The sequence below is a fragment of the Cornus florida genome, unplaced genomic scaffold (assembly GCF_030987335.1).
Source record: "Cornus florida cultivar Cherokee Brave unplaced genomic scaffold, ASM3098733v1 CherokeeBrave_3.0.0_Hap2_Chr05, whole genome shotgun sequence".
NCBI lineage: Eukaryota > Viridiplantae > Streptophyta > Magnoliopsida > Cornales > Cornaceae > Cornus > Cornus florida.
The window spans coordinates 39,086,350-39,147,297 of NW_026775575.1; the positions used below are offsets into that span (position 1 = coordinate 39,086,350).

At 34.5% G+C, this 60,948-nt stretch overlaps 3 protein-coding genes across 10 annotated transcripts; 1 reads left to right on the forward strand and 2 right to left on the reverse strand.

The window, feature by feature from the left end:
• Window positions 1–10,402: 10,402 nt before the first annotated feature.
• LOC132306317 (transcription factor E2FB-like) lies at window positions 10,403–28,379 on the reverse strand. Of its 2 annotated transcripts, XR_009481930.1 has the most exons (15): window positions 27,886–28,379; window positions 14,720–14,912; window positions 14,447–14,506; window positions 14,236–14,321; window positions 14,072–14,160; window positions 13,854–13,908; window positions 12,912–12,964; window positions 12,747–12,797; window positions 12,597–12,645; window positions 12,414–12,479; window positions 12,260–12,336; window positions 11,862–12,084; window positions 11,470–11,536; window positions 10,989–11,348; window positions 10,403–10,785 (listed from the first exon to the last, which is right to left on the reverse strand). XR_009481930.1 is itself a non-coding variant. In XM_059803653.1 (14 exons), exons 1-14 carry the CDS (start codon window positions 28,075–28,077, stop codon window positions 11,215–11,217), a joined length of 1,395 nt encoding a protein of 464 aa, XP_059659636.1. In that variant the 5' UTR covers window positions 28,078–28,379; the 3' UTR covers window positions 10,838–11,214. The 2 variants fall into 2 exon arrangements, 1 of the variants encoding a protein (XP_059659636.1); XM_059803653.1 differs by lacking the exon at window positions 10,403–10,785 and having other exon boundaries at window positions 10,838–11,348.
• A 6,464-nt stretch (window positions 28,380–34,843) lies between these two features.
• On the forward strand, window positions 34,844–43,924 carry LOC132306319 (uncharacterized). 3 transcript variants are annotated; one of them, XM_059803660.1, is made up of 6 exons: window positions 34,844–34,979; window positions 35,239–35,315; window positions 39,097–39,281; window positions 39,382–39,504; window positions 40,924–41,142; window positions 43,133–43,924. In XM_059803660.1, exons 3-6 carry the CDS (start codon window positions 39,120–39,122, stop codon window positions 43,598–43,600), a joined length of 972 nt encoding a protein of 323 aa, XP_059659643.1. In that variant the 5' UTR covers window positions 34,844–34,979; window positions 35,239–35,315; window positions 39,097–39,119; the 3' UTR covers window positions 43,601–43,924. The 3 variants fall into 3 exon arrangements, with proteins under 3 accessions (XP_059659643.1, XP_059659645.1, XP_059659644.1); XM_059803661.1 differs by lacking the exon at window positions 34,844–34,979 and adding an exon at window positions 35,015–35,037; XM_059803662.1 differs by lacking the exon at window positions 35,239–35,315 and having other exon boundaries at window positions 34,854–34,979.
• Window positions 43,925–45,810: 1,886 nt separating this feature from the next.
• LOC132306318 (serine/threonine-protein kinase Nek5-like) lies at window positions 45,811–60,746 on the reverse strand. 5 transcript variants are annotated; one of them, XM_059803655.1, is made up of 16 exons: window positions 60,188–60,746; window positions 60,004–60,070; window positions 59,823–59,888; window positions 59,669–59,715; window positions 59,531–59,576; window positions 55,826–55,906; window positions 55,687–55,729; window positions 55,539–55,588; window positions 54,118–54,199; window positions 53,978–54,027; window positions 51,300–51,373; window positions 48,934–48,985; window positions 48,248–48,844; window positions 47,938–48,144; window positions 46,521–47,844; window positions 45,811–46,244 (listed from the first exon to the last, which is right to left on the reverse strand). In XM_059803655.1, the coding sequence occupies exons 1-15, from the start codon at window positions 60,283–60,285 to the stop codon at window positions 46,537–46,539; spliced, it is 2,868 nt and encodes a 955-aa protein (XP_059659638.1). In that variant the 5' UTR covers window positions 60,286–60,746; the 3' UTR covers window positions 45,811–46,244; window positions 46,521–46,536. The 5 variants fall into 5 exon arrangements, with proteins under 5 accessions (XP_059659638.1, XP_059659640.1, XP_059659637.1 ...); XM_059803657.1 differs by having other exon boundaries at window positions 45,812–46,182; XM_059803654.1 differs by lacking the exon at window positions 45,811–46,244 and having other exon boundaries at window positions 46,277–47,844; window positions 60,188–60,745.
• Window positions 60,747–60,948: the final 202 nt, after the last annotated feature.

Consider the following 60,948-nt stretch of genomic DNA (forward strand, 5'->3'; position numbering starts at 1 on the left):
TCTTTCAGGACTTTTTCGTATCTTGCAACACTAGAGGGCAGTTGAAACAAGTCTCGAAATTACTTTCCCTCAAATTTCTTACGTAATTCAAAGTCTAAACCATTCAGGCTAGACTTACATATTCTGTCTCTGGTAGGGCTACTTGGCATTTATGTCTCACCCTTTTAAACTTACCAATAAAGGCTTCAGTCATCTCCCCATGCATTTGAGACAGCCTAAATAAGTCGGCCATCGACAACTCTGGTTCGCTCCTATAAAATTAGGTATGAAACATTTCTTCCAATTATTGTCAAATATATACCAAGAAAATGTGGTGCTTGCAAGGGATTTAGCAAATAGTCTCAATTTTAATAATTCATTTGCTCCAGCCTCACCACATTGAATGGTGAACCAACCAATATGTTCTATGGTAGAAGTGGAATCTTCTCCCAAAAAGGTAATGAAATCAGGAACTTTATAACCTATTGGAAACTCATATCAATCTATATAATCCGGATATAACTTCCTCTACGTAGGGCGACCAACCCTTCTTGGATCTGGTCCTTAAGTTTCTTGAATTAAATTTGCCAATTGATATCTATCAACCGTCAAGGGTTAATGATTTTGTTGTTGCACCTGAGGTTGATGCATATAAGGTGTTTGAGGTTGAAACACATACGACACCTAAGGCTGAGGTGCATAGTGCGCCTAGGGGTGAGGCGCTGGAATATTAAAACCGTTATTAAAATTATCTTGCCCCCTTTGGGACTTACATACCTGCAGTTGGTGTTAATAAATCGGATTAAGTGGTTAGCAATTCACATTCTGATTGTCCCCTCCGATTGGTTGGTACTCCGCCAGTATCTGATGTTACGGCTAATTATCTTGTGGTTGATACTGTCCATGCAACGGCTGCTGAAGGGGTTGAATTGAACTCCAATAGGTGCTGAAACTTGTTGTTGTGCACGCAATAAAGTATTAGTAGTATTTGACAGTGCCATAAGGTGTTGATCAAACCTTATTGATAGGACGGTTGGAAAGTCATTCAAATTAGCCAATGTATTATGAATTGGCTCTAGTGCTCCATGAAAGGTACGGCTGGTAGTCTCCACCCGTTACACTAAGTTGCTTACACTCTTAGCCAAAATCTGCTCACTTGGTTGTTGATTCACTTCGAATTCAACCTTTTGCTCCTGATGTTGAGGTTATTTCTTAAACAAATTTTGCGAGTGAGATCGAGTAAACGCCATAGATAAAGATTGAATTTAGACACTTCTGGTGTCCCACTGTAGGTGCCAAATTGTTTGGCTCTTTTTTTTTTAGGGGGGTGCCAAAGTTTTTCGACTCAGAGGGGTTGAATAACCAAACTATCATTGGTGATGACCGAATTCATAATTGGCCTTTTTGTGAATCAGGCGACTGTTGGAAGGCAAAGATAACCCTTCCTTCAGGTTCTTCAACGGCTCAATAAAGAGGACTTTCAACACTAAAAGTAAATAGATGAAAGGAGTAAAATAGAATACACAAGCATTCATCTATTCTAATAGACTTAAAAAACAAAAGTAGAGGGGATTGAAGCCAAGCGTCTGACTTTTATTTCATAAGTAAAATTCTCATACAAGTGAAACAAATATAAAAATTAGATTCTAATACTACTGCTAATAAAAAAAGAAATGCAGCATAATGAAAATACATAAGTAAATTTGTAGAAGTATAAAAGACAAATATGAAATTCTAATATTTTGGTCATGGACCTTTTGCACAAGGTCGCATGGTGCTATTTATAGACATTTAAAGGAACATTAATTTTCTTTTCAAATTCAAATATTATATTTGAATTCAAAACTCTTTTTGTCTAAAGCTTATCCAAAGGCACGTGCTTCACAATTAACTCTTCATGCGGAATAGGCGTGCTTGATGACGTGGCACTACAACCTCTTTTCATGTGGTCCAATCAGGAATTATTTCAAGACATATGCTAATTTATACTTGTTTTAATAGAAGTCGAGAAGCAGTGTCCTATATCATACACTTTATTGAGCACCGTGTGACTGAATCAAAATCTTTCCAAATCAATTGACACCACATGGCCGAATTAGGACGTTGCATGATAATTTAGACCCCTTTTATGAATAAAAGTCTAGAACTCATCATCTTCTACGTTATTACATTATTCTCTAGAACTCATCATCTTCTACGTTATTACATTATTCTTAGTCAATCAGCACCAGGTGGTTGAATCAAAACCATCTTCAAAACCAATCAGCAGCATGGGACTGAACTAAAACTTTTCCAAATTAATCAACACCAAATGGCCGAATTAGGATGTTGCACGCTAATTTAGACTCCTTTTCTAAATAGAAGTCCTAAAAAACACATTATATTGAAATCCCAACGGATCAGTATCCCGTGGTTGAATAAAAATATTTTTTTAAGCTACTTATCAGCATCACATGGTCAAAAAATATTTTTAGAGTATAAACAATTTCCAATCGTTTTTCAAGTTTCAAAATTTCTAATTGTATTGATTATGTGCTCTATTGGTTTTTTTTTTTTTTTTTTCGAGTTAAACGCGCTGATTAGTACTCGATTTTTGAAATTATATATATATATATATATTTGTATATACTTATATATTTTTACATATATTCACATATTTTACATTAATGAGTCATTCATAACAAGTAAAATATGAAGAATTATATGAAATGTATTTTTTTATTTTTTAAAACTGTGCATATACTTAAATGATTTTCTCTGTATCTTAGTATTTTTCCCAACATAGTTTAGGTTTTTGAATGTTTAGTCTGCCATTATGCCATGGGTATATAGGAAGACAATTCGTTGAAGATTCATTTGTCTACGTTGGAACATATTTTCTCTAATGCAGCTTAATTATATCCTTATTCTATTAATCATAATTAATTACATTCGAAGGTATATAAAGAAATTTATTGACCACATATGTATTAGTCATGCTCACTTAAAAGCTCTGACAATTTTTCACCTAAAGATGGATTTAAAATCTGTCACCTATAAAAACTAATTGGATTAAAGGAGAGTTCATCATAGAAGTCAAGTGTTAGATGTGTCCCATATGAGATCCGAATGGAAAAAAAAAAAACCGTTTCGATCAGTGAACAAGTCTTTAGTTAAAAATATATATATTAACTTTTATCATCAACTTAATTTATTAAATGAAAAAATGAACATCATTCTAGACAGGAGCCAAGCATTATTCCTTGCATAGTGATGAAAGTTTCACCTCAACTACTAAAATAAAAAATAAAAAGAAAGAAAAAGAAAAAATTTAATTAAGCTGATCATTTTTTTCTCCCCTTAAATGGTATGTCATTAAAAACAAAAATAAATAAATAAATAATCAATGAGACAATCTGATGATTTATCTGTCTACGACTCCTCCTACCCTACTCTGTTTTTCTAAATCTACACTTACTAGTCTCAATTGTCTCCCGCAATAAAATAAAGGGATGGATTGTATAGTCTAATAAGTTTGTATTTTATTTGCATTTTATTTATATATTTTTTTTCTAAATAACATGATAAAAAGTCTCTAAACTTATTAATACACTATATTTTATTTTTAAATATCATAACTACCTTTATACTATAAACTTTAACTCTCTTTTTTTTACCTTATTTATTTTCTTTAGTAAATTCTTTTTTCTTTTTTCTTTATCTTATCAAAAGAGATAATTTTAGATAATTTATTCAATGGAGCTTTTTTTTTTTTTTTTTTAAATCCCAATAGATAATTTTTCCAACAAAGATAGCTATTTTTTTGTTTTTTTGTTTGAGTATTAAACTTTTTTTCTTTTTCTTTTTTTTTTAATTCTTATCAAAAGAGATTTTTTTATTCTTATAAAAAGAGATTTTTTTTAGAACTCAGAACTCTCTTAGGCAGAACCCTTTAAATTCACCCCAAATTACAAGCCGAGGGTGCTGCAACCGGCCCCACAACGACAACACTAGTTAAATCTAAAATTATAATGGGGGTGTTAAGGTTCAAAATCGCGACATATTAGAAGCTAGTCTCTTAATTTATTCTTTCAACATAGAGAATTTATTTTTTGGTCATCCAAAAATAGAGAATTAATTCAATAGAGATAACTCCTTTTTTGTTTTTAGCCCTATCAAAATAAATAATTTATTCAAGAGAGGTTTTTTTTTTTAAATTTTGGTTCCAGTCAAATAAGATAATTTTTTTATTACCTTTGTTTTTGGGGAAGGGGGGACGGACCATATATTAAAGGGATAATTATATAATTCGAAAAATAATAACTATTCATTTGTGAGATTAAGGTTAAAAGAGTCATTTCCTTTTAAATGGGACTGTAAACTTAAAAAAGTGAAGTGCAATATGGCATCCCCTATTAGAACGTTCCTATAAGAAGTAACAAAGCTTAATTGCGGCAATGTTGATTAATTGTGATTAAGCTTAATTAGTCAGACTAACCATCCCCCACTAACCCAAAAATTAAGACCTCTCCTCCATTTCAAGAAGCACCATCCCCTCCTTCTCCACAACCTTTGAGTGCATACTACTGTGTTGCATTGACAATGAAAAAGGACTTCCTCACAACCTTTGCGTGCATACTATCGTGATTAAGCTTAATTAGGTAAATAAGTATGCGAAATAAAAAATTATTATTATTATTATTATATATTTACTTGGAAAATACTCCAAGGCCCATACAAAAAGAGGCCAATAGGCCTATTAGGCACCCAAACCCAATTTAATAATCCACATCAATTACCAAGGTAAACTACCAACCAACCATCCCGAATGAAAAAAAGAATATCTGACCATGGTGATTAACATAGCGTTGTTATTACCAAATCAGTGCAGGCTAGCAAGTTAAGAAATTTATTTATCTATATTTTATTTTATCATATATACGAATATCACTCTATATGTTATATTTTTTGCGTATACTATTATTATATACCTTTATTTAAATTAAAATACATTTTTAACTTCTTCTCCTCTTTTCTTTCGTATCGGGAAAGAAATCGTTCACCTCTGGTTCGAGGGGAAAAAAATTATTTTCGTTGTTTTGTTCTTCCCTCTATCTAGTAAATCGTCTCGTCTAATGGAATAAGTCTTATTTTGTTTATTTGAAGAGAGAGCTTGTTAATCACAAAGCATTACCTTATGCAGTGCGTTCTGGATTTAATTTACGTTTGGTCTAGTTTTGCTTCTTTCATACTTAATTTTGATGAGAGAAAGTTTTCATTTCATTTGGATGGAAATTAAGCTGACTTATGGGGGGAAGGTTTCGTTCTTTCTTTTTGGGACTGTAAAGTAAAAGTTAAATTCATTAAATAATGCAATATATATATATATATATATATATATATATATATTATATATGAAAGTTGTATGTATAAATTGAAAGTTTGGTAAATATGACTCAACTGCTAAATTTGTTCCTAAATCAACTGCCAAGTCAACATTTTTATCCCTAACCAGGGAGGATTTTTTTCCTAAACATAATGAGTATTTATGTGTAACTTTTGTTTATCGATAAACAAATACATTATTTGATAACATAAAAGTATTTGTCTTATTTATAAATAAAAAAAAAAATAGAAAAATATGTTTGTTAACCTTAAACTGTTTTTAAAAATTTCAACATCAGTTTCCAAATAATAATAAAAGCTTCTATAAAGTACCCAACTATTTTTTACTTATAATGGCTTTTAGGTAACAAATTGCTACTCCAATTAATTTTTTTTTTAATTTTTTTTCCCTAGAAGATTCTCATTGGTGAAGTAATATTTGAAGATACCCAAGACCCACAAAAAGAATGTAAGAATGAAGCTTTATGAAGACCCACCAAAAGAATGTAAGAATGAAGCTTTGAATGTTTTCCTACTCTTTGGCTTGATATACAAAGATAAGTTTACTATTTGACCCACTTCATTTTCAATTAATACAGACAGTTTATATCTAAATATAAAGTTTAATATTTTGTCTCATTCGTTGACCAATTTCCATTGGTACCATTGCCACTAATGTATAGGGCATGACATATCTATACATATAGCTCATTATGTATATATGTATTTGAAACTTATATATAGAGTTTTGTTGGTGTTGATCAGAATTCTTTGGTACCCCATCTTTACAGACTTGAAGTCAAAGTACCTTAGCATTACCCTAAATTCTCTAACAATGTTGCTAACAACCTTATCAAATGGGAAGTGCTCATCAAAAAACCACTGATCTTTAATGGAATGTATAGCTTTATTGATTATCCAAAAGACATAGAGAATGATTTTTGTTTTGTTCTTAACTCTTTGTTTTCTTCGTGCAAAATAATAATAATAATAAATAAACAATTGTGAACATTAATTATATAAGTAAATTTATATAATCGATAGACAAAAAAATATTAACAAACATGTTTTTGACTTTCAAATTTTATTTATATAAACAATAAATTATAAATATAAATAGTTACCAAACGTGCCGGAATAGACTAATAATACGTACTTACTCTACAGAATGAGTCCCAATTCCATCCAAAAGTAGCCAATAGGGTCTGCAAAAAGCCCGAAGTTAATGGCTTTGAAGTTTCGGCCCGGCCCGCTAAATTTGGTGAGAGAGTTTAGGTCTTAGTTTCAGTCTCAAGGCCCGATCTCTCGGCCCCTCTAAAAAGTAGCTTGTAAGGTTACTTCTTATACATGTGATGTACCCAGACCGTCGGATGTTCATGAGATCAATTGCAGAGGGTGAACCAAATTGTTCCACCAATTAAAAAAAAATCTATTTTAATATTTTTTTAATAATTTTTTTTTCTTAGTTTCTTGAGTTTGTAATATTTTAGAGAATATTTAAAGTTCCAGAGAGTTCTGTAAAGTTTGTAAATAATAAGATATATAGTGAGAGGTTTCTAGTGAATAAATCTCAACCATCAATTATGATCCATCCTAGCCGTTGATTACAAAATATATATATATATATAAAGAGTTAAAAGTTTGGTTCTTAGTCACCAATCAAGAGTGAGGATATGAAGGTGATGAGTGTTAGTAGTTTATAAATAGTTGGTGACTTTTAATCATGAATTATGATTTTATGTTAACCGTTATTTACAAAGATATGGTCTATATAAAGAGTGAATATGCGTAAAGGGTTCATTATAACTAATTAGTAGATATACTTAAAAAGTTTGTAAACAATAAGTAAGATATTTAGTTAGAAGTTTCCAGTGAATAAATCTTAACCATAAATTATGATGTATCTTAGCCGTTGATTACAAAAGATATCCTAAAAAGTTTCGTTCTTAGTCATCAATCAAGAATGAGTATTTTTTATTTTTTTTTTTCTTTCATTCGTAGCGAAGACAACAGCTGATCTGACACAAGCGCATGAACCACCCGATTACACCGGCGACGCACATGAGTCAAAGTAGCAGACGTAATTTCCGACAGACAATTCACTTCACAGAACACACCATCCACAACAACTTTGGCGTTCGATTCAAACCATAAGCAAGAAAATTCCAAATCGAAAGCACAAAGGATAGCATGCTGACACACCAACGCTTCTACTTCCAAAGATCAAGTAGCAGAAAAGGAACGAAAAATAACCGCTTGAAGAACTTCACCCCGAAAATCACGGAAAACAACTCCACCACCCCTTTGCAAAGACTGCCGACCAAAAGAAGTATCAAAATTGCACTTAACAATTCTAGATGAAGAAAGACTCCACAAATCCACCAAATCACTAATCGGCTCTTGCTGTAATGAAGAACAAAGGGATCGAGCATCATGAAATTCCCAAAAACTGACGACAGGCTTCTGCACCATAACTTCAGACCACCATAAAATCTCCTCAAAGATCAATCGATTCTAGGCCTATCAAGAATGAGTATGAAGGTGGTGAGTGTTAGTCAATAAGAGATGTGTATTAGTTTTTAAAATTTTATTTTAGGTTCTCAAACATTATTTCAATAAATTAAGTTATATTAATTAAATCACTAGTCTTACCATAACCAAAATGGCACATCTTTTTTTCCACTAGTAAGAAATAGAACTCTTAGCCGCGTGGTACATGCTTATTGGATAGATCCTCATTGACCACCGGCAATATGGCCATCCAATCATTCAGGCCAAGAAGTGGACGGTCCAGATCAAGAGTAGACAAATCAAAGATAGTATTACGTGGCATATGAGTTGGAGAGGGAGAAAAGAAGAGGCGGGTGAGGAGAAACACTTGGTTGAGCCCGGTGCACGCACTCTAGTCGTGGGATCCCAGCCCACTTTTTGTGAGTGCAGTGCGGGCTCGATCAAGTTTTTTTCATGGGTGAGGGCTCGTGATTATACCCGACGGATACTCTGTTGTAATCGGATCGTGTTAATTTGTTAAAATGTTTTTCACTCTTGTCAGTTATTCTTTCATTGGCCATTCTTCCTTTTCTTCACCATTTGCATATCCATCTTCATTATCGTCTCCTCTACAGTGCAACTGACGACTCCACTAGCTTGAGGTCCGACCAATCGATGCCATGGACAACGAGTTTGAGTTTCTCGGCTAGCGATTTGACTTTGGATTTGTAGTTCTTGTCTTTGGGTTTGTGTAGAGTCCTTATCTTAGGGTTCGTGAAAAGAGGATCAAGGATGTAGTGAGAGAGAATGAATTTTGGGTTTGTGAAGAGAAGATAAAAAAATGTAGTGAGAGAAAAAAAATGTATGAAATGGGGGTTTTAACAGTTGCTTCTTGTTGAAATTGTTGGTTCATATTAAGCTTCTTGGGGCTGATCTACAGTGGTATGGTGTGGATGACCCAAAATTTTAACCAAATTTCTGTCTAAAATCCTACTTCTAATATGATATATCCTGAGAACAGTATTTTTGTTGGTAACTGAACTGTTACATAAAGCAAATATTAGACAATTTAGTATTTTCAAACCTCCGTAGTGAAATTTTATATCAAAGAAAATTTGATAATTGACGGACATTATCGAATTTTCTCTCTTTTTATTTTGCCAATAGTATCGTGTATAGATGTGCTCTTAAAAATCTACATTAAAAATGCACAAAAAGAAAATTATTTAATTTATTTTTAAAATCTTAATTTTATATTACTACTTTTTGACACCCCAAAAGCATATTTTTGAGCTGCCTCTCCAGTCTAACATACAAATTACATGGCATGCTCGATTTACCCAATATCTTCTCCATTCGAAGATTTTTGAACTAACCTTTTTTTTTCCCACATTCTTAGAAAAACTTGAACCTTCAATCTCCTACTCTCTTTTTTCACATTATTCTTCTAGATAGTTGAACCTTCAATCTTCTACGAAAGTATACCTATCGGCTCTCAGTGTGGTTAGACTGAGATGTTGAGTTTGCATGATGACTGGACAAAATGTTTAAAAAAAAATTATAAATGATCTTTCGTGAAATTTAAGGTAGTCTCACACTCCCACGTGTAAGATCAGCTAAAATTACTAAAACTGTTATTATTATTTTTTTTTTTAAAGGCATACAGAAATACTTTAATGCTCCTGTTATATTAATAACATGGTATCACTTACTACTTAGATGCTGACATGTAATAATGAGACCTACTAAATAATATGTGACAATATATAATTGACTAATAACACCGAAGACATGACATACTACTTAAATAATGATACATAATGATATGATCCACTAAATAAATGCACTTTCATATGTGACAAGATATAATTGATTGATAACATCAATTGCTTTAAATATACAACCTCATAATTTTGAAAATACATAATTACTTCAAGAATTTAACACCTATTTAGAGAATGCAATACCATTATTTTAAGAATACATCAATTAGATAAAAAATACAACAATTACTTTCAAAATGTAACACCTACTTCAAAATAATAGGTGTCGCAATGTTAGTAAGGTCACATTCATTATAAAAAAAATTGAGTAATGCTATCGAGAGAGAGATTAATAATGGTATCAAGAAATGGAAAAAAACTTTATTACGCCCATTGCATCGTGCAACGGGTGCATCCAATAGTTCATACACGGTGTATGTAATACACGCATGAGCATATGTATTACATAAACGGTCCAGATACATCCATTACACAATGCAACGTGCAACAAGCACAGTGAAGTTTTTCTCCAAAAAAAAATGGGACTTGAATAACATTTACTCAAAAAAAAAAAAATTAAAGCCATGGTCTAAACTTGGATCATTCTCATTTTTTGTCAAGGGGACTGCCAAACAAATTGAACTAAAACTCTAATCTGATAGATGAGTGTAAATGCTTAAGACTGACTTCTCCTATAAGCTCAAGCTTTTAGGACTAATCTCTATCTGATTTCAATATTTCGAATTTAAGTTTCACTCATACAATCTTCTGAGTTGTACATAATCAAGGGAAATAATTAGATAATCTTCCACAGCAAGATATAATACATGCAAATTAGATATCTAATCGCAGTGCAGTTTTTCATACCAAACCCTAATCCCATTTATTCTTAAACTAAATGGGAGAATCGCATTACAAAATAAACTTGGTTCAACGCATTTCTGACGAACAAAAGTTGGATCTAAGATATCACATCTGATATTCTATTCTTTTCATTCATGTTACACATCTCAAAAATGTCACTCAATTTTATAACCAACTCATGCATTGTTCATATGGAAGGAATAATTTTCGACATCTAAACTAAAAATAGATTGATTCGTGTGTACTGACCGTCATAGCAGATGCACACTTCAGTACTCCCATGGAGAAGAATTGCTGTAATGGAAGATAAAGCCCACTCCAGTGCCTACGTAGTTAAATCAGAACAAAAGAATGCAAAAGATGAATCACAACAGATAAGTAGAACAAAATAAGCGTGCATATAGAGCTCATAACTTGCCGATTCCAACCTACCATGTTCTCGTGCTAACCACTAAATAAAAGCTAAGAAATGCAATAATAATATACATGGGCAACTTTAAACAACAATGTAACCTATTTATTCATTACCACCACAAGGATCATGTACATATCTACTGTACAATGAACCGGCTGCTTCCCTCCCATTCTCGTGCTTCATATTATCGACTTCTTTTAGGAATGAAGGCTAACCCCAGCGACCCTTCAGTCACGTCCAGGGACCAAAATATGGGTATTACCAAAGAGCTGATGTATAGTATAGTTCATTGATGCCGAGTCCACAAAACATTGATCAAGTTGTGTCAACAAATTTCTCTCAGCTTCCCGTGGATTTAGCGGCTGAAGGCACTTGTGTTGCGCTGGTTGGTGGAGTTTGGGGGAGTTGTGTGCTGGCATTACCGACTGCATGGTCATCATGAAGGATGCCCAACTCATCCCATTCAACCGCAGCTGTGCTTAAGAGTTGAGGAATTCACCGTTCATTCTTACAAATATTATCACAGGAAAAGTGGAGAAAGAAAAAGAAAATAAGAGCGATTAAAAATAAGCCAAACAGTAGCAGAAAGGATACACTCTGTACCCCAAATGTTTGCGATGGGAACATCAGGTTCTGATAAAAACCAATAATCTACATCACTCTGCAAACGCCAAAGGAAATGTGTAAATAACCCCAAAAAAAAAAAATGAGGTTGAGACCAGCGTTCATCTCTTCATTTTGATTTGTCCACAAGAAACGAGCAAAGTTGTTCCAATAAAAAGAAAAATCATTGTTTGAAAAGAAATATTATCTCGACAAATCACAAGAAAGGCTATAGCTATTAGTATCAGAAAACACTGGTTGAGCTGGTTTGCAGATTGCATACAGTTAATTTAAGAATATCATGGGTTTGACTTGCTCCTGGACATTTAATTCTCTGAATGATGATGACTGATAATTATATAAATTCGGAAGACAAGACTTACATCAACATCCGGTACAATCTTCATGATTCCACTCACAAAATCCGGTGTGGCATTTGGATCTGAGCAGATCCTATTAGCTTCTTGTCCCTGCATTTCCATCTCACTTCCTTTGTTCTCCTCCGTTACCACTGCCACAGCTGAGTTCTCATTGATCCCTGATGTTGAGGGAACATTCTGGGCCGCCTCAACACCATGGATCTCCTCAAACTTCTCCTCAAATTGACTAAAACAATTCTCATTTAGGATAACAAAAGTGGAAGAAAGAAAGGGGCGAAAAGCAAAATTAGGATATAACAATCTAAATCATCTGGTATACCATCTTTACTTCCATGGAAGAGAAAAACATGTAATAAATGCGCATAAGAGATTGATTTTGCACCAAGAAGAAGAGAAAATACCTGACAAGGTAGACGTCTATAGGGCCCATGGTGCTCCTAAGGACAACTCTGTATCTCCTTTGAGAATAGTCAACAGCCTGGAGACCAAAAGAAAGGTTGTCTTAAAAAATGCACTTGTACATACTATTCCAAAGCTAGTACACTCTTCAATTACCTCATCGGGATCTGGGACTTCTAGGGTGGTGCCATGTGGAGCTTTAATTGCTATCAGGGTTTCATTCTGTTAAAAGCAATGAACATGTTTCAGTAATGTTATGCTGAAGAAAGTGATAGGTGGAACTAGAAAGCAAGTAATCTCAGTGATCATATATCCACCAAATCAACAAGACAAATTGACCTGGAAACAGGGTAAGTTCTTGATGTCTTCTTCGGTGACAAAAAGCCACCTAGAATGGAAAGAACAAAAAAGGAAACAACTGCATTAGTTATAATGAGTTACGACAACGATTCAAAAAACCAAGTATCAAGGTAAAAGCAAACATCATACTTCTGATTGTTTTCATTTTCACTCAGGTCCCTCAACCTTTCCTGCATGTCTCTGCAACAAGCAAACAATATAGAATCAGCGTGATCCAAGGTTGCACGAAAAAAATATATATAAATAAAGGAGAAGAATCATATGATTCTCTCAGCATGGAAATCATGATATAACCTTATTTGTTCATCCAATCTACGCTCTTCAACAGAAAGGTTTTCAACTTCTGCCTGCAGAAGAAAAAATATCCATAAAAACCACCTCTTCAACTACAAAGAGAAGGCACGCACTTTGTTTTTTCCTTCTATCCTTCTAGATGGGATGGGTCACATGGATTGGGGATGAGACATCATTTGCTGAACATTACACGTATAGCACATTAGCACTTTACCATAAAAATATATTAGATATAGCTCCACAGAGCCCTGAACACATTTTCAGTCTGTTATAAAAATCCTTCTTCACCTTCTAATATTCTGGATAACAGTCGTATTCGTCTTAAGGCTTGGGACAAGTACTCCATGCAGCACGGACACACGCATGAAATGACTGACCCAATACAAAAACACGGTAATATATTCTAAAAAGAAGATGGATAGAGCAAAGACACAACAACAATAATTAAGTACTCTATATAAACGTATATTACGTGATTGCTATATTTAAATTACATATTTTTATAAAAACAAATGCAAAACATGGAATATTAGGGTCAACAATGATCACTTACATAATTCTATCATGCATATTATTACTAACCATTACACTCTTAGACAACTAATGTACGCAATACACTTTTTACTATATTAAGAGTGTCTGCTACATGCTTGACTTGAGTCCATAATTAATCCTATTATCAAGTTACTCAGACATGTCAACATGTTTCCATTGATGACAGGACTATCATGTTCTACATGGTGTCAGACATCAGCATGAATTTACTATGGAAGTGTTTGTGCCACATAGCCACTGCTGCCAAAGGACTGGAAGAGTTGGATAGTAACAAACACACAAACAGAAGAAAAATGCATATACACATGCAGATCTTTGAAATGTCGATAATGTACACCTGACCTATCCAAGTGTGTGAATGCCAACAAACACTTAAATTTCACATACCTGTATGCTAGCAACATTCTCATCAACATCCCCTGGCCTTGAGGCATCAAGTCCCCTGATAAATCAATCAACTTTTTAGTAACTTCTTTTGATTATTAGAAAATGTTAGTAACACATAAAGTGCTGCAAGTGAATCTTAGAATTTAATGGCAATTAAAAGAATCATATATAAACCAACTTCCATTGAAGTCATGAATTTTTTTAGAATATTCCCATACTTCCACTGAATTCTATTCTTGAGCTTCTTTTCTATCAGGCCAATTCCCTCTAGGACATTTGTTATGTCATATATCCGCCTCTTTTGCACCTGTAGTAACAGAAATTCTTTATTTGACAGAACTACAAAACACGTTACGCACATAATTGATAGTAATAAAGTCACCTCTAATGTGTCAGCAGCTTTATTTAGATCAAGAATACCATCTTCTGCATGTTTGATCAGATTAATGAACTTCTTTGTCAGGAGACCTAAACAAAGTACACAACATTGTGAACAATCAATCTTATGGTTTATACCTTCTCTATAGAGCCAACGAGAAAAACAAAATGCAAAGATCAAATATAGAGAAACATAGGCATGAGCAATAAGTTACCTAAGGAGCTATCATAACGACAAGGGCCAACTGGAGTGAGATTATTGCCTGAAGGAGAACCTGCAAAATGTATAGCTTTTTCATATTTTAACACTCGTATGTGTGAAAATAAAGTGAAAGAGAACAGGAAAATCAGGCGCAATAGAACAGTTCAAACAAAATACATCGAGGATTTAATAATACCACTAATTTGTTAGTAATGCTTACAATCTTTTGTTGAGATATGTAGCACTGCCAAATAGTGGAGCCCAGAATAAAGACTTTAATACTCACCAACATTTGCTGCTGGAGTTTGAGGGCCAGATTTATTGAGCTTTCCAGTCCTTGGCACTTTCTGTGCCTTTCCCGCTTTTCCAGATACCGGAGTCTGAAGGTGACTGTTAACAGCTTCAGCACAGCCATGACTGGGATTCTGCTCGCTAGACTCAGCTTCACAGTCTGCTACTTCACTCTTCCGTTTTATTGGCTACAAAACGCCATTTACTTCTCACAATTACAATCAACAAAGTGATAAAAGATTTAATTGTTGGAAAAAGACCATTGAAGTTTAATTTCAGAGTAAAAGTATCATCATGTGTTATGAATGTTAATTGGCTATGAAAAGAAAAACAACAGCAAAACAAACCTAATTTAATGAGAAAAAATAATAAAAGGGCTGGTCTATGCAACACCAATTAATTGAAAAGGACATCTGAAGTTCCATTCCAGGATAAAATTAGCATAATGAAACTTTAACATTAGGTGGCTGTGAAAATATTACCATAAAATCAGCAAGGAAGCAGTACATCAAAGAGACAGGAATATGAAAATAATTAATTGAAAAGACAGTTGGAGTTCCCATCCATAATGAATAACAAAAGATCAGCAAAATTTAACAAGGCTTACTATGAACCAAATGAAGGACGGCACTGAGTTAGAATAACGTTCTAGATCATTTGTACAGCGGGCTTTGGCTTTCAGGTCTGGGCAACTTATTGGTTTGGAGTTTGAAAAAGGGGGATAATAGGGTGTAGGCTTTACAAAGGGGAATGATGAACCCACCTACTTAATTCCCTTTGATTAGGAAAATCAACCTTTTCTTATAATCGGGCCGCTGATGAAGTTATTTAATATATAACTACATTTATACTCATATATATATATATATATATATATATATATATATATATATATATATATATATATATATATATATATATCTCATTATCTTTTGTTTGGTGTCTCAACATCTTAGGTGTTGGGTTATCGGGTTTTGTCCAGTCCTTGACTTGTTAAGAATTAGTTGTCTTAATTAGTTTAGAAGTCCATTCACAGGGAAGTTTCCAGAAGTATTATTATGTGAAAACCCAAACTAGGAAAAACCATGAGATCTAGTCCAGAAATATCAAATCCACTATCAAAAGAAAGCTAATACAACCATAAGTATCATATCCTAACACCAAAGGCCTTGTGGCCTAGTGGTATCTCCTCTACCTCCCAAAGTGGATGGTGAGGCTTCAAGTCCCCAAAGGGGTAAAGTGGGTGTGTGAGTGGGGTGTGTGTTTCTTTCCAATGAAAAAAAAAAAAGTATCATATCCTAACCCCATAGAATCACCTAATTACCTCTAACCCAGTAACGCCAGATGTTCCCCTCAAATTCTGCTGCTGCCAGTCAAGGAATCTGCCCTCACGCAATCCACTCTTCAATATGTGCTTTGATCTCCTCAGCTAGTCACTCAAACTTCAAGTTCTTTGTGTGATTTCGTGTTTGATGACAACTTGAGCTCCATAAGTTGACAATCAACACTCCGAATTATAACACATCATCTAATGCAACATGCTAGATGATGACACTCTATAGCCTAGATGCTTTTTATAATTCTCTCTCTCGACAAACAAGATGGATTTGTATCCTTTTATCAGCAGTTATTCACGGAATCACAGAGACTGCTTGCTGGAGACCTTCGCTTGATGGGCTTGAATTTGGGGAAATTACAGGTGAAAATAGAGATTGGCTTGAGAGGCCTTTTGGAGAGGAGGAGTTGTTGGAGGCTTTGAGGAGCTGCGATGTTGACAAAGCTCCTTGACCGGATGGCTTTACTTTGGCCTTTTCCAACAGAATTGGGAGGTGGTGAAGACTAAGGTGATGGGAACATTCAACTATCTCTATTCTAAGGGTCATTTTGAGAAGAGCCTTAATGCATCTTTTATCACCCTTATCCCAAAAAAGGGTGGAGCTGTTGAGGCTAAGGACTTCAGACCAATTAGCCTAGTTGGTGCCGTTTATAAGATTGTAGCAAAAATCTTGGCCATTCAATTGAGGAGAGTCTTGAATGAGGTGATATCGGAGTCCTGGAATGCATTGGCTGCTAGTGAGTGCATTGAGGGAGCTCCGGGGATTGTTTGTAAATTGGATATCGAAAAGGCTTATGACCATGTTTGTTGGGACTTCTTGATGTATTTGATGCACAGGATAGGTTTCAGGTACCAATAGAGGTCATAGATTTATCATTGCAGTTCATCTGCACGTTTTTCGATTTTAGTGAATGGTCCGAGCAAGATTCTTTGCTAGCTCTCGAGGGTAACGCGTAGGTGATCCTCTTTCCCCCTTCCTGTTTATCATTGTTATGGAGGCTTTTAGTAGGTTAAAGGGGAGGGCGGAAGAGTTAGGTTTTATTTGAGGATTCTCAGTTGGATTGACACTATCGTCTTTTGTGATGCTAGAGTGGATCAGCTGAGGCACTTGAGACATGTTTTGGTTTTACTTTCAAGTTGTTTCGGGGTTGAAGATTAAAATTAGGAAAAGTGAGTTGGTGCCTGTTGGGGAGGTTGAGGAGATTCATGCCTTGGTAGACATTCTTGGGTGTGGTGTGGGGGGTTCATTTCCAATCTCCTCTCTGAGGCTTCCCCTTAGAGCCTCATCGAGGAGGATTTCAATTTGGGATCTTGTGGTTGAGCAATTTGAGAGGAGGCTTGTAGGTTAGAAGAAACAATACCCGTCGAAAGGGAGGAGGCTTACTCTTATGAAGAGTATCCTTTCAAAGCTTCCTACTTACTTCATGTCTTTATTTCCGTTGCCTATGACAGTTGTAAAGAGATGAGATGAGATCCAGAGGAAGTTTTTGTGGAAAGGTTTGGGTGGTGAGTTTAAATACCACTTGGTCAACTAGGAGAGAGTGTGCTCCCTTATTGCAAAGGAAGGTTTGGGGATCCAGAGGTTGGAGTTGTTCAACAAGGCCTTGTTAGGCAAATGAATTTGGAGATTTGGGGCTGAGAGACCTAGATTATAGAAGCGAGTCATTTCTTGTCAACACGAGGGGGGAGATAAAGGGCGGATATCTAGGGATTTGAGATCTCCAATGGGGGTGGGTATTTGGAAACTTATCTAGAAGGGTTGGGACAAGTTTTCCAAACCCATCCGGTTCAAAATTCGGAATGGGAGGCAAGTCAGCTTCTTGGAGGATCGCTAGTGTGGGGACGTCATTTTGGCCCATAGGTTTCCTCATCTTTTCAGGATATCTATGAACAAACATGCTTTGGTTACTGACCGTTATCGGCTCAATAATGGGAGAACTTGGGATGTGCAGTTTTGTAAAGAGTTTCATGATTGGGAGCTTACGGAGTTTCTTACTTTACTCTATAGTCAGGCGGTGGAGGGTAAGGGTGTGGATTAGATGATGTGGGTGGGTGTTGGGAAATGGCATTTTAAAAAGTGGAAGCATGTAGAAAATCCCAAGGAGGTGTTCGTAAATGGTGAAAGTGCGTTTGATGAAAATACATGTAGTACCATACATATAAGCATATAAAAAGTGTAGAGAACTCACATATGTGATTTGAGGAAATCACAAATTCAATTCATAAGTATGGTAGTACTTTATCTTTAGCCCCCGAAGCTTTAATCAACCCTTCATTGGTGGAAGTGCCTATCAAGAATCACCCATATGACCTCTCTATTAAATACCTTCAAGCCATTGATGTTGGGATCAACACAAGAAAAACCCCTAGATCTATAATTGGTAGTGGTGATACAAATAGGGGACCATATGTATAGGTTTTATCCCATACTTTCTCTCACTACAATTATCTTGCAAATTGCATGTGAATTGCTAACTGTGAATTTCTCTACAGCCATCCTTTATATAGATGTCTTGGAGTGGAAACATAAACTCCTACAATCTATCAATGGTGCCATATCAATTCATCCCACCCACATGGGTGCCCTTATCACTTACTACAATTCTTTTGTCTTTTTCTATTCTCATGAGCTGGAAATTCATTATTTGGGCTATAGGTGAGGATATTTTGGGCTCACTTTCTCCATGGCTCCAATGGAATAATAATGGACCCGGTCAAATTCTTTTGTTCTCCATTTAGCCCATTAATTAATTCTAACTCCACTAAAAAGAATTAATTGTTCTCCATTTAGAATAGTGATTCACACGAAATCAATTTACATAATGACCCCTCTATGCTTAATTAAGCTATCGGACAATAAAATCCATCAATCCAACCACTTAATTAATCCTTTTATTTCGATTCCTTGATTATTCCACTTGATCACGTAAAAGTTTTATTTGATAATATAATATATTTAATAATAAATATATACTAAAAAAATTTAATCAAAACCACGGAGGCCTCCAAATTTCCTGTGATCAAATTAATCAAGTCAAAATAAATAGCACCGATGCAAATCTTGAGAGTATGTTCCCAAGCTGTTAACAATCATCTCCTCTAAAAGCTTAAGCTGTCAGAGAAGGTGTAACTTTAATATTTAAATCCTTCAACACGCCCAATCACGTGTGACTTTCTTTTGGTCCAATGTGTGTTTTCAATTTTAATTTGTAACGTGACGGTGAGGTTTAAACTCCAGACCTTCGGCTCTGATACCATGTTAACAACTATCTCCTCTAAAAGCTTAAGATGTCAGAGAGAGTGTAACTTTAATATTTAAATCCTTCAACAAATAGCTAACCAAAGTACCGGTCATTAGGTCCTACGCGCCCTGTCGAATAAATCAAAGCAACTACTAATTAATACAAGAGTGGATACCTCTCTCATGAGAGTCATTCGCCATGATGGTGATGTGAAGCGAATTGTTACGACGGCTCTCACAATTCAAGCTTCACATCATAGATCCAGTTCATCTCTTCATTAATAAAGAGTCCATCCTTTATTACTGATTATGAAACATTTATGATGACACAAATCCCGCAATTTAGAGTTGTTGTATCATCAAGAGATTGTTAGTGGAGTCCCCTATTCTATGGTATGGGTCCCCTCTTCTAGGGGTCATTTTGAGGTTCGCTCATACTTTAGATGTCTTAGGATTTCTCAAGGAGATGCATTCCCGTGGAAGACTATTTGGCGATCGAAAGCCCCCCTCAAGGTGGTTTTTTTTTGTTTGGACATTTGTGTTTGGAAAGATACTAACCCAGGATAACCTTAAGAGGATGAGACAAGTTGTGGAAAACTGTTGTTGTATGTGTAAGAGAGACGAGGCAACAGTAAATCATCTTCTCTCGGAATTGCTGGGCTTTGATGTTGATTTGTTTGGAGTTCAGTGGGTAATGCCCAGATCTACTAGAGGCTTGACTGAGGCCTGGAGAGGCTGTTTAGTGGGGGCTCATGTTCAGGATTTCTAGAGGATTACGCCTTTGTGTGTCTGGTGGTGTTTATGGCTTGAACGAAATAGGAGATAATTTGAAGGGAAGGAGACTTCTATTGGTGTGCTGAAATTCTCTATTATTAGCTCTATTTTGTGTTGGGTTCATGGGAGATATTGTATATCCTTTGATGAGATAGTGGACTTTATTCACTATTTGAAAGATTAGAGGTCCTATTTGGTATTATGTTGCTTTTGGGGGATGCGTTCCCCTTTTGAACGCTTCTTTTTATACAATCTTACTTATCAAAAAAATATATATATATACCACATATGACACGCCCTCATATACATATAAATTACTTGTCTAGTCAAGTGGACACCTCGATCCAAATACAGAATCGACCAATACATATTGGTCACCAATTGAATATAAAGCATCTTATTAAACCAAAGATATATGGAGCAGAAAATGCCTAATGCAATCCATTAAATTTGTTATGCTGGGGCATACAAAACCAACAGCAGGTTCCTGGAAAGGGGCCTTTGAGGTTTAAGTCTTTCTACCAGAGCCTGACGGAGACTCCAGGTCCCACCTTTCCTTGAAGAGCGATATGGAGGACGAAAACCCCTTTGAATGTGGCTTTTTTGCTTGGACTGTTGCCCTCGGAATCTCCTCAATCTCGACAACCTTAGGAGGAGGCGACAAATAGTGGTGAATTGGTGCTCCATGTGCAAGAAGTTGGGAGAGTCTGCGAACCACCTTCTTCATTTCCCAATGGCGAGGGATGTGTGGTTTATGTTTTTGGCCGCTTTTGGTACAGTTTTGGTGATTCTAGAGTCCAAGGAGGACATGTTAGAGACTGGTAAATGATGTTCAGTGGAGAGCCAAGTCAGACATGCTTGGAGGGCCACTCCCCTCTATATATGGTGGAGTTTGTGGAGTGAGAAAGGAGATCTTTCAATGCAAAGGAATCTCCTATTTGGTCTCTCAAATATAATATATTGCGTACTTTATTTTTTTTGGGTTAACAGGCAAAATTGTTAATCTATGGGTCATCATTTGGATTTTGTAGATAGCTTGAAATTATAGTGTCGCAGAGGGCGCCTTTTGTATTCTTTTGGGAGAGCTCCCCTCTTGAGGGTCTTTTAATAAATCTTATTTATCAGGAAAGAAAAAAAAAAAGAAAAAAAAAAAAAGTGTGTAAGTATACTCTCTATAATGTAAAAGCATTCCTAAGCTAAGCCCGTGTTTGTAGCCAATATAAGCATCCCATGTTGAGTGATGTTTAGGGCGATGCATCTATCACTCGAAGCTCACTGTTTTCCAACAAAAACCTATTTAAAATGTTTGATCAATGATCACAATTTTGATCAATTGATGACTGCATTTTGATCACTTAGGTTTTTAGGATTAAAAAGTAAAAATAAAAACAATTGTATGCATTAAAAGAATCTTTTAAATTGATCAAAACATGTATGCAATGAACCCTAATATGACTAATGATATGAATGCATAGAATAAAATTCTTAATTCATGAGTTTGTAATTCAAGAGATGAATTTACCGTTTTGCCATTTTGATCTTTGCATACTTTGACTTCTGAGTCCTTGGAACCATGGTAAATTCTAACTCTTTCTAATTAAACCAGTTTTTTAATATGTGTGTGTGTGCGCGCGCGATATAAATAAAAATTACAGATTCCGGCTATTGTTACGAAATTTGCCAACAATAAGTTCTAATATCCTCATAGTCTATGCTTTTTTTTTTTTTTTTTTTGATAAGTAAGAAATAACATAAAAAAGCGTTCAAAAGGGGAACGCATCCCAATTACAAAAGGGAGCCGGGACTAAGGTCCCAGAGAATCTAAGAAAGTAATTAAATCATCAGAAGAAAAACAAAAGCTGCTCGTCACATAATTGAAGAGAAAACGAAGAATGTAAAATTTGATCATTGCCGTGGACGACTCTTTCCCTTCGAACATTCTACTATTTCTCTCCTTCCAGATGCACCATCATACACAATGTGGTACAATTCTCCAGAAATTGCGAATATCTCTTCTCACTCTACAACCTCTCTAGACATGAATTAACTCCTTAGTAGATCGTGGCATAACCCAACATATACCAAACAGCCCAACAATAAGATTCCAACAATCATTCGCCACAGGGCAATGCAAAAGGAGGTGATCAACGGACTCCTCATCATCCTTGCATAGACAACAACAATTAACGATACAATTGCCCCTTTTTCTCAAATTATCAATTGTCAGAATCTTTCCCCACACAGCAGTCCAAACAAAGAAAGCCACCCTAGTTGGATCCATAGACCGCCAAATAGTTTTCCACGGGAAATCTCGATTAACAAAATTTGACAAGCATAAGAACAAGGATCTAACTTCGAAGGGGCATTATGGTCATTTAATGAAATATAGTATAGTCCTTGGGGTATGTTGCAACAAAATGAGATAGTTTATAGGTTTTTATGCACAAAATATAGTTCAAGGGGGTTATTTACAAATTCAAACATAGTTCAGGGGGCTTTTTTGCACTTTACCCTAAATTAAATTACAAATCGAATAGATATTAGTCAATTTAAAAACGAAGTTGACTAAAAATAAAATTAAGCAAAAAGTAATCGAAGTTTGAATGGAACTATTCATCACTCCTAGGTCCTAACACTTCCGCAGAATTTTCCTCATTAGCTCTTGGAATCTTAGTTAACGAACCTACTTTTCCTTCAAACACGCATGTTCCTTTTCTCCATCCAAAGTTCTTTTACGAAGCTCCTAACCATGTGGATGCAAAATATATATACATTTATGTAATTATATATTTATGTTTTTCACATTCATTCTCACCAACTAATAATGGTTTAGGTTTGAGCTTATGTTGTATCGTTCTTCTTGAATTTATAGCCATTTCTACGCTTAAAAACATAAAAGTTAGTTAACAAATATTATTTTGCTAAGGAAGGTAAATTATAAAATTTGAGCATCAATTCAAGCAATCCATATTACCTGACCATTTGCCACAATGAAATAATTGGAAGCAACTAAGCCCTTCACCCTTTCGAATATTATCTTAGATAAACCAACTAAACTGGTTTTGAATTCACATACCTTAAAAGTGAGCTAGTTATCAGTTAACTAATCAGGTATTCCATTCAATATTCCTTGTCTAGGGCACACATGCCCTCTGTGTGAAAAAAAATGTATTCACAGTGTAACTTAAAAAGAAATTCAAAGTATACACACATATATATAAAGTACTGTCAAATAATTTGACAAAATAAATTGTCCTTAAAAGATGATAATAATGTATTGTAATTTTTTCAAAGTCATATCATAATTCAGGCATCTCAACCAATCACAGCATACCAAAAATCATCATTTGAGGGTGCCTTCGTCATAATTACTACATTAAGATGAAACTCAATGGACAAATTTTGGCCCAAAAAAAAATAATAATAACCATTTAATTTTCAGTGATAAATGAGACCAATTACAGCAAGCTAAAAAATCGGTAGTGGAATATCTTTTAAGATGGCAAACACATAAAAAGAGCAAAGTACAATTTCTCTTTAGAACAAATACCATACAAATAATCTTTCATATAATCACCTAATTGCACCTATCAGAAGCTTATCCTCAGCATCTTTCGTGCTTGCTAAAGTAGGTTGATTTGACATAAGAATGAGAATGGAGATAAAAGATAAGAGCTAAAGTTATGATTACCATTGACTAGGTGAAAACAATACACAGATTCATTGCTTATTGGCCATCTAAAGACTATTGCAAAAGAAATGCCAAAAATCAGAGTTGAGAGGCCATGAAAAACTCTAATAATCATTTGCCAAATTATTAATAATAGTTGCAATGATACTTTTTAATTAACCCTCTTATATCATCTTAAACGCCTCTGAACAACAATTTGGTGATGCATATATGCTTTTTAGAATAAATTATTCAAGTGCTTGCAATTATGAAAAAAATTTAAAATTGTTGTAGAAGAAAAGAAAAGAACAGAAATATATGCCTTTACAACCTATTTGACTTGGGTGATTTTTAAGAAATCAAGTATTTTTGTAAATGCATGTGATCTACGGTGTGGAACTGTGGATTCTTTTCTACCACTCAAACAGAAAGGGATATAAGAAAGATAACTTCATATTAACAATCTATTTTCTTCTTCCCATACTCTTAAGAAATGGTCCTAAGTCATATCTTTCTCTAAAATATGTTATGTAAAAGGACCGAACAAAAAACATATTAAAGAAATAGGAGAACACTAAACCTTTTTTGCTTTTTTTTTATTTTTTTATTTTGATGTTCTTGTAAAAATAATGTTAGAACGGGAACATTGTGAGTTACTAGAAGTAAACCCTAACCCATCTCTCTCTCTCTCTCAATATATATATATATATATACCCTAATCTATCTAGCAGATTAATCCATGTCATGTGCCGGATCCACCTCTCATTTTTAAAAATCCATCTGCAACACCCACACCAAATCCCTTTGTAAGATCTCCATGGCCACCACTGATAAAGTTGCCCCTTGTTTAATGATTCTATTGAATCTGAAGTAGCACACCTATAAGTGAATCTGAAATCCATCTCCATTGATCTCCACTTAAACATGAGAACAGGGTAACTCTTCCACCGCAACACCTCATTACTTAGCAAATCCATCTCCATTGATGGGCTTATACCATTCACAAACCCAACAACCAACATCCCTTAACACCTCCAGACAGCCTAACAATTACCACCTATAAATGGTAAATAAGACCCTTGTTCACTGCATCTGCTCCTATCACCTCAAAGCACGTTTGGGCAACATCTAGATCAACTAACCGACTTTAATGTCGAAGACAGAACTATTCCCTCAAAGAGTTAAAACTTGAACTTCTCATATAAATCCTTGTTATCCTAAAAAGAGTTGAATAACCCCCTCTGCCGAGGCACAAAAGAAAGCGACAGTGAGCGCTTCAAGAAGACTCTTCAGGTGGCAGCTGTCGGGGTACTAGTAACTAGCGTGCATCTTTTTGCTTTCATTCCTTCTTGCTTTGTACTGGCCTTTCCACTCTTGCGTCTTCTTTTTTGAAATGAAAGGAAGTCACAGGCCATGGAGACCTTGGATCAGATGCACACAAAACCAATCTCTCCGTCTCCCTAAACCAAAGGTCATTAGATTTTTTACATTGTAACCAATGACATCACAGGTCTACTATGAACCCAGTGTCCTGGATCCAAATTGAGTATATATTTGGTGCTTTTTTTTAGGGGGATGGATTACAATTTAACAAAGGGAATTTGCATCCAATGAAAGTTAAAGACATCTCTCTCTTTTATTATAAAGTATAGATAAACGGCAAGACTCTTACCATGAAAAAAGAAATTAGAATTTAACTACAATAAACTCAAAAAGGTAAAATTGTTAAATTAAAACATATCAAAGCTAAGAGTTCCTGAGTTTATATGCCATTAGAATCCCTTTTGACGAATCTTCAGTTAAGCTTCAAGTAATTTATATAAAGTGTGTCATGTGCCGTATCTACCTCTTTATCTATTTTATTGTTTCTTGATAGGTAAGACAAAAACTTACATTGTGCTGATTGGGACTCAAACCCTCAACATTCTCTTTGTGAGATGGAGGAGATAACGCTCAGTGGTTTTTTTCTTCTCTTTCCTCTCCATCTCAGCTATGCTCATTTTATCAACAAAAAGTTTCTTGGTGGCCAAGTATTTCATAACAAAGAATGGTCTTTTCCTCTATATGTACCTATCAAAGACTTAATTATGTGATTTAAATTTCCTAAATATGATTGGTCTTTTCCTCTATTGCCCCTATTAAAGACTCAATTATGTGATTTGAATTTCTATTTTTTTTTATTACACAAAATCTTATGAAAATCATCATCCTTGCATTCCTCCCTTTTGACATATAATTGAATCTAAAATAAATAAATAAATAAGTTGTCAATCTTAATTTTTAATCAATGACAAAGAGTCTACTTCTACAAGGAACATTGTTCATGGGCCACTTTGATTCTAAAAACAAGAATGGGATGTAATACAGCACTTACACTGGAATGTGGTAAGGGGTGATGAGACTTTCATAGCGTTGAGCAAATGTTAGGCCAGAATCACTAGACGTCAACTTTTATTTGTCAATGATGTACCACAATCAGTCCCCCTATTTGCCTAAAAACTTGGATATAATAGATTCCTATTATACTGTCAACACCGGCTTGCAAAAGAGGAAAATAAGGGTGTAGATACAAATAAATTTTTGGTTTAAAAATTTTAAGTTCTGGAATGAAGAGGAACCAACTTTTGGAACACAATTTGAATCACATAAGGCCACAATACAAGTTGATTGCCGTAAAATTGAATTTTTCCTATTTTAAATTATTATTAATGAACCACATTTAAGAGATTAATACTAGTTTGGTTGATTCTAATTGTTTGTGTTACAAAGCACCTCCCCGTAGTTTGAACTTACCCTTTTCCCTCACGTCTCATCAATCAAACCTATATTGCCGGCGAACTGTTGAAGGATTTAAATATTAAAGTTGCAGCCATCTAACAGCTTAAGATTTTAGAATAGATGGTTATTAAAACACTTGATAAAGCACCTCCCCGTAGTTTGAACTTACCCTTTTCCCTCACGTCTCATCAATCAAACCTATATTGCCGGCGAACTGTTGAAGGATTTAAATATTAAAGTTGCAGCCATCTAACAGCTTAAGATTTTAGAATAGATGGTTATTAAAACACTTGATCAATTCATTTACAACCGGCACAAAAAAATGGGGCTCAGACCCAACCCAATTGCAGGCCGCAAGCTAGCTATAATTTAACTCACTTCTTCCCTATACAAAATAATTTTTGCACTAATTGCAATTTCATCATATATGTCTCAAATCTTGATCATGTACTGGAAATGTTTTACTAACCAACGGGCAATAGAATCGGCTGACAGGCGATATATTATTTGAGACTCATCAGCTCTCCATAAGCAAAGGCTTTCTCTATATTGATAACATTACTTGAGTCTTGGGCAATAAACTGTGTTACGTAGTATTGATGTATAATTGCTACCATCTTGATGAACAAAGAGACATTTTATTAATCTCTCTTAAATCTTTATGCAGTATCCATCATAACTGAAGAAAGTTATTTCCGCATTTTTATCATATTTGATTATTATGTCATATTTCGATGTCAATGGAAGAAACAAGCACACGTTTCGCTTATGCCTGCCAAAATTAAATTTTCCACTAAATACAACTTACATAATATTTAGACACTGAATGTTTAGTTATTACTCTCCAATCTCTATGAAGGGTGGCTTAAACTTAGAAAGAGGTACATAAAGTTTCAAGAGTGGGCTAAAGATAGCTTGCAATAGTTAATGTGTTATTCTAATCAGCATAGAGGGATTACATAGTCCCAATTACCATATTAGTCAATATTACAAGCAGAATTGTGATCCTAATAAAAAACCACTAAACTTCTGTCTGAATAACATTAGGGGACACACAAAAGTTTATTTCTTTAGCAGTCGTAAGTTAGAAAGAAAGAAATAATCACCAATAAGAGTATGCACAAGCACACAATCAAACACAAATACTACCGCAATTGAAGACCTCGGGCACATCAAAATGTAAGTCAGTAACTGATCAACCAAATAATTAAACAACTTAAAACCATGGATCATCTATTTCAACAAATCGAAGCCCACAAAAGCACAAAAATAAGCAGATCCCAATATAAAATTCTCCTAATACAAAAAGAAGACTTAAAATTCAGTACTCGCACACAGTCACAGTCAAATGCAAATACTCACAGGAGATTTAACGACAATAGCTTCGGACTCGTGAGGCCGACGGTCTGCCTCCGACGAGGAGAAGCGGTGGTAGTCCCCCGGCGACGCCACAAACGGCGGTTTCATGGCCGTGAACGGAAGCTGCCGCTTGAGAGGCTGCTGATGTTGCATGATCTGCTCGGCCGACTGATTCGAAGCTCGCGAACTCGACATGTGAATCGATACCGCGAAAAAATCACAACTTTTCCACTAAAACGACGAAGAAAACAATCGAGCCCCTTTTTGGAGTTCTAGGGGTTTGAGAAAAAGAGAGAGATTGGATTTGATGAATCTCTGAAATTGTGGAGTGGAATGGATTCGATGGAATTGGGGAAGATTCAAAGAGTGAGATCTGATTCGGGAAGTGTATAGAGAGAGAGAGAGAGAAGAGAGGAGGATTGAAAAAGCGGGAAGAGAGAGAAAGAGAGCAGAAAACGAGGGAAGAGACGAAGGAAGGAGGGAATTTGGTTCGGATATAGATGTGGAGGGAAGCACTTATATGTGTACTAATTAATATTAATATATATAAAATACAAATCTATTTATATTTATATATATATATATATATATTTATAACATATTGATATATTTATGTTTGTACAACTAATTAATTTTATTATAGATAAAATAAAAATGTTTCTTGCATGTACGATACACTAGTTGATCTTTGTATATCTGTTCTAAACAATGCCACGACAGCATAAAATTGAAATTCAATGCTTTCTCATTGTATTAAATTTTGTTTTTATTTTAGATATCGAAAAAAATAATTGTTTTATTCTGAGAAGGCCTTTAATCTTTATAAAAGTTACAAATTACAACAAATTTTATTAAAATCATTCGAATTTCAGAACAATCCCGGTAAATAGTATCAAATAGTAAAAGTCCATTCTGCAGAGACTTTTACTAAAATGAAAATTTTTCACCTTTTGTTTTTTTTTTAAATTGTTTGCTCTTGAACATATTTTAGTTCTGAGTGTTTTACACAAAACTTAAATCAATCAATCTTCACTTGTTTTAATAAAATTGATTTGCCTGTTAACATAATTATATTATATTATAGCCGTTGTTTAGATTGTTACCATGCTTACATTATACTATAACCGTTGTCTAAATTGTTACCGTAATTGTTTTTTTTCAAAAATTAATACAAAAATCTTTTGCAAAATTTAGCAGCACAGGATCACATCTAACTAAATGCATTTCAGCAAAATGTATGAATAGTGATGCTTTACGCGAATAGCTGTTCGTATTGTTGTATAGCTATTGGTGATCTGTAACCTATATTTCTCTCTCCTTATACATGTTTTACATATACTTTAATATACAGAATCTCTATATTTCATATATATCTGTCTCTCTATCTTTGATAATCAACATGGTATTAAAGCCACTAATGTAAATGAGCATGAAAATTGAATTTTTGTTCAATATTCATAAAATTTTATTTTTTTATAATCGTACGTATAGTTGTAAGTTTCTAACTCAACTTCTAACCGTACTACAGATGTCTCGGTAAACTAGTGGGTTAGTGCCTCTAGTGAATTTTTGAGTGGCAGGTTTCAACTTTCTGTATCTACTAATCTAACTGATAACCCTTCTTACCTTGTAAAATAATAATAATAATAATAATAGATAAAAATAAAAAATAAATAAATAAATAAACCTTCTAACCATACTAAATTAAACCATGTAGAGATTTAACCTTAAAATGATATATTTTTCAGTGATCTAGTTGGTAGAACGTCCAATTCTTTAATTCGAGTTCTTCTTCCCCTACTCTGCAAAATTAAAAAAAAAAATTACAAGTACAAAAAATAGCCTATCCATAGTCTCCTTCCAAGATAAAATCATATATTATAATTAAAGTAAAAATAATTGACACTTTTTATCCCTTTGTAATGATGATGGTCACTAAAATCTAAAATTATAATTTAGTTATCAAACTTGAAAATAAGAACAATAATATGGGCCTCAATTCTCAATACAGATAATGTGCTGTGGAGCTTATATCTTCTCATCTCTCCTATTCGGTGTTAAAAGAGTCGAAAATATTTAGTATAACTCGTTATTACTTGTAAACTTCATAAGAAGTTTTTTTGTATTTTTTATTTTATTTTTAGTAACGAGTCTTGCGACAATTGCCTGTCATAATAAATATATAATTTATTTTCTAAAAATAATGTGATAGGGTCATAATGATTTAAATGAAATCATGGGTCACTTTTTTATTGCTTTGTAGTGACCAAACAACATTTTCGTTTTTATATATTTTGTCACTGAATTATAAATCTTACTTTCCGTGTATCTAAAACCCAACCACATAGGTTCTATGCTAATCTCATTTCCCATACTCCCTAGTAGGTCCCACTATCTTGAATGGAGGACATGGAAGATATATGTAAGTTTTAAACCACAATAATCACGATTAATGGATTATTAGGTTAATGGTATAGTCTCTCATTTTTTAAAGAGAAGATAAAAAAATTAAAGTTCGCAGTGGTAATTTGTGAAATGTTTTTTAATTTTTTTACCCAACAAAAATAAATAAATAAGTAGATAATTGAGTATGTGGGATGACAATGTCTTTAAGAGAAGAAAACACAAAATATTAGATTATGATTATATACTTATTGTCAACTTAAAGTTGAAAACAAGGACCATTCAAATAGAGTATTTACGCATTTTTGTTTATAAAAGTGTGTGTATAACTTTTTTTATTTATGAAAAATACTAAATATTACAAATTATTGTATTAAAAAAATAACTCCATTTGACGACTTGTATATTATAAAATCAAAATTTTGAATAAAAAAATAAATAATTAGGATAAAGTGCATTTAACTTGTCTTCCCCTTTACCATTTAAAAAATAAACTAACCAGGGGACCAGGGGTTGCTTTTTGTATTTTTGACAAAAATACCTCCACCAACTAAGTCGAGCTTTTATGTAATTTGCCCAATTTTGAAAATTTTAAGTAAAAGAATTTTTTTTCTTGCTTGAGTAATAATATTTGAATTTATACTTTTCTATCACCAAACTTTTAATTAAAAAATATATATTAGACCTGGCAGTGCTTTCAAAAATTTATTTATTATTATTATTATTGACAAAAATTGTATTTGCATCATTTTATCCTTTCCAATTAATTTAATCAAAATAACCCTGGACACTTCCTTCCCTTCATCTATTTCTTTAGTTATAAAAGCACTAAGCCAATTTTTACACTTTTAAAAGGAAATGACACTTCCATCATTAATTTTATAAATTAATAATTATTTTTTTTAAATACCACAATTACCCTTTCAATTATGAAAATATATCTCAATCTTCCTCTCTCTCCCCAGTCAACGTTTTAGGTCACTTCCAGTCTCTCTCAATTCTTTATGTACTTTGTATTAGTTATCTTCTCTCTCCTTGAGGTTTAATATTGATTTTTGTATGCAACAATGGAAAGGCTAGAGTTGAACAAAGTAATTGATATTGTTTGCATACAAAGTATGGAAGAACTATCAAAGCCTCGTGAGCAATTTAACTACATCGATGCTAATGGTAATGATAATTTTTTCATTTATTTTTCTTTTTGTATTGTGTGCTTTGAGTTTAATTTGATTTTTTTATTTTTTTTCCTTAGTGTGATTTTTAAGAATTAATTTGGAATGTCTTTGAATTTTGAAGTTTAACTTGTTGATGAGAAAAAAATCCTAAAGTTTTAACAATAAAATTTCAAGAACATTGATTTAGTGAAAAAAAAAAAAGAAAAAAAAAAAAGAAAAGAAAAAAAGAAAGATGGGTATTATACATATACAACTATGTTTGCTTTTTGACAGTGTTATGATGTTTGATTATGGCTCTAGTTGAGTTTTTATATCCTTATTTCTTGCATGGCTTTACTTCTCTTAAATTCAATTGAAACATGAGACGACGGACATTGGTATCATGGCTTATTATCTTGGTATTGAGGTTAAGGAAATAAATGATGGAATTTTCATTCACCAAGAAGGTTACGCTAAGGCAATTCTTAAGAAATTCAAGATGAAATATTGTAAATTGATAAACACGCCATAGAAGTTGGAATTAATTTGTCAAGAAATGAAGATGAAAAAATGGCGGATCCAACATTTTTCAAAAGTCTTGTTGAAAGTTTGAGATACTTAACATGCAAAAGGCCAGACATATTATTTGCAGTTGGGTTTGTTAGTCGGTTTACGGAAAGATCCACCATAACTCATTTCAAGGCGGCTAAGAGGATTATTTGTTACATCAAAGGTACGCATGATTTTGGGTTATTGTATTCATTTTGTAATGATTTAAATCTTGTGAGTTATTGTGATAGCGATTTGGTCGAAGATTGGGAAGATAGAAAAAGTACTTATGACTATTGTTTTTTCATGGAAAATACTGCTTTACAAGCAACCCATTGTTACCCTCTCAACTTTTGAAGCGAAATTTGTTGCAGCCACTTCATGTGTTCGTTAAGCAAATTGGTTGAGGAATTTGTTGAAGGAATTATAAATGCTACAAAAAGAGTCAACGGAGATTTTTGTGGACAACAAATCATTAATTGCTTTGGTCAAGAATCCGGTGTTTCATGAATGAAACAAGTATATTGATACAAGATTTCATTTAATTAGAGAATGCATAACCAAGAAGGAGTTGGAACTCAAGTTCATCAAGTCACAAGATCAAGTTGTAGATATTTTCACCAAGCCCCTCAAGTTTGTAGAATTTCACAAGTTACGGAGTTTACTTGGAGTTGAAAAAAATCGAGTTTAAGAGGTGGGGTGTTAAAAATTAAACTTGATTATAATTTTTAATGTCTTCGAAAATCATGATGTTTTTTATTTGGTATTTAATTTTAAGTTTATGTGAGTTTTTATTATAGTTATGGAGACATGAAAGTTATAATTAGTAATGGTCATGTTAATGAAGGTTATATCTACTAAATGTTATGTTAGTAGGGTGTTAATTTTTATTTACATATAATTGTTACTTGTATATTTCGAAGGCTATATAGTATTTTATCCATTTTTAATAAAATAAAATTAAAATATTTTTTTCTATTTTATTCTCTTTCAAATATTATATTAAGTACTACGTGTTTAGGTCACTATTTCTAACAATATGTTGACTTTTGGATAGTTGACAGATTGAATGAGATTCTAAAAAAAAAAAAAAACACACTTATTCAATTAGAAACACACTACTTGTTCGGGCTCTTCCAAATGTGGGCACACTTGGCTATTTTTTTCAACAGAGATAGTTATTTTCTTTGATTTTTTTTATTATTATTATTTTTCTATACCATACTTTTTTTGGGTCGTGTCACAAGAGATAACTTATTTTGCATAGAAATTTTTTTTTTTCTCCAATCAAAAGAAATAATTTAGTCAAAATAGATAGCTTTTTTGCGTTACTTTTTGTTTATATTTTTGAATCATGTTAAAAGAATTTTTTTTTGGATCTGATCAAAAGAGACCGGCAATAATTTGAAAAAAAATAATATTTAACTATGAGATAAAAGAAAAGAAAAAAAAAAATAAAGATTAGAGAGAAAAAAAATAAAATTACAACAATCAAATTATTATCATACCCTATTATAAAACGAGATCATAATAAGTTTATTAATCAAATATATTACTTAAACAAAATCCTTTATAACTAAATTTTTCTATTTTTGGGATTATAACATGGGAGAGATTTAAAGGGATAGCTATTTTTCCAAATCTCTCCGTATCATCTCCAAATCTTTCCCTATCATTTATTTTTTCTTCATTTAAGATAACTCAAACACACTTCACACTATTCATTTTTTTCTCTTTGTGAATCCCTCTAAATCATTCCATCCAAATGGAGCCTTACGAAATTAGATCAAAGTCTTATATAAATTAAAAAAAAAAAATCGGCGTTGAATTAATGGAGCCTATTTTAGTATTATTGGTAATTTGGTATTTAGAGATAGCAAATGGGCACGTTGGGTCGGGTTTAGTGTGGGTCAAATATGGTTGGAAGTCATAGTCAATCCATTCACAATGGTTGAATATGGGTTGGGTCAACCCTAATGTCTTTTTTTTTCTGCTCTCTTTTTTTTTTTTTGTTTTTTCTTGTTTTTTTTTTTGGGGAAAAAAAATTTTAAACTATTTTTTTAGTCTAATTCTATATTTATTTACTAAAATTTTTGAAAATTTAATAAAATATTTTAGTAAATAAAAATATTTTAAACTATTTTTTTTGTCTATTTATTTCTTTATTTACTCAAAATTTTAAAAGTGTTAGTATAACTAATACACAGAGTGAAACACAAATCTATACATGACAGTGGATGCCACATATTACCTAAAAGTCCCACTACTTCTTCAGTACTACAAGTTCAGCCTCCTATAATATATATAGTCACCTCATCTCCACGTATTTTTATCATCTCAAATTTTATTTGCTATATAAAGAATAAATGTAAACGAAACTGCAATTTTCTGTTCTCTAATAAACGAACTGTTCTTTTTATTTTTTATTTCGTGCGGCTCATGCCTGTGAAAATTTCGCACAATATACAGACACACAATTATATTAGCTATATAATTTGAAAATTTCGCACTCTTATAATTTTTTTTTTTTTACGTGTAAAATTTAAGGGCCTCACATTTAAAAGTTCGCCTAAGCCTTCTCGAAATAATTAGAATCTCAGGGCCAACCCTATCCATCTATATTCTGCAATCTTTTATTAAGAATTTTTTAAATCGTACATCTGAAATTCTATAAAATATGAATTGAATATGCTCAACCATATCTAACCTGTTTTGACTAGCAATTTAACTGGTTTAAATTTATCCAATCCGTTTTTACCGGTGTTCTAATATGGTTCATGCAAATCCATTTAAAAGTGGGTGGATACGGGCGGGTACTAACCATTTTTCCACAATGGTATAGGAGGGTGAATTATTTGGCATCGTGTTTGGGTTTTTTTTTGGAACCACAAGAGAAGGTACTGCTCCGAGTTTCCAACGATATACACCTATCATTTTCCTCTGCGCTACCGATTCAGCTTCTTCCGCGCCTGTCACACCCACTCTCCAACGGTTTGTGTCTGCGCTTGTTTCTTCTCTCTCTATATCGCATTACATATACACACACACGGTATATATATATATATATATATATGTATCCAACCTATTTGGGATATGTTTATGCAAAAGGAGAGGGATTGCATGCCAATTAGGGTTTTATTCTTTACCAATTGTATTAGAATTAGTTGATTAATGTAAATTTTTTATAATTGTAGTACACTGTCTATACAATTGCTTCTTCAAAACTGACTCAGACATGTTTGTTTTCAAGCTTCTTGTAACCATCATCAACTTTGCTCATCACTTCATCAAATCATTTAAGCTCAATCGCACCGTCAAATCCTCTAGGTATGCCTTAGCTCTCTCTATATAAAAAACGCATACATATATAAAAAGTTCAATATTGTGTATATGTGTTATTTTAAGTTTCATTCTAATTAGACGATGAAAGATTTGGATTAGGAAGGGAAAATCTGGGATATTTTGATGCAATTGGAGAGAGATTGTATTCCAATACTGGTCATTGTTATTCTTTAGCGATCATGCTAAAATTAATTTGTATATGTTACTTTCATTCACCTCTTCACAAAGGGATTTTTGGTTCTTCTTAGTATCAGTTTTTTCTTTGCTGATAGGTAAGATTGTTTGTATCATTCAAAGAACAAGGGCCCAAGACAATTTACTTATAGAGTAGGCTAATTTAAACAGATCCAAAATTAAACAAAAAGAGTTACTAATTACACAAAGGTAACATTTAGCTAAAATCAAACGTGACAAAAAAAGAAAAAGAAAAAAAAAAAAAGAGAACAGAATCAATCCTTTTACCATTGAGTGTATGGGGGCTATGAAGAAAATGAAATTAATAAAACTCAGTTCAGTTTGCTCGATGGGACAAAAGTTGGAGTGCAGAAAGTAGATGAATTAATATAAGGTTGACTCTTGTAGTAGCAATAAATGCCAGGAGAAGAGAGGGAGCATATCTTAGGTCCCTTTAGTCAATGATGATACTGATATGTGTTGGTCATTTTTTGATAAAAAAAAATAGTAACTAAGACAACGTTTCTGTATAGATTTATATAAAATTATTTATCTCTTGATGTTGGCAATTTTTTGGATTTTGCTTTTGGTTTCTAATCTTGGTTCAGTCATGTTTAATTTTCTTTTTTGTGTGTAATTTTATCTTTTGCATAACCAGTCCCGAGTCTGTATGTAAAACTATTTATCTCTTGATGTTGGCAATTTTTTGGGTTTTGCTTTTGGTTTCTAATCTTGGTTCAGTCATGTTTTCTTTTCTTTTTTGTGTGTAATTTTTTCTTTTGCATAACCAGTCCCGAGTATGGAGAAAAGGAGTGTTTGTCATTGGTATACCGCAACTATTCCTTTTTTTCCTGTTTCTTTTTTTGGGTGAACTGTGTCAATTTTTGAGTATTCTTTTGGATGATGTTACAATTAATTTTTTATGCCTAGGAGATCATTAACCAGAGCTCAGTGTAGAAATGGACATTTTGAGTGCAGATAGGCGTTTAGGAGGTTTCCTCAAAACACAATCCTAATTTTTAGTTTCTTAGACAAGTGGATATGTGCTATATGTGTTATGACTTGTGATAGGAATCTTACATGAATGAATACTTCAAGCTCAAAGTCTAAAAGTTATGGTTTCTTTTTGGTGTTTCAGTGGTTTTCAACATAGCCCTAACTGTGAATTCTTTGGGCAGACAAAAGTTAAGTTATCCTTTTTTTTTTTTTTTTTTTTTTTTGACAAGTAAAGTATTAATAGAAAGGTGCTCAAAAGAGGAGCGCATCCCAACTACAACTGCACAAAAACCAAAAGGTCCACTATGACCTCAAAGCTATCCAAAAAATACATGAGTCCTCCACAGATTTACAACACCAACCATGTATCCAAACAAATAAAGGACTGGCATATAAAATTTGAATGCCCAAATAGGTGTCTCCTCTCCTTCAAAGGATCTCTTATTCCTCTCCTGCCATAAACCCCATCACAAGCAAAGGGGGGCAACCCTCCAAGCATCTCGAGTTGCTTCCCCACTATACGCCCTCTCCAAGCATCTATCATACTCCTTGTGGAAAACGGCATGACCCAACTCACTCCATATAGAGCAAGAAGCAAATCTCATCCCTATTTTTGCCAATGGACAATGCAAGAGGAGATAATTCACTGACTTCTCATCTCTCTTGCCCATGCAGCACCAATTGACAATAATTTGGTGTCTTCTATTCAAGTTATTGATAGTCAAAATCCATCAGAAAAAAGCCACCTTTAACGTTGCTTTTGTGTGCCAAGTGGCCTTCCAAGGAAAAAAAAAAAAGGAGCGTACCTCAAATCTCCTATGTAAATGAAAATTTAAGTCATCCTGTTTTCATTTATTTTATTTTTTAAAAACTTGGAATCATAGCCTATAATCTAAATGGATGTTGTTGGGGGTTTCCGGTGTATTCAAGTTATTCATGGTGGTGGTTGTTTACACAACCGGGAATGCCATTGCGCTAACAGTGATTATGTGCAGAAAAGTTAGGATGAAATGGGAAGATTTAGGAAGCATGGACACGTCTTTAAGAGGCCCTTATTGGTGTCCAGCATGTGTTGGACATGGATAGGCTTCATTGCACACATGTCCATTGATTGTTCTTTAATTTTTTAAAATTCTGACACGTTTGAGATGTGTAATGAATTGCTCTGAATCATGCTTAACTTTGAATCCCCATGTTGAGAGAGAGAGGGGAGGGGGGGAAAGTGGGAGGTGGGAGAGAGGGAGGTGGGGAGTCATTTTCTTTTTCTTTTTCTTTTTTTGGAAAATTACTCAATTCTTTTGTTAGTTTATACATGTAATGTCTATATTCTTTAATCAACAAGCATACTTTTTCATTAAAACATCACAGGCCTAAAATTTATGTTCTATAAATGATATATGTAGCTGTCTTCACACATTTGTGGCCTTATATTTTTGAAGATTTGCCGTATCACCGTGTCTGTTTTGTCTTATCCATGTCTTGTATCCATAACTTTCTTTATTGTTGGACCTTTTGGTTTATGAAATGGCTGTGGAAGGGTCTCAAATATATGCTTCTTATGATCTCCCTGTAATTCATACATCTTAGGCATGGTATTCACTGCCTGGATTTGTCTAAAATTTATCTTGCTTACATTTGATGTGTCGTTCTATCTTCTTCACTAAAATGTAGCTTTGACTTCCTTTGCACTTTTAATACTTTGCTTAAAGTTAAATTTCTCACTTTAAGTAACTTTGGCCTCTCAACTAGGAAGCATGGACACTCCAAAATGGGCGAAGAATCCGTGTCCGACACGCCAAAAAACGTGTCTAGAATTTTTTATTTTTTTTGAATTTTCAGACGCGGACACGGACACGGCATGGACACTTCTGGAATTTTTTTTTTTTTTTTTTTTTGAATGCTGATATGTTCTTTTTTTTGTTTTGTACTACCCTTTTGGTATTGTAAATGGTAAAAGTCCTAGGTCAAATGATGGATGGGAATAGATGATAGTACACTGACTTGTTTTTGTATCTTTTTTGGGGACTAGCCTTTAGGTTTTTGTGAATGTTACTAACAGTAAAGTCCTGAATGTTAAACAGTCATGAATGTTAATAGTCCTTTCTGTCTATGCTTTTGTATTTGGCGTAAAGTTGCAATGATGATTAAATGATACTAGTTATTATTCTAATGTCTTGTTTTTTATTTGGTTTTATAACTCTGCAACATTGTTCTTTTATAGTTTATTAGTTATGAGTTATGATTTGTGTTTTTTTTTCATTGTGCGGTTGATGAAAAATAGTAACACTCGTAAATTTTAAAGTACTACATCATATACACACACACACACACACACACACACTATTCGCCGTGTCCCCGCCGTGTCTGTGTCCTAATTTTTTTGGATTTGCCGTGTCGGTGTCGTGTCGTATCCGTGTCCCGTATCCGTGTCCGTGCTTCTTAGCCTCTCAACGAATTGTATGATGCATATCACTGATCAAGCTAGTTTTAGAGAGAGTTAATGTAATTTTGCACTATCAATTAGAAAGATAAAAAAGCTTGCATGAGTGTATTTCACATAATCACATTCTTTATATTATATTTTCTTGTTTTTAAGACTAAAAGGAAGAAAGAGGTGATATGAGTAAGTACGGCTTGCAACTAAGGGTTCAACCATCCCAGAAGAAGAAGCAACCAACAAGACCTCCTCTCCCTACTCCTATTGGCTTTCAAGATGAGGACGACAATGATGTTGAGAAAGAGATTTCTCGTCAGGCCAGCAAGAACAAGGCTCTTAAGGATGTGAGTGAACTGTCTAAAATTTAATTCTCCCCCCCCCCCCCCCCCCCCCTATATATTCTTTAATATTATCTTTTCATCTTCTTCTTTTTCTTTTTCAAAGATTGAGGAGCAGCACAAGAAAGCTTTGGAAGAGGACCCCTCAGTATTTGATTATGATGGAGTGTATGATGAAATGAAAGAAAATGTTGTTCGCCCTGTAGCACATGATCGCCAGGAGAGAAAGGTATCTTGGATTTTTGTTCCCCTTGTAAGCACTTTTGAAAAGTGCAGTTAATGAGTACTACAGAATCATAGTCAAATATCTTCATTATCATCAAAATAACCAAATCCTAAAAATTGGATTTTGTTGAATAAAACCATAATTAACTTAAAAAACACAATCAAATATTTTAGTTGTCATTTAAATCACAAAATCCAGAAAGATGAATTCGTAGAATAAGACCATCGTTAATTTTCAAAGTAGACAGAAGTCAAAATCAAATCAATCTTTGATCATAGGCATATGATAGTTTGTACTTAGTACTATTTTGTTATGTTGATTGTAAATTAGTTGTGGATTTTTTCTATGTCCCTAAGTTGAGGGATTAAATGATGAATCATTACTCCATCAAGTTAATAAGCTAGTAATATATGATTCTCCAAATTATGACAATTTTTTTTGATACCAATAGGTAACAGATTTCTATGAGAACCTTGTTACCTCTGCAACTGCTGCAACTTACGCAAGTGCAAGCTTCTTTTCTGAAATGGATAGGAAGTTGAGATACTACTAAGCTTAAGAATTTATTGGCTCAGATGGATTGTGGACTTCCCCCTGTTGTTTCTGATATGGATTTTTCAAATCCTAATAGAACTAGGATAGGAGTTCTAGACCGAAGGATCAATCGAGACTCAATGGACTAGGTTTGATCGATCAAAGCTCTCGTCGATTATCAAGAGGTGTGAAAAAGTAGTTTCCAGATCTGATTTTAACCCTTAAATAGGTCTATAAATAAGGCCCTCTACTTTCAAAAAACTTATACAAGTGCATAAAAACCTTAGAGAGCATATATTGAGCATCATATTTCAGTGAGGCATAGAGTACATTCTAGCAGTCCAATTGCTAGACTCTTCCTTTCATTCATCATCTATGCATATAGATGGTGAGTGTTGAAACATACAATTCCTAGAGTTTTGACAAGTAATGCAAGAGTAAGAGTTTTTGCTCTTAGCTTTCTACCTTAGCTAGTGAGGAATATTTCTACTTTTAGAAGCCATTGTTAACGATGCTTGGGCTCTCCTCATTTGGTGAAAGAAGGGGATCCCAGCCCTCCAAGATTAGAGAAATGATGAAAAAGAAAGAGTGAGTTACGAGAGTAAGGAATGGAAGAGTGAGGCTTTTCGCACACTTTTAAGTGAAAAGTAAACATCAATCATAAAATATAAAGTAATCAGTTCAATATCTTTGTTAATGGTAAGAGACTCCTCTTTCCCTGTCTCTCACACCCAATGTCGCCCAATTTATTTTGTGCTTGTAACAATGTATTCTTTCTAACAAAGTGCTGAATAACTTGTATTTGTATTCTTATTTTATCAATCCTAAAGAAATTAAGTTCTCTTTCGGTCCGATTATTTTGATTGGCTTATTGTTTTTCAATTGCAGTCAAAATATATTCAAACACTAATGGAAAAGGCGAAAGAACGAGAGCGAGAACATGAGATAGTATATGAGAGAAAACTTGCTAAAGAGAGAAGTCAAGATGAGCACCTCTATGCTGACAAGGATAAGTTTGTTACAAGTGCCTACAAAAAGAAACTTGCGGAGCAAGCAAAATGGTTGGAGGAAGAACGTCTTCGTCAACTTCGGGAAGAAAAGGATGATGTACGTTTTACCTCTCATTTGGTTCTTCCATTATCTTACTTAACATGTGATCAACTTACTGAATTCCCAAGTAACTTATTTCTGCATGCTTTCATGTCAAAATAACTATGTGGAGGTATAAATGTTCTAACTCTTAACTTTGTTACTGTTAATCAACGAATCCGTTCTCCCAATATGAACTGCTCTTAGTTGATTGTTTGCTGACACGTCATCTACACCTTGTGCTAAAATGAGCAACTGATGGGATTCCTTGCATGGAGCCACCATAGGCTCATGGGGGCAGCTGTCTCCTTCAGTGTACAAAATCCCCCCTCTCTTCTCCTCCTCCTCTAAAAATTCTCCTTGTATAAAAATTCTTCTTCTTCTTCACGACTCTCCGTGAATAGAACTTTATTAGCTCTTGGAATAACGTAAATTCTCACTTACACAACTATCTTCTTCTTCTACACATGACTCTCCATGAATAGAACTTTATTAGCTCTTGGAATAATGTAAATTCTCACTTACACCACTATGTGATCTCCCAGAATGTGTGATAAACTCTCAAATATATAGATCTCAATGAATAACAATGTTTTCCTGCATTTATGCAACTTTCTATATTTTTTATTTTGTTATTTTTTTTCAAAGCTCTAGCATGCATATGTGTGTGTGTGTAGGTCTAAGAAGTATATTTTGAGTAAACTAGGTTTTCAAAACCTTTTCCTGGCATATTTGAATATGGAAATAAGTCCTTCAAGGCATGAGATTGATCTCAAATCAATGAGGGATCGGTCCATCGATCTTTGCATCTGAGAGGGTCAACTGCTCTGGATGATGGATTATCGATACCTTTGCATACAGTGAGAACATGCAAACATTTAATAATGCAATCTAACATGGATGCAAAAATGTGTCGTCGCTTTAGTTCAACTTAGTCCTATTGTGAGTGATCAACTTACATCATCCAATTTGACTTTAAAAAAAAAAAAAAAAAATAACTTACGTCAGCCAATTTGACCTGCAGTCTTCTTCAATGTGCTTGATCATCTCTGTGATCTTCATGAGTCTTTTTCAATGGATCAAGAGTAATCAATTTTCTAAATGACTCATCAAAATGAAATGAAAAAATTACAAACTCTGGCTTTTGTTTCGAGATTATGCCGACATACAACAGTAAATCCCTCATCAAAATGAAATGAAAAAATTACAAACTCTGGCTTTTGTTTCGAGATTATGCCGACATACAACAGTAAATCCTAACTTGCTCTCTCAAGCTACTCAGCTCAATAAAGCATTAAAGATCCCTAGTAGTTGGGTTGGCTTTTTATTGACAATTGAAGGAAGACAATTTTGGGAATCCGACATCTTTTGTTTACTGCACTTGCAAACTTTAGTGCAGAATTGCTACTGGTGTTCGGATTCACATATTCTGAATTACAAAGTAGAGCTTGTTTAGAAGTGAAACTGGATTGACTTGGGGAGCTTGGGACTTGCACATTCTGCCTGATGAAATAGAACCTTGGCTATACTAGTTTACATGTAAAGCATTATTGCCATATCAACGTACTTATTCTTTATTTGATTTCTCTGTAATATGTTTCCATAAGCGTATAATCTTTCTGTAATGTAAATGAACCTTGGAGGGCTGCTGGGTTTATGTCACGCCCACCAGAGCGGTATAAAAACCATGCCAGGTCAAGCTGGTTGCTGTTGGGGACTAGTTGTGCTCATTTTAGTGAATCCGTCACTTCGGGAACTTGCCTTTAAATGATGTTCTGATTTGATAATGTAGATGATATCTAAAATACAATTTGATTACAGATGCTGCTGCTAGGCTTGTAATATTTGTCAGATAAAATATATTTACTTTGTACTTTTTCGGGCACTTAATTTGTTTAGCCCATTTATTTATTTTGTCTATTTTATTAATATCAATGTTTTGGTTTTGCAAGGCACTTAATCTGATTAGCCCATTCATTGATTTTATTTATTTATTTTGTTTCATAAGGTCACTAAGAAGAGTGATATCAGTGATTTCTATTTCAACCTATCAAAGAACGTTGCTTTTGGTTCCAAAGAGGCCGAGTCAAGGAAGAATAGACGGCTGAGGGAAGAGGCCACTGTTGATAAATCAGAAAAAGCTCCTCCATCAACCAACATGCGTTTGGAAGCTTCCGAGGTGGGAGATAGGCGTCGTGGTGAAACTTCTACCCTTCCCAAGGCGAGTCCCGAGTCTATAGATACAAAACCAAATTCCAGTTCTTTGACAGAAGGAAAAACTTTAAGTGAACCAACAGCTGACGAACAGTCTGAGTCTATGCATACAAAGCAAAATTCAAGTGCTTCCGGAGAAGAAAAGGATGTAACTGAACCAGTAGCCGATGAACCGAAACCTGATCATCATAAAAGGAGTGTAGATGCAGTGGCTGCAGCAAAAGAACGATTTTTGGCCCGTAAGAGGGCAAAGGACCAGTAGTCACTTGCAGTTCCCGGAGCTTTTCAGTAGCGTTCCTCCTCTTCATCTATCATTTCAGCTTCATGTAATAATCTTTCTTCGCGTGGTTTTGGTGAGGGCCTGGAAGAAGATATTTCCTTGTGATGGAATTATATGCTTGATCTAAAAGACCAGTAAGCAGCATCACCAAATCCATACGGAGCCTAAAATTCCTTTGATTCTGGCATTGTTTATCCATTTCCGGGAACATGGCTTCTTAGGGCTATACTGATAAATTAATCTTTGCTGTAAGTTGTAACGCACCAAATTTGTTCTTCTAAATGGGTACCACGCGTTTCAACTCCACTCCACTCCACTCCACTCCCATTTTGTTGTTTGGTTTTGCCACTTTCGAGCTCTGTAGCATTAAGAGTTGTGTGAAGATGTTGAAGGTGCAAAAGGAGGACAAGAAAAAAGATGCAAAGGTCTTGAAGCCTATTCACCAATGGGGTCGCACCATTTCAAGTCTTTTTATACATATTTTTAAAAAATATATAAAAATTTTCATACGTAATTTGCAAAAATTGGATTCTGATTCTAAACATTCTTATTCTGTGGTAATAATGCTTCATTTTCCAAAGAAAAATTAGGTGGATAAAGTAATTTTGGTGGATGTGTGAATGTTGAACAAGAATCACGCATTACATTGGCTAAAATTAAAAATGACCAAAATTGGCTTGCAGAAAAAAAAGGCAAATGCCATATTGCAATTCTAAAGACTTCACATTCGATAAACATATATTTTGTTTATATTAATTTTTAAAAGAGGTGTTTGTTAGTTTTGGGATGGTTTTGTTCATGGTGTTTACTGTGTTTTTGATCCTATGTCTTTGACCGATGTTCTTGTTGTAGATGCCGTATGACGTATGGCTTGTTTCTTGCCAGGGTTTAAAAATAAAAAATAAAAATAAAAATAAAGATAGACCGAGTGTTAACAGTTCAAAACAGTGTTCCTCTCGCCGGTTCTCTAGCGTTCAGAGTTTGGAATTTCTATTCCTTCGTGTGGTTTGGTTTGCTTTACCTTTTTAAATTTTTTTTTTCGTTTCTTCCAGTGCGATCTTGGATATGTATCACGGGAGGTGCGATCAATCCTCCTCTTTCGATTTTCTCACTAAAGTAGGACTCATATGACTCATATTCATATGGATTGTGCGCTTCAGTTTATTTCAGAGGATATTCTTATTCGTGTAGCTCAAGATCTTTCTTTTGTGTAATTTTGTTGTCGGTGTTTGTATGTTTCTTTCCTTGTTTGCTGTTTGCCAGGAAAAAAAAAAACATATATTTTGTTTTTTTATCTCAAAAGAAACTCATACACTCCATTCGTTCCGATAACTTTCCATTTCAAAAAGATTGAGAAGACATTACTGAACTACTATTACATGAGGGATCTTGTTCCTCAGATCCGGATGAACGGATGAAAAAGTAATTGAGTATATATGACTAGAGTGCTGTCAGCCCTACTCAAAAGAACTGATAGCAAACCTGTTACAACTACCACCTTTAATGGTTCCGAGTAACAATTAAATGCCTCTAATTTTTAATTTTCATGTTTTGTATTTTTGTGATGACCATACCAACTCATTTTGTTGCTTAGTCCTAGAGAGACAGTTCGATATTGTCACTAAAAGGTTTTTAGTAATAGAAATCTAGGCATTAGATTAGGTTGTCTTCTGTCCTTATAATTCAATATGCAATCAAATTTTTGTTTGTCATTCATCACAGCACTACTTTAGGACTTGGCATTCAACATCTTTCTTTCCCTTGAAAGAACAAATTCCAGGAGCAAGGATATAACACTCCATTCCAGCACTTAAAAACCACACCTGCAAAATGTGTTGTTGGACATAATTTCCCCAAGTTGCACATGATCATCACTTTGAATGCCTTTCCAGCTTCCGATTAGAGCTTAATCATCTTTCAAAAATTAACGCAAGATCATATGATTTCTCTTCCCCAAAAGGGAGGTAGTGTTCGAGCCCTGCTAGGGGCAATAGTATGGTTGTGTGTGCGTTTGCTTTAACTTTTGAGGAAAAAAAATTGTTTAAATTTGTTAAACCACTGAGAAATAACATATAAGTGCTCTAACCTAAAAAGAAAAGAAAGGAGAAACATTATCTTACCCCCATAAAGAATTTGCTTCACTTTCATTGGCTCCAATTGTAGTATTTTTATGATTTTCTATTGCAATGGTGTAAAAAAATGGGAAACAACTACATATGCATCGCATTAAATATGGCAAGACTTTCTGAATCATATTCACAATACAAACCAAGCAGGTATTAAGTTTGTGTCTCATGCTCATCATGCTTACAACTTTCAAGTTGATCAGATATTAAGAAAAATACTAAGAATTGCGAGTTAATGCAGATCATGGCAACTCATAAATGTCCTATCAATGTGATATCTGGCATGCATATCGATCTAAATCAAGCAGGTTTTACATGAAGAAGATTTGGCTCAGCATGTTCTATTCGATACCTACCCAATCTAACAGCCAAAGCGCACGAACAAAGTTGATAAATGAAGCGTGCTGATATGCAAATCCTAAGTAAATTTTCCATAACCTGACAGTCAAATCAAGACCATACCATCTTAACTTCGCATTTGTGTGTTTCCAAGTGTTCTCCTGAGAATAATCATATAGTGTTTTATCCGTCATAAAAACAATAAGTAATCCCATTAAAAAATATCTTATACAACATATCCATATATTTACCATTTGATTTCTATGGCATTATGTACAAAATACTGCATTCAAAGAATTACAAATAGAATATAAAAGTCGTGGTTGTTCTGTTTAATAATTTCTAGTGGACCTTGAATAGGTGAAGAGTACGAAAAAATAGCAAGGAACTACTGAAGCATTATCAGTAATCAAGAAATCAGGAAGAAAAAAACATACCATTGAATATAATGATTCATGAACTCCGCCCACAGTCCTCGAGCATCATTCCTTTGAGACTTTTTGCCAGCCAGATAGCCGTCTCCCTTGGGGAAACCTTATCTTTTCCAAAGGGCTTTAAAACAACTGAAAGCTCTTCCAACCTGTTATGCTGAAGCAGGTCGGCAGACAATTCTAATAGTCCTTCAAGGGCCTCTGCCCTCTGCCTAAAAGAGGTTACATCCAAAGTTTCCTTAGCTGTTGGTTCCTCTTGCGTTACAGAAGGGTTAGGTTTTGCTGGCTCAGGGGAATCAGATTTTGTAATTGAAGAGGTGGGTGTTCTTACATCCAATTCCTTAATACCAGCATTGTCAGGGAGATTTGATTTAGGAGTCATGGTATCAGTGGTGGTTAGGGTTTTTGTTTCCGGCTCATCTCTAACTACATTTATCAGCTTCCCAACGCCCAATTCCTCAATGCCTGGATTGTCAGAAAATTTTGATTTCAGAGTCCTGGTTTCAGAGTAACTAGATGATTCTTGAGATGCAGTAGTGGTTAGGCTTTTTGTATCCAGCTCGTCCCTAACTACATTTATCAGCTTCCCAACACCGATGTTTTCCACACCCTTTACCACTGGCTGCTCACTCCCGACTCTAAAACTACTGTGCCGTATAACATGTATTACATCATCAAAAGCTGGAGGAAGATGTGCAGCGGCTGGATTTTCAATTGTTGGCTTTTGCAAAACATTTCCTTTGTCTGGCAGAACATTTTTTTGGATAGATGAAATGGGAGGAGCAGGGGAAGAGGTAGTGTCTGCTAGTGATGGCAGAAGTTCCCTTACAGTAAACTTGTCACCGCCACTGGATGTAGAAGAGAGGTTCAACTGGGGTACTACATCAGGCCCACCACTCGGCCTGGTTGGAGGGGTATCAGCTTTAGAAACAAATATTTCTTCAGAATGAGATATTGAGACCTCCAGAGGTACATTCAAACTCCCTTTTTCAGCACCAGCAGCAATATTCTGAAGATCTAGGTGAACCCCAGATGTATCAAATGAGCATGGTACTGATTTATTGTCATGTCCATTGTTTTCCCTTGACAAATTTTCAGCTATTTCAGTTTGCAATGGGGATGCAACCGAGCAGCTGCATCGATGTGATTCTAAGCTTTCAGTTTTGGCAACTCTCTCATGATCAGGAATTGTCTGTTCTATCGAATAGATAAATGGAGTTATTGCATCATCAGAAAGCTCAGATTTTTGAATTGACATTGAAGACGAGACAGAATTGCTGCTATTTGTTTGCATTCCTTTGGAAGCTCCCCCTAGAGCCTTTTGAGATTCCTGCAGGATATCATTTGAAACACGTTTAATGCAACTGATTGGCACTGCATAAGGAGTCATCTCAGGATCTTAGGTTGCCTCACTTGGGCCTACCTTCGCAGTGTTGCTCATGGTATTTGGAGAGTCAAGACCCCTTTGCTTCATCCGTCCTGGAAATGATGATCGTCTGACAAAATTAGGCGGTGTTTTTTGTCTTAACCTGGCAGGAAGTCCATCTTCAGCTACATGCCTTGTGGAACCAGAGAGAGGGATTCCATCATGTCTAGGTTTTGACTTTGAAGAGGAATCAATAATAGGTAGCTGCATAGATAGGTCATCAATATAAAAGTTCAGCACAGATATTAATCAAAACAGGGAACATTCAATTGCAGTAACTGATGCTTCAAAGGTGTGGTCCCTGAACCTGTTTTGCAGAATCAGAGTGTGCCTTTGCTGGCGCAGCAGGTGGTGCCTCTGCATTAGCATTGAAACTTGGAGAGACTGGACTTGGTTTGGGGATTTTAGATGATGCTTCTGTATTAGTCCTCTGAATCCATGCACCCCCAGCCTTTGCAGGGTTTTCTCTATTTTTTCTTTCTTTCAAAGCCACCATAATGTTTTTTATGGTTTTTGGTTGCTTGGCTTCAACAGTGGATCTACGCTCATCATCGAAGGGTTTCGTCACCTCCTGTTCGTCAACTTTGAAACTGCACATGTCAGTGCCATTTTGTTCATCACTTGGCAGGAGCTGCTCACAGCCAACCTCATCATCAAAAGAACCTAAATCTGTATCGCTGCCTTTGTTATCAATATTGACTTCTATGGCTGGGATGCTTTTCTCACTCGAAATAAAACTATCTTTATCACTGCAAGAACTGTTACTGCTTTGCCTTCCAGCCATATTCTTCCTAGTATAACGAGTAGAAAGTGGCTTCTCTGGGAAGGCAATGGGAGGGTCAAAGGATGGGCGGTATTGGTCAACATAAGGCTGCAAATATGGGTGCTTTAGGATATCGGATGCCTGATCAAAATTGAAATCAGATTATTAAAATGATGTCCTGATTGAAAAGAAAATTCTTTAAAATGAAAAAAGATTCTGAAAATCCTCACACTTGGACGGTGTTCGGGGCTCTTTCTTAGCATGCCCTTGATAAGTGTTTTCCTGTGAGTGGAACAGATAACAGATTAATTGTATGCTACTTAATCAACTAATAGCATGCAATTAAATAAAAAAATAAAATAAAAAGACACAAAAGAGAAGTGGAAATTGAGATGTTTCCATGGTGGGAAAGATTCCATTTAAGGGTTAAATCTGTACATTATATTAAGAAGAATATACATAAATATAAGTTTCAATACATGTACAACATGAAGAGGTCAACATGACAATGAGCTTTAACTCCAAATCACTGTGAATAAGTTTAAGAGATATCAAGCATCGTATTATACGGCCAGCCATAGTCTGAATATTTACCTCTGGCTTTTCCTCTTTCATTGCTTCTTTTATAGTGGTGAGTTAATCGTCCATCAAAATAGAACTTTAGTTCATGCAAATCTCTCTTTGGGTTAGTAATTCTACATGCAAAACAATGCCCCAAAACCTAAACATGGGTGTAAAGGAGCCAACCCAAGCTTAATATCTTTCCGTTCCAGATCAGCTCAGTATAATGTAGGTAATGGCCAACTATGTTATCTTGACCAGAATACACATACTCTATTCGTGTTTGCATCTGTGTTAGACATATGTAACCTCCAAAACTGTGGACATGGGGACACAGCTGAATTATTGAATGATGAATTTGGATAAGTGTATCCACATGCACTTATTCCAAGTACCCGTGTCCATGTCACGTCGTTATAGGTAATCATGGGAAAAGAAGTGGGTTTGCACAAACTGCTTGAGGTCAGTTGAATTCTAGGCAGCATTACTCAAGCTTGGTTCAAATCTTAATCAACAGGATTAAGCTTGGGTCAGCTCAAGCTCATTTAACGGGTGATTTGGAGACTTTTTATTCTAGTAGATATCATTCTTTGATAGCTGAAAAGAAACACCTTGAGTTGCCACATCACATGAAAATATGTCAATGTTCTGCAGCTTTTACCAAACTCAAGATAACAAATCAACAAGCGACTTCCTTGTGATTGGTTTGGCATGAAGGTGGGTACTTTTAACAGTGGTTTTGTTGTGAATTGAATAATGATATTCAAGGGTTGTGTTATGCTAAATGACAGCAGGCAGAAGCCACTTTTAACTTCAGTTTTATGAACATTGAAGCTTGTAAGTGTGTTTTTTAGGGATAGATTAGAAGAAGAAGAAGAGAGAGAAGAGGGAGGATAGAAATCTGAGAGTAGTAAGAGGCCCTACACCCCTCATTCTTATATATTAAGAGAAAAAGTACAACACCACCCCTGACTATTAAACAGTACTACAATAATAACATCTAACAGGAGTCGAAGCTTGTGCAAGTCTAAAAGGCAGGTTGTTCAACCATTGTTTCTTTGCTATCAAGCTGGGGTCGGGCTTGAGCTTGGATTATAAAGCCTAATTAGCAACCTTGAGCAGTTAAAATCAAGCCAAGCTTGACACAAACTCGAGCTACCCAGCTTGTCTTACAGCCCCGCCTAAACCTGGCGTACAAAATTTCATATCTAGCATTGTAAATTTTGGGCATATAACCACAGAATTGGGCCCTGGCAGCCAAAGAGAGCCAAAAATTGGTGATTCATGCAAACACGGAGCTTTGATAACTTATGTTTTGTGAGTCTACTCAAGCAACACCACCCACCAAAAAACTAGGAATTATCACATGTACCTTACTCTAGCAATACCAACCCAAAAAACCTAGGAAATGTTAAATACTACAATTGACTACAAGAAAATTGTTTATGAATATTTTTAGCTGGGAAATAAATTGCACGTCCAGGAGAACAAATGGTAATTCATGATGTGAACCATAAATTAAGAATAAAAAATGATTGCAACTAAAATCATAAAAAATAATCTTTGAATCAACTTCTTCCATCCAACAACAGAAGAAGACAAGAAAAATATGATTCCATTAGCAGAAGCAATGAGCATAATCTAATTTGAAAAGTTATAACATCCAGTGACAGTAGCTTCTTTGAAAAGTTAAAACATTCAGAGTTACAACACTCATCATATTATATATTTCCTATTCCTTTCGTTCTACTGTCATCAGGTCACCAATGGTTACTCGTTTAACACAGTGCAAAGTTACAAATCTAAGTGAAAGAACTTTTAGAGTCTTAACCAACTGCACACCAACTAGACAATTCCCTAACCATCATCACCCACCTACAACCTAATGCAAGTGATTGAGGGTACAACTACGCAAACTGATAGCTTAGGCACTAACTAGGTGAAACATTAAGATTAAGATCACCAACTCTGAGAAGATGGTCATGCAATATTAAATAATAACATGCCGAACGTTGTGCAGGAACCTTTGACTTACAAGGAGGGGGAATAGCAGGAAGGCAAAGGACCAATGGATGATCGGTTTATCTTACTTATCAACCCTGCCATGTCCTGAAACCAAATGCATCGTACCAACATTAAACACTAAACAAAAACTAGGATACATACAAAAACTGAATTGGAAATTTTTTTATAGATGAATTAGATTAAATAACGAAATAAGAAGTTCTACAGTTATGATACGTTACTTCAAGTATCTGCAGAAGCAAAAAAGTTGTTGAACCTATAGCAGATTGTTTACTAAAACAAATGTCATAATATTGCTCAATATAATATAAATGTAAACATCGAATGAATGCTTTGTCTAAGCCTTAGATATATGAGGTTATTCTTCGCATAAATATGATTGTGCAAACAATTCCCCTACAAAATAAAAGAAAAGAAAAGGCAGAAGTAGGTCTTGAAGCAATATATAAATGGTTTTACAGACATAAATAAACTTTGGAGCACTTATGAAAATGCTGAATATACTTTTCTGGTGCATTTTACATTGATTAAACTGTGTTGGATGGACACAGACCACCCTAGACAAAGATTAACACCACAAGTAAACCAAAAGGAAAAAACTATAAAAATAAAAGGAAAAGATGAACCTAGACAGAAAGATTACGATAATAAGAGAATATATAGCTTATATATGATATGCAACTTATATATATGAAAAAAATCATTCACCTATATATATCGCCTCCTCATTCCCCCATGTTATATCATCTCGGTTAGTGTGCGAATGGGGCAAGTGTTTAAGCATCAAAGTTATCAAATCTCAAACCCAAGGACATGGGCTTAACATTAAATATTCATATTTGTACAATCGTGTTTTGGTGTTCAATACTGCACCGAAAATTTGAAGCAACCATGCAAAAAATAATATTAATAATAATCAATAAAAATAAGATAGTTTTATGAACAAGTGTATAGTAAATTATATTTATTGGATATGCTTACTGGCAGCCAAAAATGTAGGACACATATACAATGTGTACCCGTATGTCTGACTCAGGTACTTCATGCAATTAGAAGGAATATGTAACACAAATCTTCCCACATTTTGTCTTGAATCAACTTCAGTAAATGCCAATGTTCATAAATATCAATATATTTTTTCTTTAATTATATTATGTTCTTCAAGTAGAATATAACCATGTTATGCAACCAAAAATGGGAAAAAAGGAAAAAGAAAGAAAAGATAATGTCATGTCCAGGCATGTGGCTGGCAAGTCAGAGTGGCCTTCATATTTACAATCATGACCAACATAGATACAGCTGCTCTATGGAATTGTCTATGCTATTTAGTTGTGAACAGGGGTGGAGGTAGAGGGGCATGCAGCCCCACACAACAACCCCACAAAAAAAAATATATTGTCTCAGAATTTATTAAAATTTTCAACTGGCCCCTCAAAAATCTTTCTAAAACACTTTTTTATTGGTTCCAAAAATGGGGAGTTAAATAAATTTACCTCGTGTCCCCTCTTAGAAAATTTCAACTTGGACCCTTTTAGCCATACTTCGAAACCCAAATTTTGTGAAACAAAAATGTAAGTACATATTATTGTAGTCATTACTGCAACACACCGTCACCTCAATTAGATATACACATGTATAATATCCATTCTATGAACTGATGAGAGAAAAAAGAGAAACACACAAATGTTCCATCATGGTTAAGAAAAATGCATGAACCTTTATTGTCAGACATTTTCGTAATATGGTGTTTTAAAGAATAATATCTAAAATTATATACGTATCTCCATTGGCTAGTGTTGGGAGCATTGGAAGGAGATTAACTTAAGTGTTGTGAGTCTAAGATGGGAAGAATGGCAACAACAACAACGATATCATATATATTAATATTTTTAATTGTCAATTGTTAAACGAAAAATTCTATAACTACTCCTTGTATAAGTTACTAAAGTACTTCTTTATTTGATTAAAGCTTGAGACATTTGATTAGTTCACATTGTTTTTTTTTTCCCTTGATCTTTCATCAAGGTAATAATAATATATTTTCCCATAAATTGAATTTTTTGAAAAATTGAAACAATTACTGAAGGAAAATTGATCATCTAACTTCCAAAAAAAAAAAAATGATCATCTAATAATACTTAACAATATTTTTTTTTTTTTTTTTTTTTTTTTTTTTTTTTTTTTTTTTTTTTTTATCATCTAACAATGTTTTTTCTTTTTCTCTTTTTACTTGTAACTTATTGTTTCCTCTTCTCTATGTTTTTACTTTCTCATCATATCAATTTTCCATCTCTATTTATTTTTAGGTCGTATTTTTCCCAAGATATATATACTAAGATTAATATTGTAAAGAAAATTATATTACAATCGATTGGTAAATTTTTCAAATTTCAATTTCATAGTACTAGTCTCCTCTCCCCACACCACAACACCACCCCCCAACACCAACCACCCCCCCCCCCCCCCCCCCCCCCCCCAACCCCAATTCTCTGGCTCAGACCCTGACCGTGAAGAAAAGTAGATGTCACGATTCGGGCTTATAGATGTAGAATAGTGGGTTCACTGAATTAGAATTGATAATCTGTTGCCAAATAGGATCACAACACCAAGAATAGACTTGTGCAAATTTATCTCAAGTTGCAGGTGTCACATGAAGCCAAAAGGATTAGATATTGGAAGAAGTCTCACAAAAGCTTTAAATGCAGGGCGATGAGCAGCCATCTCATACACACAACAACCTGATTGACAAAGAAAATATTCAGTCAAAGACAAAATAAAGTTTAAATCTCACAGATATAGCCTAGGAAAGAAAAAGGTGAAAAACATGCCTAGGGACCAAATATCCGATTTGAAACCATAAGGAATGTCTGCAAGAAGTTCAGGACACATGTAATTAGGAGTTCCAACCACCTGGGTACAACAGAACAAAGTTACAATTAGTTCAGCAGTGGATGTGCATATCATAGTTGTCTCTTTATCTTTGGAAATATTAGCATATTGTATCAAAGTAACTTTACATTTGTTGAACAAGCATCTCTACACACTTTCTATTGTGTAAAATTTTTTTTATTTTTTATGATAAGTATTCTATTGTGTAAAAAATTGAATCAGGGGTCAACCAACACTCAGAGATATTTGAGAATAACTTTGAGGAAGCATAACCAAATTGCATGATCTTTTGTTCCAAAAGGCTTTGTTTGATTAGAAGGAAAAAAAAAATTGGAAAGTGAAGCGAAAAAAATGAAAATAAGTTTCCAAATATGTATTTGGTTAGAATGATAATTTTGTAGAAAAGTACGGTCCATTTTTAAGCTTTATCCTGTAGGTCTGATACATGATGTGATCCACAAATAGTATTTCAAGGTCCATATTTTGGTCCACAAGTTGACTTATCAAAAAAATTTGGTCCACAATTTCAATTTCATGTCCATAGTGGATTATTCCAACGCCAAGACAGTCCATAAATATAGTGTTCCAACATCCATGCTAGGGTGTACAAATCAGTTCCTGGTCCTCACATGGTTGTTCCAATACTTATCAAAAAAAAAAAAAAAATGGTTGTTCCAATATTTTTAGGGTCCCACAATAAGTCACATGAAGCAAGTTCTCATTCAGTTTTAAAATAAATTACATACTGTCATGCTTCAATAGCATATGAACTTCACATTTGGCGAATCAATTTTTCAGTTCATTTTTTAAATGAAAAAGCCTTCTTAAATAACTATAAAATAAAAAAAAATAAAAAAAGAGTGTTTAGTGTTCTACAACAATTTATGCAACGTTTTTCCAATTCTGTCAAATTTCAATTTCTTAATTCCTAAGAGATAGAAATATCTGCAATGACGCATCATAAAAATTTTGTGGCACAGATAACAGCCTCATCATGATGCCCTTAGATATACACATGTTATTAAATATATTGAGTTTATGTATCTACAAACCATGTAGTTTGGCAACATGTACCAAATCAGATGTTCCCAGCAGCATTAAATGACTTTTATCACAAGAATATAATGTATTTTGAGCAATGGTTAATACAATAAAAAATTTTAGTGTATGTATCTTTAGCAACATTCGGATTTAGCCTTAAATTACATGTATGGGAAGTTCTCCATCCTTGCCTTTATTATATTTGTATATTTAGGTAAGTTAAAACTATACTTTGAAAATAGAACCTAATGTGGATTCTTTCATCCCTTAAGAATGCAAAATTTTCCAACAAAAAGCAATATGCATATAGAGCACACACCGAAGAAGCCAAGTCATCTGCCTTCAATGTTTTGGCAAGTCCAAAATCCCCTGAAAACAATTCAAGTTGAACATTAAAAATAATTAGTACTGAGACTTGGACTAGAGGAATCCATTCTAACTTGATACAAAAATTTAGACAAACTCACCAAGGCGAATATCTTGATCTTTGGTAAGAAAGATGTTTGAACACTGGCAAGATGTTCCTAAATAAATCAGTTTATATAATCTTTGAAGATAATAGATAAAATTCAAACCAAACATATTGCCCAATACTCTATTACATACTTTAAGGTCTCGATGAAGAACAAATTTTGAATGCAGATATTCAACCGCCAATAGTAGTTGAGCAAACCACTTGCAAAGTTTCTAAGCAATGCCACAATTGTTAGCAGTCTCATATAATACAAAAAGAAGTAGAAGTACAGACTTGGCAAATGAAGATATACAGACACATATAAATGGAGAAAGTCTAAACATTTCTAAGCTACCATTGTTACATTTTGGAAATTTGGACTTGTAGATGGCTCTAATTGCTTTCGTCAAGGAGACGGGGGAAAAAACTAGAGCTTTATCAGAACTGGATTTCATTATGTAATGTATTCCTCAGTTTCTTCCACTATTTTTTTGATGGATAACAAAAGGTGTTCACACTCACACTAGGGGGCGGGCTTATAAACATAATTTTTTCTCTTATGTGCATAAGGATTATCAAATATCAACCCTCTTAAGCAAGATGGAAAGAGAGCATTTGACAACCGGGGCCTTGGCCTGTTTCACACGACCCCCGTCTCCCAAAAGGGGAGGTTGAGGGATATATATATATATATATATAAAACGAAAAAGAAAAAAGCATTTGATCCATGATTTCACAGCATCTTGCCTTAGGCCAAAGGTTTTTCATATACTTTTAGCTGATAATAACCTTTGATTTGCAGTGCAAAGCAGGTCATCCTACATCTCTATGAATCTGCTATGGGGAAAGAGATAAACTTTTGGACAAAACAGTATTTTCCTTCAATCTTAAACTTCTTGAGAAAATAGATCAGATGTACTAAAAACTATTTTGGGGGTTCCCTTTGTTCCGAGTCTTGAGAAATATTTGGGTCTATCAATGGTGGTGGGAAGAGACAAGGGAAGGTTGTTTAAAAAATTTCTAAAGAGAGGGCTTGGATGAAGCTGCAAAGGTGGAAAGAGAAATATCAATCAAAGGCTGGGAAGGAAATTACGAGATGTTTGACTCCACCTTGCGAGATGATTGCTTACCAATTATGAGAAGAAGGGATGAATTTGATAGTGGAAAACAATTGAAGAAAGAAAGTCCTTTGGCTTTCACGGGGGAAGTTCTGCAGGCATGAGAAAGAGAGAGCAGATTGGGTTAACCTAGCCATGCTAGCCAAACAAGGGTGGAGATTATGCCAGAATCCCCATTCCATTGTGGCAAAGGTTCTTGAAGCAAAATATTATCCCCATTATTCTTATATTGAAGTAGAAACAGTGGCAACCTCTTGTATGCCTAGCGGAATCTACTACGTGCAAGGATCGTGTCAAACCATGGAACACAATTGCAAATAAGAAATGCAGAGTTAGTTTGAATCCATGTGGATGGATGATCCTCACCCCTACCACCAGACAAATTTTGGCATTTCAGCAAGGATGGAAAATACTCAGTTTGCAGCAGATAACAGGTGTCAGTGAGTTTGCTCAATTCAAAAGATCATAGAAAGGCAAGGAAAGGATGTTAAGGCTTTGCAACACAAACGAAAGTACACAAGAACATGGATTGTTTGCGTGACTTTTCCATTCTAGATTCTTCTACACTCATGTAGAGTAGTAATAGTATACAATTCTTTAGACCCTCAAAAATATTTTAGATTTTCTTTAGAACTGCATTTGGTAGGAGGGAAGGAAGAGGGAGGGAAGGAAGAGAGGAGGGTACAGAGCAACCGAGCAAGTCTCCATTGTGGTACAAGGGAGAGTTGGAGAGAAGGGGAGGATGGATGAGACATCCTTTCTGGCCTACCATTTTGCATTCTTCCAAAGTTGGATGAAAGAAAGGAGAAAAGAGAAGGATAGCTACTGTATATAAAATAAAGTAACATCATTACCCTTCATCAATTTTTTGCAAAATTATATAATGAGGATTGTGACACTTAGGAATTGGTGTGGGCAAATTTTGTAATAAAAGCAGAAGTCTGTAACTTTTGTTTTATTTTCAGAAGTTCTTTAGTGGTGGTACCTATGTCTAAGGGAAGAATCAGAATTCAAAGATACATCAAAAGACAAAAAGGCAAATTCACCTCTTGAATAACTAACACACCTTTTAGAGTTCGTAATCATGCATTCTTATTTTAAGGCACCATGCATAAATGTTTTAATTCAATTTTTTTTTTTAAACACATAAAATTATTTTTAGATTAAATTTACATAAACAAAAAAAAAAAACCTTCAATCAATATGTCAATCAATTGAAAATTTTCTGAAATTTTTTATCGAAATTCATAATGCTTCGATCGATCAAAGCAGTGCCAATATGGTCTACCGTTGGTAATCCAGATCTTCATGGAGAATTCAATTTCACCAGGTTCACGTGGAGACAGCACAGTAGTCGTTACACCTTTTGTGCTAGTCGCAACTTATGCAACTAGGAATTTCGCATTCAATCAGTAGTTTGACCAATCCACCTGTGCCTGAACTGTTTTGGAAACTTCTCTCAAGATTAGAATTCTAAAAGGTTTTTCATTTTTTGATTACGACTAAAAAACCCTATTTCCTTAGACTCAAAACACTACATAAAAACTTTTAGTCTCATTAACATATATTATTTTTGATAAGTTAGGTTCTCATAATACACACATACATAGATCTTTCCACACATTATCGAGAGAGCATATAAAGAGATAGTCTATTCATACTTTTATGGATCTGTCATGTTGTGTTAGATGCTGAGTTATCATTCAAAGTGTTCGTCACCAAGTTGTGAAGTTTAAATCGTCATCAATACCAAATCACATAAACAAGTGACAGCTGGACGTCACTAGTCATTGGAGATTAGAAGCCTATGGAGAAGCAGATTGCATGAGGAGTGAGTTTGTGGATGGATCAATGGATAGAAGATTTGGAAAAATCACGTGTAAGTCTGAGTCTAGAGGGACTAGGTAATTCTAGGGTGAATTTGGTTACTTAGTTCTAAGCTCTATCAAGGTTGGGTTTTCCATGTAAAAATGTGTGTTTTTGACATTGTGGGTCATTACATGATTATTTATTTTTACTCTATATTTAAATAACTGATATTGTTGCATTATAAACGATAATTGTGATAATTAAAAGAGTAATGCTCCTAAGAGGTCCCTCTCATGAGAAGAGCCATGAGCTCTCCTATTTTTTTTTTTAACTTAGATGCATTAAAAAATTGATTTGACTTTTCACAAATCTCAAAAAACCTATTCGTCCAATGGTTAAATAGGGAGAGCTCATGGCTCTTCTCATGAAAGGGACTTCTTAGGAGCATTACTCTAATTAAAAATCAGCTATTGTTAGTTAAAATTGGACAAGATTTATTCATCCTCTCTAGATTTATTTTGGGCTTTGTGCACTTTGACGTATCAAAGCCTTGCATAACGATCCCATAGTTTTCTTCAATGTACAATGTAGGGATACCCCATCCATCCTTACTTGTAACCAAGTTGCAAGCATTCTTCTCCCTCCAAGTAATACAAATCCTTCCACACTCACTAGAATTGTACTAACACTTCAACGTAACTTGAAAGTGTCCAAGTGCGGAACAAACACTTGGTGAAATGTGTCCGAGGGCGGAACAGACACTTGGTGCTTGGTGAAAGTGTCTAAGTGCGGAATAGACACTTGGTGAAGGTGTCTAAGTGTGGGATGGGCACTAGAAATCACTAAGTTGGTGACACCGTTAAAAACTGTAATATGTTAAGAGTATACATATGTGAAAAATAACATTTTACATAGTGAAAAAGAGTATACCTCCTCAGGAAAATATTGCCCATTCGATCTTTTCATCAATTGAGCCCTGTTCAAAAGTTGTACATCAACACCGTGAACTCATTTATAACTAAATAGCAGTACACCATAAATAAAATTTCAGATTTTCTAGAAACTCACATGTCTCCACCTTCACAGTATCCAGTAACAATACAAACATAGCAGCCCTAAAGTATGGATCAGGAATACTAATTTAGGACCAAAATGGCAGGCACAGGAAAAAGGTACCAAATCATACAGAATCTGACCATTGTAGGAAAAGTGAGAGTCTAACCTTTTCTACCCACGCTTCCTTAAATTCAACGATGTATGGATGTTGAATTCGCGCAATCAGAGCCATCTAGAAATCCCAATTTGCAAAATGTACATAAAAATATAAATGTTTAATTCAAAAGAACATATCAAAATGAATGATAAGACAAAGCAAAATCAAGATCCACTAATTTGACATATACCTCTTGATGAGCAGATCTCCTACAACGTTCTGTCTGCCGAGCAAGACGAATCTTCTTTAGAACATACCTGAATTTTCAAAAAGATCCAAATAAGAAACTCAAAGGACTATATTACTAAAATTACCATGGGAGAAATGCTCAAATCTAGAGAGAGAAACAGAATCTAGAGAGAGAAGGGGCATACTTCTTCTTTTCTAACTTGTGATTGACGAGAATGGCAGCTCCGAATGCTCCCCGGCCAATCTGCTCCATGATCTCATACTGATCCATTCGAGACTCCATGAATCTCGATCCAAAATTACTCCAGTGTGTATGTATTTATATATACACAAACAATGTAGAGCTTGTTGTTCGTATAAGCTCCAATCAATCAATGCTATATTGTTACCTTCACATACTTTTTTCACTCAAGATTAGTGTAAACAATGCCCTAATTATTTGATCTCCAAGTACTTCTTCGAAGAACTCTCATCCATATATACATACATTTACACACATATATATGTATATGACCTAACACCTTCTGATTCGTCGAGTGTTCTCTGATTCCATCTCCAAATGCTCGAATTCTTGCTCAGCAAATAAATCAGCACCGCATTCAGATTCAACAACACAAATTGGATTCGCTGTGTATCCATTTCTGTTCCTCTTTTGAACTCATGTTGATCCTTGCGCTCTCTCTACTGTTCTCTCTTTACCAAAGACGAAATTCACGAAGCAACAAAAAGAACTCTTTTTGTGTGGAGACTGGAGAGCATATAATTAATAAACTGAAAGATACGGTTTAGTTGTTAATCATGGTTAGAAGCTGGTTTAGTTTAAACCAAGAACCAATACCAGAGGCCTACGCCAGCAAAGCTGGTGAGTGAGCTTACACCAACTCAGCAAATCTTTCTACAAATTATTACATAAATCTGGTAGTTAAATCATAAGTTGTCATGTCTA

Coding starts and splice junctions, on each gene's coding strand:
- LOC132306319 (XM_059803660.1), top strand. CDS start 39,120: ATGAGTAAGTACGGCTTGCAACTAAGGGTTCAACCATCCCAGAAGAAG. Junction 39,282..39,381: donor AGAACAAGGCTCTTAAGGAT/GTGAGTGAACTG, acceptor TCTTTTTCAAAG/ATTGAGGAGCAGCACAAGAA. Junction 41,143..43,132: donor TTCGGGAAGAAAAGGATGAT/GTACGTTTTACC, acceptor TTGTTTCATAAG/GTCACTAAGAAGAGTGATAT.
- LOC132306318 (XM_059803655.1), bottom strand. CDS start 60,285: ATGGAGTCTCGAATGGATCAGTATGAGATCATGGAGCAGATTGGCCGG. Junction 59,716..59,822: donor AGGAAGCGTGGGTAGAAAAG/GTTAGACTCTCA, acceptor TCCATACTTTAG/GGCTGCTATGTTTGTATTGT. Junction 48,986..51,299: donor TCCTGCTATTCCCCCTCCTT/GTAAGTCAAAGG, acceptor TTCCACTCACAG/GAAAACACTTATCAAGGGCA.
- LOC132306317 (XM_059803653.1), bottom strand. CDS start 28,077: ATGTCGAGTTCGCGAGCTTCGAATCAGTCGGCCGAGCAGATCATGCAA. Junction 12,337..12,413: donor AAGTCCCAGATCCCGATGAG/GTAATTGAAGAG, acceptor TTTGGTCTCCAG/GCTGTTGACTATTCTCAAAG. Junction 12,085..12,259: donor ATAGACGTCTACCTTGTCAG/GTATTTTCTCTT, acceptor GAATTGTTTTAG/TCAATTTGAGGAGAAGTTTG.